We start from the raw sequence: 72,089 nt of genomic DNA on the forward strand, positions 1-72,089 counted from the left end.
ACTTGGTAACTACTATTTACATGCGGTATTGTAAACGTGAATCCTGTTGATAGATCTATCGGGCCTGACAACCCCAACCGGACTGGACAACCAGTATTCAACGGTTGCACAGTACTTCGTTTCGGTGACTACACTTGGTACGGTGTAGTGAGATTTCATAATAAAGGGAATATGCGACATTGATTAAATGTTAAGTATGGTTATCAAGTGCTCAACCACTTAGAATATTTTTATTAAAACGTTTATGTATATTAAATCTCGTGGTCTATATTTATAATGTTGCTAGCATTAAACCTATATCTCACAAACTTTATGTTGACGTTTTAAGCATGTTTATTCTCAGGTGATAATTAAAAGCTTCCGCTGCATTATTCCGAATTTAAGCAGGATTTAGAATATGCATATTTGTGTCAAAAATAAAACTGCATATCGGAAGATTTGTAATGTGAAATATGTTGGAAATCGTATTGTTATTATCAAATGTAAAGTTTGTAAAACTAAGATTATCGCTAAACGATAATCATTATTATGCTGTTAGAACCTTTAATTATAATAAAGGTTATGGTTTGTATTATAAAAACGTATGCAGATTTTGAAAAATGTCACATATAGAGGTCAATACCTCGCAATGACACTAATGAGTACGTGACGTTTATATTCGATATGAACGGGACGCTTCAAAGTTGGATTACATAAATATAATTCAGACGGTATAACCGACCATATATAACTTAAATAACATAAAAATAAATGTTAGTGAAGTTAATAAAAGTTAGATTACATAAATATAATTCAGGCGGTATAACCGACCATATATAACTTAAATAACATAAATGTAACATCCTGTTTCCCCGTACACGTCTAAAGGTACATACTTAATCATTAGTACATTTATAACTCGTTAGTTTATGTGGAAATGTATAGATATGTGTGTAGATATGTGTATATACGTAGATATGCTTGACAATATGCGCATATACAAGTTTATACATGAGTTTTGATAGCGTTAAGTCTTGTGAGACTATTGTTGAGGGTTAGGCGAATATATGAAGCGGGAATGGAGTGTACAATTAAATAAAAATAAAAATTTGGTTAAGATGGTCGAGCTGTTCAGGTGCAGCTTTAAGCCGCGCCGCGACAAAGTGGTCCGCGTGCAGCATAGCAAGCAAACCTGGATCAGAGAATGAGTTATGAAGGGTCTGTTTTCCCTTTATACGTCGTGCCGCGACTAATGAGCCGCGCCGCGGCAGTCCTGCTGGACAGATTCCGGACTTTGCTCTTTTTAAGGGATTTCAAGGGGCAAATTGGTAATTTAACGTGTAGATCTGATGGGAGCATTAAATCTCCACCACTTGTTCATTTAATTCATTTCCTTTTTCTATTTTCTTTCATTTTCTCTCCCAAAACTTAAAACCCATTTGAATTAAAAGTGAGATTTGAGAGTAAAGGATTGAGGGTTGATCTTTGGAGCAAGAATTAAAGTTGTTCCTTGTGTCTCTAGCTACACGTTGATAGTCTCGGTAAGTTCTAACTTTATGTTTTAAGTTTTAATTGGTTAATGGCTAGGGTTTTGGTTACTAGAGACTTGTATGACCCATTTGAGGGTAAAATGGGTGAATTTGAGTTATGTTGTTGTAATGAAACCCTAATGGCCACAAACTAGGGTTTTGGTCTTGTGATTTGAGTTTGTAAGTGTCAAATGGTATTGCTAGTCACTAATACACTTTTAGATTTATGAAAGAAGTGTTATTGGGTAAGTTTGACTTGATTGTGAGGCTAAGTAATTAAAATGGATCAAAATGTACTAGTTGACCTAGTTTGGGTGAAATGGGTATGAATTACCCTAAGTTTGTGTTAGTTGAGGTTAGAAGACTTTAATTCACTAGCTTTAGTGGTTAAAGTCGGGTCTTGGCCATTTAAGGGCGGTTTTGGTGTGGTTGAGTCATTTAATGCGAATTGAGTCATTAAATGCTCAAGTATTGTGTAATGTGGTTAATTCCACTAGTGTGTAATTGAATGTGTACTTATTTAAATAGGTACTTTACTTTGAAGTCTTCGGAAGCATTAAATCACCACCGAGGTGTTAAGGTGAGTGAATAAATATACTTGTACGTATATGATGTGTTTATTTGTACGTAAGGATATGTGTTGTCCTAGTTAGTGATATATGTGTTGTACACTAACGATTTATGAACGGATATGTGTTGTCCAAATTGGTGATATATGCGTTGTACACTAACGATTTATGAACGGATATGTGTTGTCCAAATTGGTGATATATGCGTTGTACACTAACGATCTTATGAACGGATATGTGTTGTCCAAGGGTTGGTGATATATGTGTTGTACACTAACGGTTGTTATGAACACCGATGGGAAATTTGAGTACCATTCCTTTTACTATTGGTTAACCATGGTTGTGTGAGTTTGGCCTTAGCATAATTAATATTGAACTATATGCTATTGGTGTTGCTAGCTTCTTGTAAATTGTGGATAGTAGTTTATGCATGTTGTTTGCATGTTCGTCGTATTGCCTGCGTAAGTGGTTGCAAATAAGTAGGTTATATATGTACATGTATAATTATTGCATTCACTAAGCATTAGCTTACCCCTTTCGTTGTTTATCTTTTTAGATGCAGGTGTGGATAAGGGCAAAGGGGTTATCGGGCATTAGGTGTCCTTTGATGATGTTTTGTTGGAGCTTTTGGAAGTTGGCCTAGCGTTTTGGGTAGTTTAGTCCCAAACCATGCTCGATGTGTTGTTTGGTTTAAAACTATCATTTTTGTATTGGTCAAACTTGTATCTCATTCGTTGATGGCCTTTGTGCCTTTTGTAAACACTAAAACTTGTTGTATGTTCCAATGAACGTGTGGAATGGTTACATATTTAATTGGCGCGTAAATGTGTATTATTTAAAAAAAAAAATTTATCGTATGGAATACGGGTTGGGTTGTTTCAAGTGGTATCAGAGCATGGTCTAAGGGATTTAGGCGACTTGAGATAGATGCCTAGACTTAGACTTTATTGTGTGTACGCTTTATGCGGGGCTTGTAGGACTTCGGCTCGGATCGGGGAATTGTTAGTGCATAGGTTTATGTGAGCTAACCTTGTGCTATTTGTTTTGTGATGTATTTGAAATCCATCAAGCGAGATAGACGTTGTACTAGCAAGTCAATGCAAGATGCTCGCGTAGCAATGACTAGCTACCATTGTTACGGGTGCAAATCGTGTCAAACGAGCGATGTACGATGATTGTTGAGCAAGGTGGAGCGGTATGATGAATATGTGTATATGTGCGTGTCATGTCTTTTCATTCGTTGTTTAACCTCTCTCGTTTTATAGAATGAAGATGAGAAATGGACACGACACTGATAATGGGGGCACGAGCGAGGACCCCGAGTTCACGGCCAAAGTTGAGGCCATCTTTAAACGTCAAAAAGCGGAGTTCCTCGAAGACGTTAAGAAAATGTTTCTTGATACGATTGACGAGCAACTAGTCAATGTAGTAAAGGATCAAGTTAAGGTCGTTCTTCACGAAGATAATGTGGGAAGACGGGACTTTTTCTATAAGAACTTCAAGGATTCTCAACCTCCCACCTTTGAAGGTGAAAGGGACCCTCTTAAGAGTGCCCGATGGATCTCCGATATGGAGGGGGCTTTCCGTACTTGTGAATGTCCTCTCGATAAGAAGACAAGGTACGGGTGTAGTATGTTAAGGGGCGATGCTAAGTTATGGTGGGACGCGAACATCCAAGTATATGGCGAAGAACAATGTATGGAGTTCACATGGGATGAATTCAAGGGGGAGTTTTTCGATGAGTACCGAACTTCGGCCGATCTTACTAGGCTTAAGGATGAACTACGTTCCTTGAGGCAAGGGTCGATGGATTTGAACACTCTCAAATCCGTGTTTTTGTCCAAGACCCAATTTTGCCCGGAGTATGTCGGGAATGATAAAATGTTGAAAGAAGATTTCTATCGAATCTTGAATGATAACTATCAAGAGAAAATTAGTGTGAACGTGGTGAAGAGCTTTGATGAATTGTTCAATATGGCGAAGGGTTTTGAAGCGCTTGTGTTGAGAAAGAGTAGTTTTACTTTTGGAAAGAAGAAGTTCGAGAATTCGAGTCAATCGAGCTTTTCCAACAAAAAGAACAAGAAGGGCTCCGAAAGTGTTAATAGTGTGAAGAAAGGTGGCTCCGGTGGTCATGTACCCACTTGCTATACTTGTGGGCAAAAAGGTCACATCTCTCGTGATTGCCCCAACTCACCTTCCACACCCAAATTTACTTGTTTCAATTGTGGTAAAGAAGGGCACAAAAGGCCCGAGTGTCCCGAGTTGCGCAATGAAAATGTTAAGCGGTTAGAGAAGGCGGCGGCTACGGCGAGGGGTCGCAACTATTTGATGACCAATGATGAAGCCAAACAATCGAACGAAGTTGTCTCAGGTACTTTCATGGTCAATTCTAATCCGGCAAGGATTCTTTTCGATAGCGGTGCAAATTTGGCGTTTGTGTCTCCTAAATTTGTGCCTAAACTTAATAGACCGTTAGCTAAGTTAAGTCGTCCGGTAGAAGTCAAAATAGCGGACGGCAAGACGGTGCTAGTGGTTGACGTGTGTAAAAATTGTGATGTTGTGTTTGGTGCCGAAAACTTTAAGATAGATCTCATTTCGATGACCTTGGGCGATTTCGATATTGTTGTGGGTATGGATTGGCTCGATCATAATAGAGTCGATATTGCATGCCATGAAAAATTTATTCGTGTGAAGACCCCGGGTGGGGGAGAGTTAATTATTTATGGCGATAAGCGAAGAAGACTTGTGCCGATATGTTCTTTTGCACGGGCACGTCGTTTCCTTGTTAGTGGTGGCATGGCCTTTCTTACGCATGTTGTTGATACTCGTGATGAGTCACCACCCATTCGTGAAATTCTGGTGGTTAGTGAATTTGAAGACGTTTTTTCGGATGAGTTACCGGGTGTTCCGGCGGAAAGACAAGTTGAATTTCGCATTGAGTTGGTTCCGGGGGCTACTCCCATTGCTAAAACTCCTTATCGTTTAGCACCAACAGAAATGCAAGAGTTGTTAAATCAAACCCAAGAGTTGCTTGAAAAGGGTTTTATTCGACCGAGTGCTTCGCCATGGGGCGCTCCGGTTTTATTCGTGAAAAAGAAGGATGGTAGTATGCGGATGTGCATCGATTACTGGGAGTTGAATAAAGTGACGATCAAGAATCGTTATCCTTTGCCTAGGATTGACGATTTGTTTGACCAACTCCAAGGTGCAACGTATTTCTCTAAAATCGACCTACGGTCCGGCTATCACCAAATGCGGGTCCGTGAGGAAGATATCGAGAAAACGGCTTTTCGAACGCGTTATGGGAATTTTGAGTTTGTGGTTATTCCTTTTGGTCTTACGAATGCACCGGCGGCATTCATGGACCTTATGAACCGAGTGTGCCAACCTATGTTGGACAAGTCGGTAATTGTGTTCATCGACGATATACTTGTTTATTTTAAAGAATATGAACGAACATGAACGTCATTTGCGCGAAGTATCGAAGAAGTTACGAAAGGAGAATTTGTATGCTAAGTTCTCCAAATGTGAATTTTGGCTAAGGGAGGTTCAATTCCTTGGTCACATTGTGAACAAAGACGTTATTCAAGTAGATCCGGGGAAGATAGAAACGGTGAAGAGTTGGAGACAACCGAAAACGCCTACGGAAATCCAAAGTTTTCTCGGATTGGCCGGTTATTATCGTCGGTTTATCCAAGACTTTTCTAAGATCACTTCTTCGTTGACGAAATTGACGAGGAAGAATGCGAGGTTTGTTTGGGAGAACGAACAAGAAATTGCTTTTCAATTGTTAAAGGAGAAATTGTGTCAAGCTTCGGTGTTGGTGTTGCCGGAGGGTGTGGAAGACATGACGGTTTATTGTGATGCTTCTCTAAATGGGCTCGGGTGTGTTCTTATGCAAAGGGGTAAAGTCATCGCTTATGCCTCTCGACAATTAAAGGAACACGAGACGAGATATCCGACTCATGATCTTGAGTTGGCGGCGGTTGTACATGCGTTGAAAATTTGGCGCCATTACTTGTATGGTGTCAAAAGTACGATTTATTCGGATCATAAGAGTTTGAAACATCTCTTTAATCAACGAGATTTGAATTATTGTCAACGTAGGTGGATGGATGTGGTAAAAGACTATGATTGTGAGATACTTTATCATCCGGGCAAGGCGAATGTGGTCGCGGATGCGTTAAGTCGAAAGAGTCATCACCCGGCGTTACGATTGGGATTGTTACGTATGATTATTACTAACGATTTTCTTGAAAAACTTGGTGTGATTCAAATAGAGGCTTATGTTCACAACAAGCATGCGGAACGAATTGTAGGACAATCGGAATTCATTACTATGGGTTCGCGTGGGTTGTTGTCTTTTCAAGGAAGAGTGTGGGTGCCTAAGATGGATGATTATCGACAAGTGCTACTTGATGAAGCACATAAGTTAAAGTATTCCATTCATCCAGGCGCGACGAAAATGTATCTTGACTTGAGGAAGGATTATTGGTGGCCGGGCATGAAACGCGATGTCGTAAAATATGTTGAACAATGTGTTACATGTTTGCAAGTCAAAGCCGAACACCAAAAGCCGTATGGTAAGTTGCAACCTTTAGAAATCCCGAAATGGAAATGGGAGCACATTACCATGGATTTCATCACAAAGTTACCTAAAACGGCGAGAACTCAATTTGATTCGATTTGGGTTATAGTTGATCGATTGACGAAAAGTGCTTTGTTTCTTCCCATTAAGGAAGCGATATCGTCGGAGACGTTGTCTAAGTTGTTTATCAAGGAAGTCATCTCTCGACATGGAGTTCCTATATCTATTATTTCGGATCGAGATACCCGTTTTACATCTCGATTTTGAGAAAAGTTTCACGAAGATATGGGTATACAATTGAAGTTGAGCACGGCATACCATCCTCAAACGGACGGTCAAACTGAACGTACGAATCAAACTTTAGAAGATATATTACGAGCGTGCATTATTGATTTCGGTGGTAGTTGGGATGAGCATTTGCCTTTGGTGGAATTCTCGTACAATAATAGTTATCATACTAGTATCGGGATGCCGCCATATGAGATGCTTTATGGGCGTAGGTGTCGAACCCCGATTTGTTGGGGTGAAGTGGGACAAAAGGAGATCGGGAGTACCGATTTGGTTTTAGAGACGAATAGCAAGATCGATACAATTCTAGAGCATTTGAAAAAGGCTCAAGATAGGCAAAAGTCGTATGCCGACAAACGTAGACGAACGATCGAATTTCAAGAAGGTGACATGGTGATGCTTAAGGTTTCGCCATGGAAAGGTATTATTCGATTTCGAAAACGGGGAAAGTGTAGAGACCCGTCCTAATCCATCCGGACGAAATCCATATCGATTATAAACGTTTCACAACAGTTGATTACATCGCGAGGTACTTGACCTCTATATGATACATTTTACAAACATTGCATTCGTTTTTGAAAAGACAATCTTTCATTACATTGAAAGTTGACGGCATGCATACCATTTCATAATATATCTATCTATAATTGACTTAATAATAATCTTGATGAACTCAACGACTCGAATGCAACGTCTTTTGAAATATGTCATGAATGACTCCAAGTAATATCTCTAAGGTGAGCAAATGCACAGCGGAAGATTTCTTTCATACCTGAGAATAAACATGCTTTAAAGTGTCAACCAAAAGGTTGGTGAGTTCATTAGTTTAACATAAATAATCATTTCATAATTTTAATAGACCACAAGATTTCATATTTCCATTTCTCATAAACAAACGTCCCATGCATAGAGACAAAAATATCATTCATATGGATTGAACACCTGGTAACCGACATTCACAATATGCATATAAGAATATCCCCATCATTCCGGGATCCTCCTTCGGACATGATATAAATTTCAAAGTACTAAAGCATCCGGTACTTTGGATGGGGCTTGTTGGGCCCAATAGATCTATCTTTAGAGTTCGCGTCAATTAGGGTGTCTGTTCTCTAATTCTTAGATTACCAGACTTAATAAAAAGGGGCATATTCGATTTCGATCATTCAACCATATAATGCAGTTTCGATTACTTGTGTCTATTTCGTAAAACATTTATAAAAGCAGCGCATGTATTCTCAGTCCCAAAATATATATTGCGAAGCATTTAAAAAGGGATTAATGAAACTCACCAAATGTATTTTGTAGTAAAAATACATATTACGACATTGAATAATGCAGGGCTGGCCTCGGATTCACGAACCTATATCATTCGTATATATATATATATATATATATATATATATATATATATATATATATATATATATATATATATATTAATACATATACTTGTAATTGAACAAATATGTATATTATTGGTAATATAAGTCTTAATATTAATAACTTATATGCTTCATTATATTCATTTTATCTATTTTAATAAATAAGATATTAATATAGTTTACATTTGTGTTATAAAATATATTGTTATATAAAGATCATTTGCTAGTTATATTAATGAAAATATTAAAATATGAATGATAATTCTATTTAATTTAATAATAATAATATTAATGTAAATTTTATATAAAATGATAAGTTTAATAATAATAATAATGATAATGAAAAATAATAATTTCGATAATAATACATAATACTTCATAATAATAACTATTAATATGCGATCTTATTACTAATGATAGTCATTATAATAATACTTTTGTTAATAATAATAATAAGTCTACAATGTTACTAGTACTAATATTAATGGTACTAATAATAATAGTTTGTGTTATTTTCGTTGGAACAATAATAATAATAATCATATTCGAAATAATAATAATGGTACTTTGTATTAATAATAATAATACTAAATATTAATATTTCGTAAAGATAATAATATTAGTAATCATAACATTAGTAAGAATTTACTTTATTCAATCATAAGAATAATAATGTTAATACTAAGTTTTCTTATTGTAATGATAATAATATTCATAAACTTAGTATTATCCATAATTATCATATCCATAATCTTAATCGTAATAATTCATAGTAACAATAATAATACAATAATAATGATAGAGTTAATATTAATAATGTTAATACTAATGATATTAATAAATGGTAATATTTAGTAATATGATGATACTAGTGAGTAATATTAATAACATAACAATACAATAATATTAATAATAGTAATAATAACATTTATGATAATAACAATAATAATAATAAAGATAATAATAATAATAATAAGTTGATAAGTGAACTACCTTTAAAAGCTCAAAAAAATATACAACACTGCCTAAACCGAGACTTGAACCCAGGACCACCCGCTACCCCATAACGTTTCCAAACCAGCACACCATATTTGTTTTTCTGTTTACAATTGAACACCTCTTTTATATAAACTGTATTTCTGTTTCTCCCTCTTCTTCATCATCTTCAATATATCAAACCCACAATCTCTTTTGACATCTTAATAACAGTTGCACGATTTGAATTTGGACGTTATATAAACTTTGAAACAACTAATTAATCATTAATAATTGAATTAACAAATAAATAATAATAAAATAAAAAAAAACCTTACAGCCCGTCGCTGCTATAAAGAAAAGAAAAAAAATTTGGATTCGATTTTTAAGGACGTTTTAACGAAAACTTTCTACACAAAATAGTTTGGAAATAATGTATACAAACTTGAGAAATCATCACTTGTTCCATAAATCCAAAAACGAACTCGAATTTTCTTATGAACAAATAGTTTGACTTTTTCTTCATAACTTTGACTTCGAAAATTCAGACACGGTATAATGAATTGAGACTTGATGTTTTGCAGAAAGTTTACATGGAGGATTCCTAACAACTTGACATTTTTACTTTTTGTAATCTCGTTCAAAATCAAATTAAAGATGAAATGGATTTAAAAAAATACCGAAGGCTGTGGTGGGTTTATTGGATCTTCCAGCTGAGTTCAAAAATTGATCAATTTATTTTGTAGTAGAATGATTTACACTGAAATAAAATTCGGTCAAATTATTTGAAGAGTTGTTGATGGTGGATATGAAGTTCACGGGTTTGAAGAAGAAAAGGAGAGGAAGAAGAAACAACCAAAAAAAATATACCTGTGATCTTATCAGTACATATCTGTCATTATATATTATTATTATTATTATTTTTAATAATTATATTATATTAATAATAATAATATTGATATTATTATTCATAATAGTAAAAAAAAAAAATACTAATAATAATATTGGTCATAATATTTGTTAAAATAAAAATCAAACATATAAAGACTAATGATGAAAGTATTAATGATAAATTTTAAATAAGATTTATAACTTTTGGTAATAATAATAATAATAATCATAATACTTATAATTTTTCTACAAATTATTATAATAATGATATTAATACTGATAATAGTGACTTTAGTAGTTATAATACATTAATCGTATCAATTTTCATATCTAAATATCTTATATAGTAAAATTAATAATACAGATATTAATATTAGCATTAGTGTTAATATTAATAAAAAAAATGAAGTAATAATAATACTAATATACAACTATTTTTCCAACTTATACACATACACAGTATATATATATATATATATATATATATATATATATATATATATATATATATATATATATATATATATATATATAGTATTTTGTAGGATATCACTCATTTGAATATTTAATGTTTACACCTTTTATATATAATTCAATATACATTTAATAATATTTATTATAGAAAATTCATTTATACCTAGATTTATTTTAGTAACGACTTATTTTGCATAATATTTTACATTTTTTTTATTTTTTTTTAATGGGTTAATAATATTTTATAATTTCTAATACGTATCTTTATAATTATATACATTTTTATATCCATATCATTAGTTGTTTACAAACAATTGTTCGTGAATCGTCGGAGATGGTCAAAGTCAAATGCATTCATGGAAATACTTCAAACATTATGAGACTCATTTTAATAGACTGTGCTTATCGTGTCAAATTCGTATAAAGATCAAGTTTAAATTTGGTCGGAAATTTCCGGGTCACTACAGTACCTACCCGTTAAAGAAATTTCGTCCCGAAATTTGAGTGAGGTCGTCATGGCTAACAATAAATATGTTTTCCTGACGAATATGAGCTGATAAATAGAGTTTTTATCATTATTGAATAATTTGGATAAAACGATTCGATTATTCGAAGCGTACGAGTGAAGCTATCACAAAAGAGTGAAATGAATAAATGAAGTTTTGTTTTAACTTCTGACGTTGTCTTGGTTGAATTCCGGAATTCAAGGGATTTATAAGGAAATCTTGAAGATCTATAAGATCTTATTCTTCGGCGAATAAGGAAATTAAGATCTCTCAAATTAAATGCGGTGATGTGCTTCGATTACTCTGTCTGATATTTCCATTATAAATTAGACTCTTCCGTTCCATTATTCTCACCATTCCTATACTTTCCTTCTTGTTTCATATATCCAAAGGATTCTGAGAATGCTTAATCCAGTTCAGATCCTTGTCCTCATCCTTTTTATCGCAATAATCATTCTCCTTTTCCAACTTCCACCAGAGGAATCTACTTTCTTCTACTTCGTCCTCGGGATTATAATGTTTTTAATTCTCCCGTGTCTTTATGTTGCGATAAACATTGATATACACGGTTTGTAATTTATGTGTTGTTATCGGGCTTTTTATTCTCCCTTATATTTCAAAGCTCTATGCTTTTGTTTTCTCTTCCCGACTTCAAGTCAAGCGAATAATGGTCCAGAATTTGTAGATATAGAGTTTCAAATTTTTATAATATACAAGGTAGAAAGGAAAGGTAGTAGCACGATTTGTTTTGTCAAATTACCTGAATCACTGAAAATAGAACTATCAAAAATATATTTTCTTGATATGTTCAGAAGTTAAGCACAATGAAAGAGTTATGTAACATGGCACATGATGACGTTATAATCTGTGAATCATCGCGTCCCATTAGAAACTCAGCATGACTTACTGTAATATAATCACGTTGATCAAGTGTCATTATATTATATTAACTCATGCATCAGTTCCCAACATTACTTCAATAGCATTCATATTTTAAGCTCGAAAGTTTACAGAATATAGAAACTAACAGTTTCTATATGATGTAACATTGATAGCACGAATAGATTATTGATTTCAGATAAGAATAGTTATGAAAATATCTTCAGAAATATGGAGGATATTTATAATGAAAGATATGATGATATCTTGGAATTTCCAATATCGATGGATGATGAAGAAGATTTATCCGTAAGGGTTTAGATTCGGAAGCAAGATATTCACTAAAGATTTCATCCGAAACGGAATCATTTGGATTCTTTGAAGTCAAACTTATTCTTTGTGATTTGTTCACGGCTTCCTTCATAGTTTCGCATAATCCGCTTTTTGGTACTAAATTTTCCATTGAATGTTTCCAACATAATGATACACAGGAAGCACGAAGAGGTATATAATTTCGGACGAGAATATTTATGAAAATATCCTCAGAAATATCGAAGATATTGATGATGATATTTTTGGAATTTCTAAGTTCGATGGTTGATGAGGAAGATTTTCCGCAAGATTTTAACATGAGTACAGAGCAAGGTATTCGTTGAAGGTTTCATTGGATCCAGTATTACCTGGATTCTTTGAATATATGGTATGGTCCTTGTATTTGTCCTTGGTCTCTTTCGTGGTTAGCTCAATCCGTTTTCCAGTTCCAACTTTTCTGAGCTTTTCCAACCTACTATTTTTTATCATTAAACTTCCGACGATTAAGGTCGTTTACGGTTGTCTACAGTTTCTGCTGCTTCATTCAGCTTTTTCAACATTCAGAGTATTGATTTGTAGACTGAGTGCTGTTCAGAGTTTCAGAATGAAAGGCCATAATTCTAAAAGATAAATGTCATACATATAACTGTTGATGTAGATATAATGTGAGTTTTCAAAGTACTGATTGCTGATTCCCGGTAATTGGTATGGCAGTTCTCGTTACAAGATTCCGATGAGTATATGATAGGGTTTCAATGAATAAATATAATGATTTGTCAGAGAGATCTAAGCCAAGAAGCAACGAGGTTGCTGGTACGTCTGCTGGTAATATGGTGGAATATAAAAGAATTCTCCGATATCAAAAGGGTAATCGTATATATATCAGGATAACAGTAAGGTTACTTCGAATGAAAAGTTGAAGTTGAATTGCTGGAGCTGTGACAAAATTGGCTACTTTGAAAAGGGATCGCAAAATTATTTTTGCTAATAAATGCAAAGGATCTAACGCGGCTACGTGTTAAACTTTTACTCAGTTGTCGAGAGTTTCTCAGGTGCATAACTATATGCATAAATCTTTCCTTCCGTAGATAAAGTGCGGTTGATTCATCCTATCGATTGAGGTCTTTTCAAGAATCATGAAAGGTTTGAACGCAGATTGTAATCGTCAAGATACAAATGAGATTTAAGATGAAATCAAGTGGCAAACTTGAAGAATTGTTTAGTTTCATATGTTATAATCAATATTTTAATTCATTTTTAATTGTCCAATCTTATTAGTTCACAGTCGATAGCCCACAATTGACAGTTCAATAATTCATACATATAGTTTAATATATAATATTCGAATTAATTAATACGTGTCGTGACCCGTATACGTCTCAGACTCGATCACAACTCAAACTATATATATTATTGTAGAATCAACCTCAACCCTGTATAGAGAACTCGATCATTACTGCATATATAGTGTCTATGGTGATTCCAAATAATATATATAGATGCGTCGATATGATATGTCAAAACCTTGTATACATGTCCCGATATTTAAAGTGCGTAAAATAAATACAGAAATTAAATGACGATAAATAAAATGCGTAAAGTAAATAACAGAAATTAAATAACGATAAATAAAATTGCGAGAATATAAATTGCGATAAATAAATTGCGATAATTAAATTGCGATAAATAAATTGCGATAATTAAATTGCGATAAATAAATTGCGATAAAATAAAATGTGATACAGAATTAACAGTTAGCTAGGAACAGTTAGCTAGGATCTTGTTAGCGTGGTTTCTTAACAAAATTTCATATTGTTAATTATTCTGTTTCTAATCAATTTTTATTGTGTCCATTATTTCTTCATTATGCCACTTGTTGGATTCTGATAGGTCAAAATCCAAATATGAAATTGAATGAAATGGTTATTCTGTGGTGAACAGATACGTATATCGGTGGATGTAAGTAGGATAGTAAATGACTGTTGAATTAGATTGAAAGAATGTACCGTGTAACTTATTAATGTGAAACCTAAATACTCTTCGAGTATTACCTACCCGTTAAAATATTTTCACCATTAACAGTTTGTACGAAAGAATTTTTAATTATAATCTTTGTGAAAACATATATATATATATTTTCTTGAGATGTATTCATGGATTTAATGAGTTAATATGATATTAAACTCATTTGCTTTTCGATTGGAACTAGAATAAATAATCTCTAAAACTTTAGAGATTACATATTCGTCATGTTAAACGAAGATAAATGAGGTAGAACGATACGTAGAACGATGATCATACTCAAAGTACAGATAGTGATATTGAAGCATGGATTGTTGATGGTGCTGGTGCTGTTAATGATGGTACTGTTGGTGCCGGTGATGTTGCTGAAGCTGGTACATTTTGCACCATATTCTACGAATTGATTTTTCAATCGCGAAGTTCGTTGACTTATTACTCCAGGATGATGGTCGGTCGGAACGAGCGGATGATAAGGTTTAGAATTGTGGATAGAATATAATATTGTCGAGTTACCCTGGAAATGAGACTGAAAATGGTGTCTCGAACAGGTTCGCCGGTAAACGCTTCAGGTTCATTGTCAAGAGGTGAATTCGGTTGGTGGAAGGGATTGCCTTCTGCGCATTTCCATTAATTAAGTCGACTACGAACCCATCAGATGAATTGATAATGGCTGATTGGTTGATTCATGCCGATGACGTTGTTTTCGGAGATTAGGTGGACATCTATGTCGAAATAGCTGTCGGAATAACTATCAGAATCTGCGGGACTCGAACTAGTTGCATGATTCACCTCGTACGATCAGATGGAGAATTTTTGATAAGAAATAGATTATAGGATGTAGATTAGTACCCTGCAATACATAATTTACATATGCATATATAATACTAAAATCTCATAAGTTACGGAGGAATCTACGGAAGTTGTCAGGCAAAGTTACAGTAACAGATACGCTAAGATATAAAGTAGCAGATACGCTTAAGATATGAATTTTGTCTATACACTATTCATGCAGTCAATGCAGTAAAACGTGTCTAGACTAAGAATGATAAGCAAGTGATTCCATAAGAATGATAAGCAGGTAAAATTTTTTTTTTTTTTGACACGAAATGATAAGCAAAACTTTTGACATGCAGACATGGTCGGAGTCCAGACTCACTAATGCATCCTAACGAATTATCAGTTAGACACACTAATGCAGACCTGGTTCGCTAAAACCACCGCTCTGATACCAACTGTAGAGACCCGTCCTAATCCATCCGGACGAAATCCATATCGATTATGAACGTTTCACAACAGTTGATTACATCGCGAGGTACTTGACCTCTATATGATACATTTTACAAATATTGCATTCGTTTTTGAAAAGACAATCTTTCATTACATTGAAAGTTGACGGCATGCATATCATTTCATAATATATCTATTTATAATTGACTTAATAATAATCTTGATGAACTCAACGACTCGAATGCAACGTCTTTTGAAATATGTCATGAATGACTCCAAGTAATATCTCTAAGGTGAGCAAATGCACAGCGGAAGATTTCTTTCATACCTGAGAATAAACATGCTTTAAAGTGTCAACCAAAAGGTTGGTGAGTTCATTAGTTTAACATAAATAATCATTTCATAATTTTAATAGACCACAAGATTTCATATTTCCATTTCTCATAAACAAACGTCCCATGCATAGAGACAAAAATATCATTCATATGGATTGAACACCTGGTAACCGACATTCACAATATGCATATAAGAATATCCCCATCATTCTGGGATCCTCCTTCGGACATGATATAAATTTCAAAGTACTAAAGCATCCGGTACTTTGGATGGGGCTTGTTGGGCCCAATAGATCTATCTTTAGAGTTCGCGTCAATTAGGGTGTCTGTTCCCTAATTCTTAGATTACCAGACTTAATAAAAAGGGGCATATTCGATTTCGATCATTCAACCATATAATGCAGTTTCGATTACTTGTGTCTATTTCGTAAAACATTTATAAAAGCAGCGCATGTATTCTCAGTCCCAAAATATATATTGCGAAGCATTTAAAAAGGGATTAATGAAACTCACCAAATGTATTTTGTAGTAAAAATACATATTACGACATTGAATAATGCAGGGCTGGCCTCGGATTCACGAACCTATATCATTCGTATATATATATTAATATATATACTTGTAATTGAACAAATATGTATATTATTGGTAATATAAGTCTTAATATTAATAACTTATATGCTTCATTATATTCATTTTATCTATTTTAATAAATAAGATATTAATATAGTTTACATTTGTGTTATAAAATATATTGTTATATAAAGATCATTTGCTAGTTATATTAATGAAAATATTAAAATATGAATGATAATTCTATTTAATTTAATAATAATAATATTAATGTAAATTTTATATAAAATGATAAGTTTAATAATAATAATAATGATAATGAAAAATAATAATTTCGATAATAATACATAATACTTCATAATAATAACTATTAATATGCGATCTTATTACTAATGATAGTCATTATAATAATACTTTTGTTAATAATAATAATAAGTCTACAATGTTACTAGTACTAATATTAATGGTACTAATAATAATAGTTTGTGTTATTTTCGTTGGAACAATAATAATAATAATCATATTCGAAATAATAATAATGGTACTTTGTATTAATAATAATAATACTAAATATTAATATTTCGTAAAGATAATAATATTAGTAATCATAACATTAGTAAGAATTTACTTTATTCAATCATAATAATAATAATGTTAATGCTAAGTTTTCTTATTGTAATGATAATAATATTCATAAACTTAGTATTATCCATAATTATCATATCCATAATCTTAATCGTAATAATTCATAGTAACAATAATAATACAATAATAATGATACAGTTAATATTAATAATGTTAATACTAATGATATTAATAAATGGTAATATTTAGTAATATGATGATACTAGTGAGTAATATTAATAACATAACAATACAATAATATTAATAATAGTAATAATAACATTTATGATAATAACAATAATAATAATAAAGATAATAATAATAATAATAATAATAAGTTGATAAGTGAACTACCTTTAAAAGCTCAAAAAAATATACAACACTGCCCAAACCGAGACTTGAACCCAGGACCACCCGCTACCCCATAACGTTTCCAAACCAGCACACCATATTTGTTTTTCTGTTTACAATTGAACACCTCTTTTATATAAACTGTATTTCTGTTTCTCCCTCTTCTTCATCATCTTCAATCTATCAAACCCACAATCTCTTTTGACATCTTAATAACAGTTGCACGATTTGAATTTGGACGTTATATAAACTTTGAAACAACTAATTAATCATTAATAATTGAATTAACAAATAAATAAATAAAAAAAAAAACCTTGCAGCCCGTCGCTGCTATAAAGAAAAGAAAAAAAAATTGGATTCGATTTTTAAGGACGTTTTAACGAAAACTTTCTACACAAAATAGTTTGGAAATAATGTATACAAACTTGAGAAATCATCACTTGTTCCATAAATCCAAAAACGAACTCGAATTTTCTTATGAACAAATAGTTTGACTTTTTCTTCATAACTTTGACTTCTAAAATTCAGACACGATATAATGAATTGAGACTTGATGTTTTGCAGAAAGTTTACATGGAGGATTCCTAACAACTTGACATTTTTACTTTTTGTAATCTCGCTCAAAATCAAATTAAAGATGAAATGGATTTAAAAAAAATACCGAAGGCTGTGGTGGGTTTATTGGATCTTCCAGCCGAGTTCAAAAATTGATCAATTTATTTTGTAGTAGAATGATTTACACTGAAATAAAAGTCGGTCAAATTATTTGAAGAGTTGTTGATGGTGGATATGAAGTTCACGGGTTTGAAGAAGAAAAGGAGAGGAAGAAGAAACAACCAAAAAAAATATACCTGTGATCTTATCAGTACATATCTGTCATTATATATTATTATTATTATTATTATTATTTTTAATAATTATATTATATTAATAATAATAATATTGATATTATTATTCATAATAGTAAAAAAAAAAATACTAATAATAATATTGGTCATAATATTTGTTAAAATAAAAATCAAACATATAAAGACTAATGATGAAAGTAATAATGATAAATTTTAAATAAGATTTATAACTTTTGGTAATAATAATAATAATCATAATACTTATAATTTTTCTACAAATTATTATAATAATGATATTAATACTGATAATAGTGACTTTAGTAGTTATAATACATTAATCGTATCAATTTTCATATCTAAATATCTTATATAGTAAAATTAATAATACAGATATTAATATTAGCATTAGTGTTAATATTAATAAAAAAATGAAGTAATAATAATACTAATATACAACTATTTTTCCAACTTATACACATACACAGTATATATATATATATATATATATATATATATATATATATATATATATATATATATATATATATATATATATATATATAGTATTTTGTAGGATATCACTCATTTGAATATTTAATGTTTACACCTTTTATATATAATTCAATACACATTTAATAATATTTATTATAGAAAATTCATTTATACCTAGATTTATTTTAGTAACGACTTATTTTGCATAATATTTTACATTTTTTTTAATGGGTTAATAATATTTTATAATTTCTAATACGTATCTTTATAATTATATACATTTTTATATCCATACCATTAGTTGTTTACAAACAATTGTTCGTGAATCGTCGGAGATGGTCAAAGTCAAATGCATTCATGGAAATAGTTCAAACATTATGAGACTCAGTTTAATAGACTGTGCTTATCGTGTCGAATTCATATAAAGATCAAGTTTAAATTTGGTCGGAAATTTTCGGGTCACTACAGAAAGTTAGCTCCTCGGTTTATTGGACCGTTTAAGGTTTTAGCCCGTGTTGGTGAAGTCGCGTATCGTTTGGAATTACCCGAAGAGCTTGCGGGGATCCATAATACATTTCATGTTTTCCATCTCCGTAAGTGTCTTGCGGATGATTCATCTTGGGTGCCATTAGACGAGATCGAGCTAAACAATAAGTTAAAGTACATTGAGGAACCGATTACCATACTTGATGAGAAGGTCAAAAGGTTGAGACATAAAGAGGTTAGGACTTTTAAAGTTCAATGGCATCGTAGTAAGGGTTCCGAGTTTACTTGGGAGCCCGAAGAGTTTGTGTTGGTTTATCTTCCTTCTTGTCATGCAGCTTGGATCGCGAGGACGCGCTCCGATTCAAGTGGGGGAGAGTTGTAACATCCCGTTTCCCCGTACACGTCTAAAGGTACATACTTAATCATTAGTACGTTTGTAACTCGTTAGTTTATGTGGAAATGTATAGATATGTGTATATACGTAGATATGCTTGACAATATGCGCATATACAAGTTTATACATGAGTTTTGATAGCGTTAAGTCTTGTGAGACTATTGTTGAGGGTTAGGCGAATATATGAAGCGGGAATGGAGTGTACAATTAAATAAAAATCAAAATTTGCTTAAGATGGTCGAGCTGTTCAGGTGCAGCTTTAAGCCGCGCCGCGACAAAGTGGTCCGCGCCGCGGTATAGCAAGCAAACCTGGATCAGAGAATGAGTTATGAAGGGTCTGTTTTCCCTTTATACGTCGCGCCGCGACTAATGAGCCGCGCCGCGGCAGTTCTGCTGGACAGATTCCGGACTTTGCTCTTTTAAGGGATTTCAAGGGGCAAATTAGTAATTTAACGTGTAGATCTGATGGGAGCATTAAATCTCCACCACTTGTTCATTTAATTCATTTCCTTTTTCTATTTTCTTTCATTTTCTCTCCCAAAACTTAAAACCCATTTGAATTAAAAGTGAGATTTGAGAGTGAAGGATTGAGGGTTGATCTTTGGAGCAAGAATTAAAGTTGTTCCTTGTGTCTCTAGCTACACGTTGATAGTCTCGGTAAGTTCTAACTTTATGTTTTAAGTTTTAATTGGTTAATGGTTAGGGTTTTGGTTACTAGAGACTTATATGACCCATTTAAGGGTAAAATGGGTGAATTTGGGTTATGTTGTTGTAATGAAACCCTGATGGCCACAAACTAGGGTTTTGGTCTTGTGATTTGAGGTTGTAAGTGTCAAATGGTATTGCTAGTCACTAATACACTTTTGGATTTATGAAAGAAGTGTTAATGGGTAAGTTTGACTTGATTGTGAGGCTAAGTAATTAAAATGGGTCAAAATGTACTAGTTGACCTAGTTTGGGTGAAATGGGTATGAATTACCCTAAGTTTGTGTTAGTTGAGGTTAGAAGACTTTAATTCACTAGCTTTAGTGGTTAAAGTCGGGTCTTGGCCATTTAAGGGCGGTTTTGGTGTGGTTGAGTCATTTAATGCGAATTGAGTCATTAAATGCTCAAGTATTGTGTAATGTGTTTAATTCCACTAGTGTGTAATTGAATGTGTACTTATGTAAATAGGTACTTTGCTTTGAAGTCTTCGGAAGCATTAAATCACCACCGAGGTGTTAAGGTGAGTGGAATAAGTATACTTGTACGTATATGATGTGTTTATTTGTACGTAAGGATATGTGTTGTCCTAGTTAGTGATATATGTGTTGTACATTAACGATTTATGAACGGATATGTGTTGTCCAAATTGGTGATATATGCGTTGTACACTAACGATTTATGAACGGATATGTGTTGTCCAAATTGGTGATATATGCGTTGTACACTAACGATCTTATGAACGGATATGTGTTGTCCAAGGGTTGGTGATATATGTGTTGTACACTAACGGTTGTTATGAACACCGATGTGAAATTCGAGTACCATTCCTTTTACTATTGGTTAACCATGGTTGTGTGAGTTTGGTATTAGCATAATTAATATTGAACTATATGCTATTGGTGTTGCTAGCTTCTTGTAAATTGTGGATAGTAGTTTATGCATGTTGTTTGCATGGTCTTCGTATTGCTAGCTTGTATGCGGTGTTGCGTAAGTGGTTGCAAATAAGTAGGTTATATATGTACATGTATAATTATTGCATTCACTAAGCATTAGCTTACCCCTCTCGTTGTTTATCTTTTTAGATGCAGGTGTGGATAAGGGCAAAGGGGTTATCGGGCATTATGTGTCCTTTGATGATGTTTTGTTGGAGCTTTTGGAAGTTGGCCTAGCGTTATGGGTAGTTTAGTCCCAAACCATGCTCGATGTGTTGTTTGGTTTAAAACTATCATTTTTGTATTGGTCAAACTTGTATCTCATTCGTTGATGGCCTTTGTGCCTTTTGTAAACACTAAAACTTGTTGTATGTTCCAACGAACGTGTGGAATGGTTACATATTTAATTGGCGCGTAAATGTGTATTATTTAAAAAAAAAAATTATCGTATGGAATACGGGTTGGGTTGTTTCAATAAATATAAATGTTAGTGAAGTTAATAAAAGTTAGATTACATAAATATAATTTTACTTATGATGATAATAATATTTACCTTACTAATAAATAATAGAAGATATCGTTAAAGAATTTCTTACCTTGATTAGTGACTTGTGCTTGCTTAGATAAACCTTGATTATACGGAGCACTTCGTGCTAATAACGTGTTATAAATTTAGGAGTTCATAACTACCTTAGTAGCCCATTGCTCAATTTGTGATTACTAATAAAGAAGAAATAAGGGTGTAAAGATATTATTGAATGATGAATGTGCTCCATATCATTTACAAGTGCATATTTATACTATTAAAATTGTATTATACATCCGCACTCTTCAATCATTTATGTTAGGTGAAATAGTAAAATTGTGATCCAATATTGACTTTAGCATATTACAACAAATGCCAATTTATTGTATTATGTAATTATAAATTATAAATATATTCAATAGAAAGTAGAATTTTACTATTCCTAACATTATTACAGTATATTACTAAAATTCACTTTTTCAAAATAACTCTCAACTTTGATCAAAATACAAAGCGACCCCCGAAACTATGAATTTACTATTTCTAACATTATTATATTACCAAAATCCATTTTTTTAAAATAACCACTCAACTTTGCTCAAAATACAAATCGAATGATCCCCCCCCCCTTCCCCAAACTTTGGTCAAAATACAATCGGCCTCCCAACCCAATGAATTCACTAGTTCTAACATTATTATATTACAAAAATCCACTTTTTCAAAATAACCACTCAACTTTGCTTAAAATACAAATCGATAGACCCCCCGACTTTGGTCAAAATACAAATCGCCCCCCAATCAGAATTTCCAAAAAAAATCTTACGGAACATATCTTCTCGCTCGCCGCGAGTTAAATTTTCCCAACAATACCGTTGAACTCGAAATAATTTTACGAACATAACGAAACTAACTACTCACAAAACGGATGTCTTTTAAAAAACGCTAAATGATTTGGGCCACCTTTCATACACATTGTTTTTTTCCCAAACACTTGATTTTCCAGTAGGACTGCTTTGAAGTTCCGCTGCGAAGCGCGAGCTCGTTAACTTGTAATTATATCATTTAAACCTTTACAATTTCATACTATTCACACCATTATTTAATTATGAAAGGGTATTTTTGTCTTTTCTCGATAAACAATTATTTAAACCTTCAAATTATGTTAACACCATTATTTAATTGCTAGAAGTTATTTTTGACTTTTTGTCTTTTCATTTAAAGTTCAATACACAATTTTTTTCACAAGCTATTGAATAACATGTCAAACAAATATTTTTCAGAAGTTATTAAATTAAAATCCAAAACCAAACTAGAAGACGACAAAATTATAGTGCAATTTGAAAACCAAATCACACCACCCACCAGATCTTGCCGGATCTGAACTTATCTAACCTTCGAAGTCTTTCTAAACTCGAAACCGACCACAAGAAACAAGAAAAAGTACACCGATCAAAAAGGTTTTGTCCCAAAGTATTTTACAAACCTCTAGATTTTGTCCATCAGTGGCAGCTAATCGATAAAACGAAAATCGATTTTCGTGGTAAAAAGGAAGGGTGCTGTACACCGATTATCACAACTGGTCCTAAACTGGTACTGATTCAGTAACTAATTTTATTCCGGGAATCAAACAGACACCATCTTGATTTTAAATCAAAGGTGTAAGTTAACTCACAAAGTGGCAAACCAAAAGACGGATGTCACTAACTGATTTTGTTGATTATTTAATTTGGATTATAATTTATCTTTTTTCTACGTTTTCAACCTTTAGTTTTTATAGTTTGATTTGAAGTTACGGTTTGTAATAATTATTAGTTGTGATAATTCTATAAAAGTTGTGGGATTGGAGTTTCATATTGTGGTTCTGTAATTTGATGGATGATAATACACAAAATATCAAATATGTAGATGCAAAAAGAAGATACAAACAAGCCAACATTATGAACACACCGATCTGAAAAACAAAACATCGTTTGCGAGTGCGGGCGTCTTTAAAACACAACAACACGTCGTGTTTTACAGAACAGATATATATCCGATCCATTTAGGTACGACGTGTTCCTGAGCTTTAAAAGTCGCAGACATCGCATTTTAATTCACGTTCACAAAATATCACAAATAAGAGGAGCGTATGCGGTGGTTTATATAGTGAAGAAGATTTACAAACCCTAGATCTAGAACATTCTTTGCATTTTCCTAAATCTATACAAATAACCCCCCAAGTATTGACCTTTTCACTATTTCGTAAGTATAAGTCTGTGGCTTTCTTTTGATTGATCTTGTTTAATTTACACAAATAATCCCTAGAGTATTGACCTTTCGGTTGATTTCGTAACTTTAGATGCAAAGTCTTTTTTTAGTTTTGTGTAATATACACAAACAATCCTTCAGGCGAGTTTGGTAACAATCTCATAAGATTACGGGATACTACTAGCTTGAATTTTTTTTTTTTAGAAATATTCTTTAAATTGTACTACCTCCGTTTCAAATCTATAGTCCAGTATTCCATTGTGAGATGTCTCAAACTAATTGTCCACTTCCATAAATAGAAAAGAATAAAAAAATTAAGTTTTGTTACGCCTTTAATTTATGTGGATACGATTAAAAGAGAAAGAAAAAGTAAGGGTAAAACTGTAAAGTAAACAGAAAATACAGTACTTTTATGACATTTCATTAAACTATGTGTTTTTTGTCTGGAGACAATTAAATTGGGACGAGGGAGTATAGGACATCACTAAATTTAATTGCATGACCTCAAATATTTTTTAATTGATAGTTTTTCATTTAAATTGTATAAGGCACGGCTAAATTTAAGTACTTGGACTCCATATATTTTTTGAATTTTTAGTTTTTTGAATGTAAATTACCACTAAAATAGCATTCACGTATTTAATTCTGAAAAAAGTTTCAGAACCCATTGAATTGTAATCCGGAAATCGCCACTTCCCTCAAGTATGGACATTTTTTTTTTTTTTTTTTTGGCAAAAAACTTGAAATATATAAATAAAGAATGTTCACACAATAGTGAAAATTCTAGCAGAGTACAAAAGAGGGATCAAATTGGGCTTACACTTCTAAGATACCCATCTGATCTACACAAATACATTAAGATGATTAAAGCCATTAGAAAATCAACCAAAAACAAAAATCACCTACAGAAGCATAACATGAAGAGGCAGTTATAACAAGCTCTCTGGATGATCATTCCATACATAATATTGGTAGCTCTCGCACAACTTCGCATTCACTAGCCATTGAAACACCTTGACCTTTATTCTCGAAACTATAAGGACCCAACACGTATATGACCCGTTAAATAGCACATCATTTCTAGCCAACCAAATTGCCCACAAAGTAGTCGGGCCAATTAATTTTCAAACCTTCTCCGCCTTGATACCCATCTCATTACTCCAATCGACCGAAAATTCTAAGATAGACGAGGGAACAACCCAACTAATATTCCACCACTTAAATAAGGACGCCCAAACCTTATGAGACCACGAACAATGCAAAAGGAGGTGGTCGATTGATTCAATAAAATCCAAACACCAAGCACATTTCTCATCCGAATCATTACTCAAACAATGCCTATAACTTAACACTTCTTTCACCGGAACTCTGCCTTGAATAACTAGCCAATGAAAAGTAGAAATCTTTAATGGCACCAATTTATTCCATACGACATTAACCCAATCAAATTCAAGATCAACATGAGAAGCTACCATCACCCGTACACCTTCCGCAACCGTAAACACCTTTTATAAAGAATGAGTCCACTGTATTTCATCATCCTTATTACTGTCAATTTTAATTTCCCTCAAAAGCTTCATTAACATTTGGAATTGCAAATCTTCATATTGATTTAAAAGAAAAGTCAACCCAATATCCCATAAAAAAAATCCCCATTTTCGTTCAAACCAACCATGTCAGCTAAAGAATTATTTTTCTTGACCGACACTCTAAATAATGCAGGAAATTGGTCACGTAATTTCGACACCCCGACCCAAATATCGTACCAAAATAAAATCTTTGTACCTTTTCCGATGCTCCACTTCCAACTTTGAGGACTAAGAATATCAAAAAGTTCATCCGTCGATTGCAGCCTGCTCAATTCACATCAAACAGGAGACAACTTTAACCAAAGCTAAATCTGACAGAAGGTTTCCAGGGACCACCTCTTTGCAAGCCTCGATGACTAAAGGCCTCCAAATCGGATACCTATTCGAATTTATTTTCGTCCACCACTTAGCTAATAACGTTAGATTCTTTAATCTCAACGGGATAATGCCTAACCCGCCACATTCTTTCGGAAGACAAACTTTACTGCACTTCACAAACGACATCTTTCTAATAGAAGAATCTCCACCCCAAACAAAATTACGAAGAAGGCTTTCCAATTTTCTAATTATACCTTTCGGAGCTTTAAATAAAGATATGAAGTGAATCGGTAGACTTGATAAAATCGCATTAGCCAAAACTATTCTTCCACCTATTGAAAGGCATCTACCTTTCCATCCCGACAGTTTTTTTTTTTGAATTTACGAGTAATTGGTTTCCAAGTAACAAGTCTACTAGTCTTAGCACCAATTAGCACACCAAGATAATCAAACGGAAAAACTCCCACATTACATTCAAAAATACCCGCAAACAAAGACAAATCCTCATTAGAAACATTAAACCCATACAAAGTTGATTTTTAGTTAAGATCACTAATTAATATTTGGCCTTATCACTAAATGCTAAAAGGACAAAATCGTAACAAAGCAATAACGTTCTCACCTTTGGCGCTGAGTATCCCAATTTATTGTTATACTGTAGTGTTTTTTTTTTTTTTATAATCCTAAATTAAACACCCCGTTCACTTTTCTTCCCAATTACTCACCTCCTTCACCGCCTGTAGCGGCCAGCTCCGCCCTCCACCACTTCTACCACCGTCATGGAGGCCGCTTCCACCACCATCCCCACCATCACCACCACTCGCACCTTCTTCCCAAATCATTGACGTATGTATCTACAAAAAAAGCCAACCAGAGGCTGGAGGAGAAGAAACCACACATAAGCAAAACGGACTTGATGAAGGAATCTATCAGTAACAAGAACAGAGGAGGCGACCAACAAGAAGTTTTCGAACAAAAAACAATTACCTGTGTCAGGACCACAAATGAAGAAGTTTGGAAGAAAAGTGCTATTGCGAATTAACTCTACGGATTTGGATTTGGAGGTTTTATGTTGATGGTCAGCCAATTTGGTAAACAAAAAAAAAATTAGGGTTACGCCTTTATTGCGATTCACATCGAACCGTCGTCATCAACGTTGTGATCGTTATCTCTTCCATCGATGTTATCTCCGTCGTCTCAATCGGTAGAAGGTATTAGTTTTCTAACAATTTTCTTTGGTTGCATCTTTGATTATTTGTTTTTTTAAGATTGATTGAAGACTTGGGTTTGTTATTAGGGTTTGATGGGATTCAAATCAATTCGTTGCCATCATTCTTTTGCAAAGGAGTTGTCAAAAAGCAAATGAAGGATGTATATGATATGAGTGATTTAGAGTTGTTGTAATATTATCTTGGGATAGAAGTCCAACAAAGTGAAGACATGTTCATGATAAATCAAAACGGGTATACCAAGATGTTGTTAATAGCAGGTAAGGTAGACTGTAAATGTATTGTTATCTTTTTATTTTGGCTTTATAAATGTGTTGATAAGCTATGTAGTTGTTCAAATATGTGGTTTTATCGTTTTGTCAATTTGATTAAAATTATTGTTTATGCCTTAAAAGTGGCTGATTTTAGTACCTTTTATTTGTTATTAAGTATCTACATCATTTGAAGTTCATATTATGTCGATATATTTATATGGCCCACCACATACTCGATAAAATGTCTGAATAAGTAGTGTTAATGGTTTATCATTGCTGCTCCACGTGATAGGTTATACGATGATTTATGATTATATTATTACGAATTTGGTGTATATAGGCTATGTTATTAGTGCTCAGACCTTCAAATATGTCTTATTAAAATATCCACATGTAGGTTCATTTTGTATGTGTCTTCATTTTTTTTTTTTTATCTTAAGTTGTAATTTTTTTTAGATTGTTCATTAAGTTTGCAAATTCATATTTCTTATAAGCTTATAAAAACAAAACAATTAGTATTTGCTCATCCTACTGTTTAATAGTTTCAGGGATCACTTACTGTACTTGCTATGAAATATATTGAGGTGAGCATATAAATTGTAACGACCTGGATTTTCCAACTTTTAATTATTAATAATTTATTATTAATGTTTGCGTTTTAATAAACGTGTTCTTATACGTGTTACTTGTTACCGTATTTAGCTTTTCATGGCCCGACTTGTCTTTGTGACACACGTACTTTTCACGAATAATATTTCGGATATTATTTACATTCATGATTATTTATTATTAATCATTTTTAATTAACTAAGGTTACTAGTTAATTATTTGGGCTTTATTTGATTAATTGTTACATACTTAGAATTGAGCCTTTTATTAATGAACATGGACTTGGAAGTCCACCCTACTTCTCTTAATGGATTAATTAAAAGCCCACTTTTATGCTAGTAACTTCTTAATAATAAACAAGATTAATTGGTGACATGAGGAATCTAGTTACATGCATACTTACACCTCTTTCCCATATCATTTAACTTTAATACCATTTTGAGCTCACACCTTTCCCCCATGCATGAAAGTTGAAGACTTGACCTTCCCTTCTTGGCCATGAAAACCGTAAGCTTTTGATGGGTGGGAGAGTTCCTTTTTTTTTTTTGTTACATATTTACAAGTGATACTTCCTCATTTCACACACACATACTTACAACACTTTTCTCTCAACTTTCTCTCATCTTTTTCTCTCAAAACTTAGTAAGTAATAAACTTTTTCTTCTTCTTTTCTTGTTCCAAAACCGAATATAACCATCATCATTCTTCTTGATTTATTACTTGTTGTTTGTTATTGTTGTTAAAGATCAAGTTTTCTAACTTGTATCTTCATGTAATCTTGGTTACTTTCATATTTTCTTTGATGAAGAACCAAGAACAAGAATCTAAACTTTCTAGTTTATGGTTCTACTCTTAAATGTTTTAAAGATTTAAAGCTCATAAGTTCCATTATCATACTTGTATTTATGTTTGTAAACTTAAGGTTTACTTTCTTAAAGATCAAAGATTTGGCTTGAATCTTTCTAAGTATGAACAACCATGAACTCATTACTTGTAAATTTAGTTTATTTCTTCATGTTATGTACTTTTAAATTCGTGATTCTTGTTGCTCTTGGTCAAGTATTACTAATTAATCTTGATCTCATTTTTCTTGAACTAAAGTTAACTTTGTAAGTTCAAGAACATGAAGGTTTAACTTTCTAGTTACAACTTCATAAACTTATGTTGGATCTAAGTTTATATAGCTTATGGTCTTCTAATTTTGTTGTGAACAAGAGCTTATAAGCTTACATACACATTACAAGATTTAAAACCAAAGTTCATGACTTATGGTTTCATTAAAGTTAAGATCCAAGTTATATAACTTAGGGTTTAACTTAAGAACTTTAGATCTAGACTTTTGGGTCTAGGATCTTCAAGATCTAACTAAGAACTATGTTCTACAACTTAAGATCTTGTTTATTTAGTTTACTTTCAAGTGTGTAGCTTAATATTACTAGTAGAACTCATTAATGTGTCGGATCTAAGATCTTGATGTAACTTTGGTTCATCAAACTACATACAACTCTTAAGTGAGTTGTGCTACATATCTTAGACTTACACTAGTGTTATGATGGTTAAACCTTAGTTAAAATGATGCAAACCCATCAACGAGTTGTACACTTGAAACTATACGCATCAAGGATGAGAACCGTGATGAGCATCAAGCACCAAGAACCCACCAGAACACCTTTACTTACTGTTTCTGGAACTGATCAGACTACCTGGGCTACTAGAAAATTTATTTTAAGTTATTTCGGTTCGATTAGATGATTTTCCATTTAGACCTCGTCTTAATCCGAGTTACGGTTTAGGATCTATGGCCTCCCGAAAGTCACTACACCCTATTAACGTTGTACTGAAATTTCTGACCCACTCGCACTTAAACCGTCACCACGGTCAAACGAAGACGTGTTTGGTTCTGGAAATTGGTCAGCATCTAGGGGACTCATATACGGAGTCATGGCCACTGGTCTCACCTCATTTCAGTTTGTATAGAGGCCGTGGCGACTGAACGAAGTCAGCCTTTGTTTTAAACCCTAGTCTTGACTTAAAACTTACTTTACGCTTTTTGTTTAATGATGAATGATGATGGTACTTAAGACCTAATTTACATACATTTAAACCTTTGGGAACGATTTACTGACTTAGTAACTTTTGACTTAGGTTGAGGACCTTCCGGACCAAACTACTTGCTTACTATTCCCGCGTATCGACTTTCACTACTTTTCACTGTGAGTTATAGCATCCCTTTTTACTTTAACTATTTTGGGAACTGAGAATACATGCGTATTTTATGTTTTACATACTAGGCACGAGTACTTAAAACTTTATATATGTGTGGGTTATACAACGGCATAAACTTTCCCCTTAGCTCGGTAACGTTTAGTCATTGGTCTTTGAACCGGTGAACGCGAATCTTAGATATGGATCCATAGGGTTTGACATCCCCACTCGGGCTAGTAGCGCTAGCATTTAACGGGTGTTTAATACTTCGTAAACATACGCACTCGCCAAGTGTACTTTTAGGGGGTTATAAACGTTAAGTTAGTTACCAAGTGCCCGCGGTTATACATATACTTTTCATACTGTTTTGAAACACTGAAATCTCGTGGCCTACCTTACATTACTATTATACTTAAACTATAGCTCACCAACCTTTGTGTTGACGTTTTTAAGCATGTTTTTCTCAGGTGCTTAAGGTTTGCTTGCTTCCGCCGTACTAGTCATGCTTTGTAGACACCCGCTGCGCTTATTAGAGATGTCACCCCATGAAACGTTTAATTTGCATTCAAACAATGTTATTTTTGAAACAATGTATTTGTAACTACCTATGGGTCACATACTATTATTTTTGCTTGCTATTCATAGAAGCATACTTTCGGATGTTAAACATTTGACGTTGGTTAAAACATCACCTTTTATCATGAATGCAAACTTATTTTGAAACTGCATATAGTATTTGACCTTGTAATGATCATGTTGTTGATGATTCGTACACGAAGGCTTTGTACGGGGCATCACATTTGGTATCAGAGCATTGGTTGTAGGGAATTAGGTTGCATTAGTGAGTCAAGACCCGACCAAGTAGGATTCACTAATAGGACTAATCTACAACTTGCTAGTTTACCTGTTTCTGCGAAACTTGCTGCATGCTGCTGCTTACTTTTACTGCTATATGCCGTATACTGTTACTTGCTTTCACTTCTGCATGCTATTACCTGCTTTCGATTGCATGATACTTATCGTTATTGCCATGCTACGTACTCCTATAGATGATCTAGACTGTCGTAGTTACTTTGCCTAATACGTGCTTGCTTTATGACTTACTGACATGAAAATAGTTATTTTTCCTTGTTCAGATGTCGGATGTTCCACCTGTTATCATTTTGGAGAGCGACTTGGACTCATCCGCCACCTCGCCTGCCATTGTTGCCGATTCTCAGATCCCGTCGTCGACACCCTCCAGTGACTCTGGCGCTTCATCCTCTGGAGCCAGTAGCCATGCACCCGACCCAGTGGTCACCTTTGACGGAGCCGAGGACCTACAGGAGATTCCACCTCCACTTGTCCCAGGACCCTCGGAGCCACAGCACCATCCCGGTGGTGCTGTGATTCCCGCGGAACTTGGGGAAGGTCCGTTCCGTAATGAGCATAACCATTGGTGCCGACGCCTTCCTGATGGACGTCTCGTGCTGATCCCGCCTTTCAGATACCAACTGATGATGGCCGGCTGAGCAGAGCCACCCGTGCAGCCACCCTCTACCCCGCCGAAGAAGCGGTATCGTTTCGACGGTACTGTTATTCCTGGGGTTAACGGAGGGAGATCGTCCGTTAATGCACATGGACTGAGGACTAGAGTTACCGCCCGTAAGCGGCTTGTGCCGTATCCTGCTGATCCATTCATACGTAAGGCTCCCCGATACGCAGCATCTACTTCTGGTGCCGGACCGTCTGCACCACCAGCACCACCTGCACCATCAGAACCGCCTGTCCCACCATCTCCCTCTGTTGAGGAACTGACGAGGGAAGTGGAGATCCTCCGTGCTCGGGTCACTGAGCTCGAGGACCAGATGTCTCACATAATGGACATCCTACACCCACCATCACCATAGGACATTTGTATTAGATTTCATTATGTAACCTCGTTGTAGTTTCGTGTATTACTTATGTATTGTACGAACCTATGCGGATGTATGCAACTTTTAATTAATGAATGGAACTTTGGGTTGTTTAAGTTTTTGTACAATGTTACATTTACGTTATTGTATGATGATTTTGTGGTATCTGAATCTATTTGCGTTACTTAATTAACATGTGATGTGTTGATTCCATGTTGGTTACCATATACTGTATTATTATTATTTGAATACTGGATTTTGACTTGAGTCAAAATTTTTGTTTAGAACATCAATGGCCAAAGGAAGATCAACACCCACAGCAGCACAGATCGAAGAAATGATCACTGAACGAGTAGCCGCAACTTTATCGAAAATGAACCCCCAAGCTCCACCAGTTAACCAGCCCATTCGTAACGGGTGTACTTATAAAGAATTTCAAAGCTGCAAGCCCCACAACTTTAGTGGTACTGAGGGGCCAATTGGTCTCACTAGGTGGTTTGAGAAATTAGAATCGGTGTTCCGTGTTAGTAACTGCTCAGAGACGAACAAAACCAAGTATGCCTCGTGTACACTGTCAGACGGCGTACTAACCTGGTGGAACACACTGGCTCAAGCAAACGGTATTGATGAGGCGTATGCTACCCCATGGGAGGAATTCAAAGGGGCTATGATTGAAGAGTATTGCCCTAGGACAGAGATCCAGAAAATGGAAACTGAGTTTTGGCAGTTGAAGGTTGTGGGAAACGATCTCGATGGTTATAATCGTAGGTACATGGAACTAGCCTTGATGTGTCCTACCATGGTTACCCCGGAGTTTAAGCGTATGGAAAGGTATTTATGGGGACTTCCTAAGACCATTAAGGGAAATGTCACCTCTTCAAAGCCAGCTGATGTCCCGGAAGCAATGCGCATGGCGCACACCCTAATGAACCAAATTATCAGCGATGAACCGGAAAAGGTAAAATCCGAATCGGGGGTTAGCAGTGAGAAGCGTAAGTGGGACAACAACAAAGGGAGAACCTATGATCAAACCCCCGCTAAGAGACACAACGATGGGAGGAACCCCAATCCGAACCCTAGCTCGAACTCTAACTATAAGGGTGCTCTACCACAGTGCAAGAGGTGCTACAAGCACCATACCAGGTACTGTAATGTTGTCTGTGAAAAGTGCAAAAGGACTGGGCATATTGGCAAGGACTGCAAGATCACCACCATGACTGAGAAGCCGAACCCCACGGGACCGAGAAAGTGCTATGAATGCGGACAGACGGGCCACTTCAGAAATGAGTGTCCCAATAAGTGAAAGGACGGCGGACCACCGCGTGGCAGAGCATTCAATGTAAACGCAAGGGATGCCCGTGAGAACCCCGACTTGGTCACAGGTATATTCACTATCAACAATCTATTAGCTTCTGTTCTGTTTGATACTGGTGCCGATAGAAGTTATGTATGTTGACACTTTTGCTCTAAGATAAATTGGTCGTTAGTTCCTTTAAAGGAGAGTATGCTTGTAGAGGTAGCCAATGGAAAACTTGAGAAAGTTGACCAAATTAGCCGAGGAGCTATTATCAACATAGCTGGTGTGGATTTCGAGATTGACTTGATACCCATTAAGTTGGGAAGCTTTGATGTTATTGTCGGTATGGACTGGTTGACCAAGATAAGGGCTGATATTATCTGTGGAGATAAAGCTCTTCGTATACCGCACGGAAATGGTGAACTGCTGATTATTTACGGAAAGAGATGTAGCTCGAAACTGAATCTCATTAGTTGCATGAAAGTGCAAAAGATCATGAAGAAAGGACGTCTTGCTGTTTTAGCACATGTGAAAATGTTAGAAACCGAGGTGAAGAGCGTGGATGACGTACGAATTGTGAACAAATTTTCCGATGTCTTTCCAGAGGAATTGCCTGGATTACCGCCACCGAGAGCAGTGGAGTTTCAGATCGATTTAGAGCCAGGGGATGCACCTGTAGCTCGTGCACCTTAACGACTCGCGCCTTCCGAAATGCAAGAGTTGCAGAGCCAATTACAAGAACTGCTAGACCGTGGATTTATCCAATCAAGTTTCTTGCCTTGAGGCGCACCTATTTTATTTGTGAAGAAGAAGGATGGATCCTTCCACATGTGTATCGACTATCGTGAACTCAACAAATTAACGATCAAGAATCGGTATCCTCTTCCCCGAATTGACGATCTCTTTGATCAACTACAAGGATCGAGCGTTTACTCTAAGATCGATTTGTGATCCGGTTATCACCAGTTTAGGGTAAAAGAGAGCGACGTGATGAAGACTGCATTCAGAACCCGTTATGGTCATTATGAGTTTCTTGTGATGCCATTCGGTTTAACCAACGCACCTGCCGTGTTTATGGATCTCATGAATCGTGTCTGCAAGCCATACCTGGATAAGTTCGTTATCGTCTTCATAGATGATATCCTCATCTACTCTAAAAGCGAAGAAGAACATGAGCAACATCTCCGTCTAGTGTTGGAACTCTTGAGACAAGAGCAACTTTATGCAAAATTCTCCAAGTGTGAGTTTTGGTTGAAGGAAGTCCAATTTATGGGTCATGTTGTGAGCGACTAGGGTATCAAAGTCGATCCCGCGAAGATCGAAGCTATCAGCAAGTGGGAAACCCCCACTACTCCGACTCACATTCACCAATTTTTAGGCCTCGCCGGTTACTACCGAAAATTTATTGAAGGTTTCTCTCTGATTGCGCGTCCTTTGACCGCCCTGACTCACAAAGAGAAGAAGTTCATTTGGGAACCCGAACAGGAATCTGCATTTCAAACCTTGAAAAAGAAGTTAACCACCGCACCTATCTTATCACTTCCTGAAGGCATTAACAATTTCGTCATTTATTGCGATGCTTCGGAGAGTGGTTTTGGTTGTGTACTGATGCAACACACAAAGGTTATCGCTTACGCCTCCCGACAACTGAAGATTCACGAGCGAAACTACACTACGCACGATCTCGAGCTTGGAGCTGTTGTCTTTGCATTAAAGCTGCGGAGACACTATCTTTATGGAACTAAGAGCACTATTTTCACCGATCATAAAAGCCTCCAACACATCTTTGATCAGAAGCAACTGAATATGAGACATCGTTGATGGATCGATACGCTAAACGACTATGATTGTGAACTTCGTTATCACCCTGGCAAGGCCAATGTTGTAGCTGACGCTTTGAGCCGAAAGGAGAGGATGGCACCTCTTCGTGTCCGAGCCCTGAACATCACCATTCATTCGAATATCAATGGCCAGATCCGAGCAGCCCAAGATGAGGCTCTCAAGGAGGAGAATATATCTCATGAATACTTGAACATTCTCGTCTCTCAATTCGAAGTTAAGGAGACTGGACTCCGATGCTATGCCGGAAGAATTTGGGTACCCCGTTATGGAGATCTATGGAACCTTATACTAGATGAAGCCCACAAGTCGAGATATTCGATTCATCCTGGAGTGGGTAAAATGTACCACGATCTTAAGGAACAGTATTGGTGGCCTAATCTTAAGAAGGACGTTGCAACTTATGTTGGGAAGTGTTTGACTTGCTCGAAAGTTAAGGCCGAACATCAGAAGCTTTCTGGGTTACTTCAACAACCGGAAATCCCACAATGGAAGTAGGAAAGGATAACAATGGATTTCATTACAAAGTTACCAAAGACGGTGGGCGGATACGATACCATCTGGGTTATTGTTGACCGTCTCACTAAATCTGCACACTTCTTAGCCATGAAGGAAACTGATACGTTGGAGAGACTAGCTCAACTATACATAAAAGAGGTTATATCTCGTCATGGTGTGCCCTTATCGATCATCTCAGATCGCGATCTCCGTTTTGCTTCCAGATTTTGGCGTTCTTTGCAAGAAGCCTTGGGAACCCGTCTCGACATGAGTACTGCGTATCACCCACAAACCGACGGACAAAGCAAACGCACCATTCAGACTTTGAAAGACATGTTGCGTGCATGTGCCATTGATTTCGGTAAGGCTTGGGAAAGGCATTTGCCGCTAGCCGAATTCGCTTACAACAACAGTTATCATTCGAGTATTAATGCCGCACCTTTTGAAGCGTTGTATGGCCGCAAGTGCCGATCTCCTATTTGTTGGGCCGAAGTAGGCGAAACGCAAATTACCGGACCTGAGATAGTCCATGAAACAACTGAGAAGATTGTCCAAATTCAACCGAGACTTAAGACGGCCCGTGATCGCCAAAAGAGTTATGCCGACCTTAAACGTAAAGACTTCGAATTTAACGCGGGTGACCGTGTAATGTTAAAGGTCGCACCTTGGAAAGGTGTGATTCGTTTTGGAAAACGTGGGAAGCTCAACCCGCGATACATTGGACCTTTTGAAATCTTGGAGCGTGTTGGACCCGTTGCTTACTGTTTGGATCTTCCAACTCAATTGAGCTCAGTTCATCCTACCTTTCATGTATCGAATTTGAAGAAGTGTCTTGCTGAACCGGAACATGTCATACCATTGGAGGAACTTACGATTGACGACAAACTCCACTTCGTGGAAGAGCCTGTTGAAATTATGAACCGTGAGGTCAAAACTTTAAAACACAACAAGATTCCGATCGTCCGAGTACGATGGAATGCCAAACGAGGACCTGAGTTTACCTGGGAACGAGAGGATCAAATGATGCAGAAGTATCCTCACCTTTTTCCGACTCCTCCATCTACCTCAGCTTAAAATTTCGGGACGAAATTTTCTTTAACAGGTTGGTAATGTAACGACCCTGGATTTTCCAACGTTTAATTATTAATAATTTATTATTAATGCTTGCATTTTAATAAACGTATTCTTATACGTGTTACTTGTTGCCGTATTTAACTTTTCATGGCCCGACTTGTCGTTGTGACACACATACTTTTCGCGAATAATATTTCGGATATTATTTACATTCATGATTATTTATTATTAATCATTTTTAATTAACTAAGGTTACTAGTTAATTACTTGGGCTTTATTTGATTAATTGTTACATACTTGGAATTGGGCCTTTTATTAATGAACATGGACTTGGAAGCCCACCCTACTTCTCTTAATGGATTAATTAAGAGCCCACTTTTATGCTAGTAACTTCTTAATAATAAACAAGATTAATTGGTGACATGAGGATTCTAGTTACATGCATACTTACACCTCTTTCCCATACCATTTAACTTTAATACCATTTTGAGCTCACACCTTTTCCCCATGCATGAAAGTTGAAGACTTGACCTTCCCTTCTTGGCCATGAAAACCGTAAGCTTTTGATGGGTGGGAGAGTTCCTTTTTTTTTTTGTTACATATTTACAAGTGATACTTCCCCATTTCACACACACACATACTTACAACACTTTTCTCTCAACTTTCTCTCATCTTTTTCTCTCAAAACTTAGTAAGTAATAAACTTTTTCTTCTTCTTTTCTTTTTCCAAAACCGAATATAACCATCATCATTCTTCTTGATTTATTACTTGTTGTTTGTTGTTGTTGTTGTTGTTGTTAAAGATCAAGTATTCTAACTTGTATCTTCATGTAATCTTGGTTACTTTCATATTTTCTTTGATGAAGAACCAAGAACAAGAATCTAAACTTTCTAGTTTATGGTTCTACTCTTAAATGTTTTAAAGATTTAAAGTTCATAAGTTCCATTATCATACTTGTATTCATGTTTGTAAACTTAAGGTTTACTTTCTTAAAGATCAAAGTTTTGGCTTGAATCTTTCTAAGTATGAACAACCATGAACTCATTACTTGTAAATTTAGTTTATTTCTTCATGTTATGTACTTTTAAATTCGTGATTCTTGTTGCTCTTGGTCAAGTATTACTAGTTAATCTTGATCTCATTTTTCTTGAACTAAAGTTAGGTTTGTAAGTTCAAGAACATGGAGGTTTAACTTTCTAGTGACAACTTCATAAACTTATATTGGATCTAGGTTTCTATAGCTTATGGTTTTCTAATTTTGTTGTGAACAAGAGCTTATAAGCTTACATTCACATTACAAGATTTAAAACCAAAGTTCATGACTTATGGTTTCATTAAAGTTAAGATCCAAGTTATATAACTTAGGGTTTAACTTAAGAACTTTAGATCTAGACTTTTGGGTCTAGGATCTTTAAGATCTAACTAAGAACTGTGTTCTACAACTTAAGATCTTGTTTATTTAGTTTACTTTCAAGTTTGTAGCTTAATATTACTAGTAGAACTCATGTATGTGTCGGATCTAAGATCTTGATGTAACTTTGGTTCATCAAACTACATACAACTCTTAAGTGAGTTGTGCTACATATCTTAGACTTACACTAGTGTTATGATGGTCAAACCTTGGTTAAGATGATGCAAACCCATCAACGAGTTGTACACTTGAAGCTATACGCATCAAGGATGAGAACCGTGATGAGCATCAAGCACCAAGAACCCACCAGAACACCTTTACTTACTGTTTCTGGAACTGATCAGACTACCTGGGCTAATGGAAAGTTTATTTTAAGTTATTTCGGTTCGATTAGATTATTTTCTGTTTAGACCTCGTCTTAATCCGAGTTACGGTTTAGGATCTATGGCCTCCCGAAAGTCACTACACCCTATTAACGTTGTGCTGAAATTTCTGACCTACTCGCACTTAAACCGTCACCACGGTCAAACGAAGATGTTTTTGGTTCTGGAAATTGGTCAGCCTCTAGGGGACTCATATACAGAGCCATAGCCACTGGTCTCACCTCATTTCAGTTTGTATAGAGGCCGTGGCGACTGAACGAAGTCAGCCTTTGTTTTAAACCCTAGTCTTGACTTAAAACTTACTTTACGCTTTTTGTTTAATGATGAATGTAACACCCCGTTTTCCCCGTGTATGATTTATAGGTGTATTGTGTATGTACTATAGGCGTATGAAGGGTTCGGGACATGTTCGGGTGTTGAGGTCTTGTATGCAAGAAAATGACTCAGATCACGCTGTGTGTCGCGGCGCGACAAATGAGGCCGCAGCGCGGCAATTTACTGGAAATCTGATCAGAAGTCCAATAAAAATGATCCCAGACCTAGGCAAATGTCGCGGCGCGACATTTAAGGCCGCGGCGCGGCAATGTGGGCGAACTGGTTCCTGTTTTCGCAATATTTAGGTAAAGTGAGGGGCATTTTGGTCTTTTCGCATTTGAACCAGATTGAGATCTTAAATCTCATCCACTCCTTTCATTTCCTAATTTCTTTTCCCTTTTCATTTCATTTTCCTCTCAAAAACTCAAACACCCAATTGGATTCAAACGGATTTTTGGAAAGGAAGAAACGGGATTTGATCTTTGGCGTAGTTGACAAGTTTTTTCTCCTCGTTCTTGGCTACACGGTGATACTAGTGGTAAGCTCTAACTCCGAATTTCATTTTTGTGTTCATCATTCAAATTTGGGGCTTTTGATTGTATGATTCATAGGTGAAACCCATTTAGTTGTTAATTGGAGATTAACATCAATATTCGGGTTTATTGTTGTTAAAGGCGGATTTTGGGTTGGTTAATGATTTAACCATGTTTAAGACTTGTAAATGGTGTACAATCACTAGCATTAGTGATTATTGGTGTTTTGGAGACTTTTAGGGTTTTCATGGTTGACTAATTTTGACTAGAGTCAAAATTAGGGTTTGTTGAGGATTTTGACCCGAATGTCGATTCGATGAGGTTTGTAAACTTAAAATGGATTAAGTTGAAGTATAAAACCGAGTTAAACATGTTTTGGTGTCAAAACTTGTAAATGATGAGATTGTGACCTTATGGGTCAAAATTAGGGTTTATGGGCGATTTTGAGAACGATAAGTGTTTAACACTTGTGTTCGGGTTTAATTGGCATATTAGGACCATTATCACTTGTGTTAGTGATTATTGGGTAGTTTGGGCGCGGTTTGTCCTTGGAAGTGCATTTGGGCCGAAATTGCACTAAGTGTCGAATTGGGTTGGTTTGTAGATCCAATCTAAGTGTGTTGTTGAATTTGTGATAATGGATTAGGTACTTTCCATTGACGAGTTGCGGATTACTTGGAAGCATTTCTTCAAGGCGACAAGGTGAGTGTTAATATCCTATGTGCATATGTATGTGTAGGATGGGTGCGGGTCGGGTGAAGTGATTCTCGACTATAGAGCTCACTTCACATATAGGTGGTTTGATGGACTTGTGTATAGGTCCAATTGGCACGGTTGTGCGTTTTGGTTGATCACCTTTGGCGAAGTACACCTTTGGTGTGTACATTATCACACGTGGTTGTGATGTGGATGTTATAACCCCAATGGCGAAGGGTTTTGATGTTGAGAAGTGAGTCGTGTGTAGTTCGGATTCACGATGACTCGTGTAGTTCGGTCATCTTATTGAGGTAGTAATCTCGTGTGGTTTCGTATTACTAAGGCTCGTGTAGTTCGGCCAACCTCGATGTTGTGAAGTTAGTAATCTCGTGTGGGTTCGGATTACTAAGGCTCGTGTAGTTCGGCCAATCTTCATTGTGGTGTTTGGTATTCGGTAATGGGTTAAGGGGTTAACCTTATTCGTTTTATATTGTTATATATATTAATGTAATGTTGTGTTGTAGCTAACCCTCCGGGTGTAGCTTATTGGAGTTGTTCACATCGTCGTTGGTGAACTTATACTTTGTTGATATCTTTAGCTTGTTACTTAGAGATCGTACAGTATGCTTAGTGTAGTTGCCTTATACATGGATGCTTCGGTATGCGGTATTTGATATTTGTGTGGCGTGTCCATTTTATACATATATATGTATGTAGTATATTATCATTCACTAAGTGTTAGCTTACCCTCTCGTTGTTTACATTTTTATAGGTTTGCATGCTTGGCGGCTCGGGTAAGCTTGGGGATTAGAGATCTTGGCTAGGTTGCTTAGAAGATCTTGCTTTTGTACTCGATTAGGATTTGGGTAGCGTAGTCCCAAATCACCATGCTCGGTTTTGTTGGAAACTAAACTAGTCGGGTCGTGTATGTCCGTTTGGACAATTAACTAATGTATTAAATGTTTTAAGGCTTATTAAACCCTCTATTGTAATTAAAGATGTTTATGGAAAAACAATTGGGACCTAAAGTATTATTTAACACGTATTAAAAGGAAAAAATTTTATGGGCCGATTTTAATACGGGTTGGGTTGTTTCAATGAATGATGATGGTACTTAAGACCTAATTTGCATACATTTAAACCTTTGGGAGTGATTTACTGAATTAGTAACTTTTGACTTAGGTTGAGGACCTTCCGGACCAAACTACTTGCTTACTATTCCCGCGTATCGACTTTCACTACTTTTCACTGTGAGTTATAGCATCCCTTTTTACTTTAACTATTTTGGGAACTGAGAATACATGCGCATTTTACATTTTACATACTAGGCACGAGTACTTAAAACTTTATATATGTGTGGGTTATACTGTAGTGACCCGAACTTTTCTATGTTTATATATATTAATTGAGATTGATATTTACATGATTAAATGTTTCCAACATGTTAAGCAATCAAACTTGTTAAGACTTGATTAATTGAAATAGGTTTCATATAGACAATTGACCACCCAAGTTGACCGGTGATTCACGAACGTTAAAACTTGTAAAAACTATATGATGACATATATATGGATATATATATAGTTAACATGATACTATGATAAGTAAACATATCATTAAGTATATTAACAATGAACTACATATGTAAAAACAAGACTACTAACTTAATGATTTTTAAAAGAGACATATATGTAACGATTATCGTTGTAAAGACATTTAATGTATATATATCATATTAAGAGATATTCATACATGATAATATCATGATAAAATAATAATTTAAAATCTCATTTGATATTATGAACATTGGGTTAACAACATTTAACAAGATCGTTAACCTAAAGGTTTCAAAACAACACTTACATGTAACGACTAACGATGACTTAACGACTCAGTTAAAATGTATATACATGTAGTGTTTTAATATGTATTTATACACTTTTGAAAGACTTCAATACACTTATCAAAATACTTCTACTTAACAAAAATGCTTACAATTACATCCTCGTTCAGTTTCATCAACAATTCTACTCGTATGCACTCGTATTCGTACTCGTACAATACATAGCTTTTAGATGTATGTACTATTGGTATATACACTCTAATGATCAGCTCTTAGCAGCCCATGTGAGTCACCTAACACATGTGGGAACCATCATTTGGCAACTAGCATGAAATATCTCATAAAATTACAAAAATATGAGTAATCATTCATGACTTATTTACATGAAAACAAAATTACATATCCTTTATATCTAATCCATACACCAACGACCAAAAACACCTACAAACACTTTCATTCTTCAATTTTCTTCATCTAATTGATCTCTCTCAAGTTCTATCTTCAAGTTCTAAGTGTTCTTCATAAATTCCAAAAGTTCTAGTTTCATAAAATCAAGAATACTTTCAAGTTTGCTAGCTCACTTCCAATCTTGTAAGGTGATCATCCAACCTCAAGAAATCTTTGTTTCTTACAGTAGGTTATCATTCTAATACAAGGTAATAATCATATTCAAACTTTGGATAAATTTCTATAACTATAACAATCTTATTTCAAGTGATGATCTTACTTGAACTTGTTTTCGTGTCATGATTCTGCTTCAAGAACTTCGAGCCATCCAAGAATCCATTGAAGCTAGATCCACTTTTCTCTTTTCCAGTAGGTTTATCCAAAGAACTTAAGGTAGTAATGATGTTCATAACATCATTCGATTCATACATATAAAGCTATCTTATTCGAAGGTTTAAACTTGTAATCACTAGAACATAGTTTAGTTAATTCTAAACTTGTTCGCAAATATAAGTTAATCCTTCTAACTTGACTTTTAAAATCAACTAAACACATGTTCTATATCTATATGATATGCTAACTTAATGATTTAAAACCTGGAAACACGAAAAACACCGTAAAACCGGATTTACGCCGTCGTAGTAACACCGCGGGCTGTTTTGGGTTAGTTAATTAAAAACTATGATAAAATTTGATTTAAAAGTTGTTATTCTGAGAAAATGATTTTTATTATGAACATGAAACTATATCCAAAAATTATGGTTAAACTCAAAGTGGAAGTATGTTTTCTAAAATGGTCATCTAGACATCGTTCTTTCGACTGAAATGACTACCTTTACAAAAACGACTTGTAACTTATTTTTCCGACTATAAACCTATACTTTTTCTGTTTAGATTCATAAAATAGAGTTCAATATGAAACTATAGCAATTTGATTCACTCAAAACGGATTTAAAATGAAGAAGTTATGGGTAAAACAAGATTGGATAATTTTTCTCATTTTAGCTACGTGAAGATTGGTAATAAATCTATTCCAACCATAACTTAATCAACTTGTATTGTATATTATGTAATCTTGAGATACCATAGACACGTATACAATGTTTCGACCTATCATGTCGACACATCTATATATATTTCGGAACAACCATAGACACTCTATATGTGAATGTTGGAGTTAGCTATACAGGGTTGAGGTTGATTCCAAAATATATATAGTTTGAGTTGTGATCAATACTGAGATACGTATACACTGGGTCGTGGATTGATTCAAGATAATATTTATCGATTTATTTCTGTACATCTAACTGTGGACAACTAGTTGTAGGTTACTAACGAGGACAGCTGACTTAATAAACTTAAAACATGTAACGACCCAAACCATACCGCGACAAAACCCCGTTAAATTCGTGACTAAAAAAAAAATTTGCTGTTGGGGCTACCTGCGCGGCGCGCACTCCCCCTTGCGCGGCGCGCAAAAGGGGGCTGTCCCCGGGTTACTTAATTGTAAAAATGTTTGAGGTGTTCCCGACACATTTAGCTAAAACGCTTTTAACCATGACTTCATATATGAAAAACTAGCACGTTCAATTAATAAAATCAAATTTACGAAGCGGGTCCCACATCGACCCAAATTACCCCTTGAGTACCAAAATGCAATATTTGACCATAAGACTTTTAATACAAAACGAAGCCGAGCATGGCGATTGGGGATACGCTACCCAATCCTAAACAATCCAAAAGCAAGTCTCTAAAGCAAACTATGCAAGTCTTCTAGTCCTCGCGCTTACCCGAGCCACCAATCCGCATGCAATCTATAAAAAGAGTCAACAACGAGAGGGTAAGCTAACGCTTAGTGAATGATAATATACTACATACATATATATGCATAAAATGGACACGCCACATAAATAAACAAATACCGCATACCGGAGCGTCCAAGCCTAAAGGCAAGCTAATCTAAGTATACCATACGATCACTAAGCAACAAGCTAATAATACCATCAATAAGGTAGGTTCACCAACGTCAATGTGAACAACGCCAATAACTACCCCCGGAGGGTTAACTACATCACGACAACACAACATTAATCACGAATTAGCAATTCGACAATCATGCAACATATCGTGCATATACCAATAACCGCAAGTCCACAATAGCTAGCAATACCAGAAGCATATAGTTCATAATTAAATATGCCAATACATAACTCATACAACCATGGTTAACCAATTCGAACAAGGGAAACGGTACATACAAGACCGTTGGAGTTCATAACATCCGTTAGTGCTACTTAATCAACGCGTAGTCACTAATCCCCCGGGTGATGTCTTAAACAACGCGACTCACTCACCCTTTACAATGTGGCGTCTTAAACAACGCGACGATTCCACATGCCATTCAATACGATGGATGGTGTCTTAAACAACGCGACATCCCCTCCATTACATTGTGGTGTCTTAAACAACGCGACATCCACTTCTTTACCATGTGGTGTCTTAAACAACGCGACATCCACTTCTTTACAATGTGGTGTCTTAAGCAACGCGACAATGCCACATTCATACGACACAAATAAATACATTATATACACATACGCATAATTATTCCACTCACAACCACGTGTGATAACGTACACCCAAAATGTGTACTTTGCCAAAGGTAGTCAACCAAAACGCACAACCGTGCCAATTGGACCTATGCACAAGTCCATCAAATCCACCTATATGTGAAGTGAGCTCTATAGCCGAGAATCACTTCACCCGACCCGCACCCATCCTACACATACATATGCATATAGGATATTAACACTCACCTTGAAGTCTTGAAGAAAGCTTCCAAGTAAACCGCAACTCGCCGATGGAAAATACCTAATCCATTATCACAAATACCACAACACAATTAGATTGGATTCACAAATTAACCCAATTCGTCACTTAGTGCCATTTCGACCCAAATGCACTTCCAAGCACAAACCGTACCCAAACTAACCAATAATCACTAACACAAGTGAGAATGGTCCTAATATGCCAATTAAACCCGAACACAAGTGCCAAACACGTGTCATACCCATTTTGACACTTAAACCCTAATTTTGACCCATAAAGGTCAAAATCTCATCCTTTACAAGTTTTGACACCAAAACACATTTAACTCGGTTCTATACTTCAACTTAATCCATTTTAAGTTTATAAACTTTGTTAAATCGCCAATTGGGTCATAATCACCACCAAACCCTAATTTGACCCAAAGTCAAAGTTAGTCAACCAAATAACCCTAAATAGGTTTCAATACTTCCACAATCACTAAACCTAGTGATTAAACCCAATTTCAAGTTCTAAACATAACCAATTTGTTCACCAAACCGAAATCCACCAACAATAACAATAAACCCGATTACTAGCATCACTAAACCCATTTCATCACCTAAAAGGGTATTACGACAAATTAACTCAAAACCCTAACTTGAATATCAAATTAAATAAATGAAATTCGGAGTTTGAGCTTACCAATACTATCACCGCGTAGCCGAGAACGAAAGGAACAACTTTAGAACCCGAGCTTTGGTGAGAAATCGACTCCTTCTTCCCCAAATCAAGCCCTCTCTCTCTAAACCCTTACTCTCTCTCTAAAAATGGTTGAGAGTGTTTTTGGTTGGTGAGAATTTGATCCAAACTGATCAAAGGATCAGTTTTGATGACCCTAAACCGACCCCAAGTGAAAAGACCAAAGTACCCTTCATTTAAAGCCTTTAAAAAGGCTGAAAATTGCTTCTGACCCATTCGGCGCGCCGCGCCACATTGTGGAGCGCCGCTCCACTCTGCAGGTCAGATTTCAGAAACTTGTTTTGGCCATAACTTTTTGACCGTAGCTCCGTTTTCGATGAATCAAATATCGTTGGAAACGTAATAAGATTTTCTTTCCAATGGTAAGGCTTTGAAACATTAACACCACCTTTATTTGGGGTTGAAAAGATACGTACACTCCTTGTCACTTCAGACAATGTCCAGTTTCCTCCAACGTTCGAGCAAGCAACACGTACATGCTTCGTACACTTCATACATGCATAGTACACCATAAATACATTATCTACAATAAATATTTGGGTCTTACAACTCTCCCCCACTTAAACTCGATCACGTCCTCGTGATCTTCTCCACTTAAACAATCCGGACCTGCTTAACGATCCTCACTCAAGTCCCAATACGAACTTTCCTAGACCATTCTTCCCAATGGATCACTTTCAACAACTAAAGTCGTCAACCGTGATTTATCAAAACTACAATCCGAGCACTGAAACCTGCTCAATTTCCCATATCGGGAAAAACTCGACCCATCTCGTACCGAGATATCAATTCTTTAGCGTACCTTTACCAAGGACAACGCTAAAAGCAACCAAGTTTCAACTAAAAGTCAACAATCCGAAACGATGAAGACCGAACCAAACAAATCCTTACGGATAACATTAATCACTAACATCCCTTGTAGCGCATAATATAACCAATACGCAACTACCGTAACATCATAAGCGAACGACTAGAACCGCTAGCGTCCAATCGACTATAACAACTTAAAACCCTAGGCGTACAAAATCGACCATTGTCACGCCCGTAACGACATGTGAGCGAAATACGGCTATCGCATCAGTAATCACACAATACGGTCCTCACGATCCCACCATAGGAGTATAAAACAACTGATAGATCACTCAACACCGGATGAAGTCAGCGGACCCGAAAGTCATGCTTCACCGATATAACAATACCTCATGATGAAGTCAGCGGACCCCGAAAGTCATGCTTCACCACTATAACAATACCTCACACAACGAGTAGTGCAACATCGCGCTCCGCTACACTATAGTGAACCCTAACGGATACCGCTAACCGTCTACACTATCGAGCAAGAACCACCTATATCAAACATAGGCACAAAACAATATTTCTCTAGAAGAGAATCCGATACGCACATCCCTTAACCGAGGGATTTCACCTTGCTCGCCAAAACACGTCCATTATCTCTCGACGAGATTCACCAAACTTACCACCTCGGTGGTAATTTACAAATCCAATATCATAAGTACCAATGAGCCAAAAATTGTACTCTACCACCAATTGACCAAAACTAGGTCTCAACACAAGTTTCGGATCTACCATAAGCACTATCCGAAATCTCACCCTAAAACTTCCTCGTGCGGGAGTGTAACTCCCCCACTTGGAACTACGTTCCATATCCATAACTCGTACAACCGTACAATGCTACCAAAGGTAGACTTTACAAACAATTGGGTTCACACGACCCGTTACCATACCTTGCTCCAAACCTTGAGCACACGAAGGACTTGACCAATCCTTAAACACTTCGAACGAAAAGTGTACCACAAATACCCAAACTATACCCTCGCAATCATCCAATTTCATTAGTTTGTCAAATTCCACCTAGTCACTCATGTATCTAAGGGTTTTACTCCGGTACCCGAAGTACAATGCAACCACAACCATAACCTAGTCGGAGTCGAACACCACGCTAGCAGGTATAAAAGAGGCACCTAATGTCGCGTCATAATGACTCCATTACCAACATACATCGAGATTTCAAACACTCGATCTCAAGGGTTCCAATCACCCGGCGAACCTCATGGTTCATCACTTCAACATAAAAGCGAACACGCGCTTAACAATCGGACACCAAAACCATTTCCGTGGCTTGGTAGAAACATTTCCCAAACAATAAGGAATGCTTGGTTGCACCAAGTCTTACGCCCTTCACCCGACAATCAAACGTCACCAAAGGGTACTTCCATTAGGAACGTCACCCATAACAACAATATGCACAACACAAGGCATTAACAACTCAAACTCAAACAGCATCGAACATTCCCAAGACTTGTGACCCCTCATGCCACCATTGTAACATCTAGACGCGCTAGAATTCGATATACTCGTCCGCGTACCACCCGTGCTCACACTCGGACCCTTAGTCCTCTTACTCGGAGCACCATAAGAAACAACCCTTCTATCCCTTGAAGGCTCACCCTTCTTCGATCGTGTATGCGACTCGAAACCCCTAGCCAAGTCGAATAATTCCGAAAACGATTTCGCTTGACCACGTCTAATTTTTCTTTTCAAGTCGTCATTCAAAGTCCGATAGAAATCCCCCATTAATAAACGATCACTTCCCAAATACTCCGGACAAAAACGAGCCTTCGCCATAAAGGTCGTCTTGAGAGTACTCAAATCCATAGATCCTTGTCGCAAGTTTCGCAACTCATTACGCAATTCCCACAAATCGGCCGAAGTCCGGAACTCCTCGAAGAATTCCTCCTTAAACTCGTCCCACGATAAGACCATAGACGTTTCACCACCAACAAGATCAATCTTACCATCCAACCAATCCCTTGCCCTACCCCGCAACAAACTAGTTGCGAGCCTCGTCTTCTTCTCGGGAGGGCAATCAATCGTGCGAAAACGCCCTTCGACATCCGAAATCCAAGTTGTGCTTACCAATGGATCCGGTTTCCCGTCGTACATCGGTGGTTTAGTCCTCATGAAGCTCTTAAGATACGCTTCATTTCGCCAGTACTTTGAAGTTTGGAATACTTCCTATCCATTTCTTCTCGAAACGCTCTCATTTGCTCCGCAACGGCGGCCGCAACTCTAGCGTTAAACTCCACGTTATTCGCCTCGATCTCGTTTCGCGTCGTCAATCTCAAAATACAAAACGATTAGATCACGAACGTATAAAATCGCACGCACAACTCCGTCCCATCTTGCTAAACACTCGTCGTACATCACTCGTTAGACGCGATTTGCACCCGTAATAAGGTTTGCAAGTTCTTATTACGCACGCACGCCGCATCGACTTGTTAGTACAACGACCGTCTCGCTCGATCACATAAACAAACACATCAAGATTCTACGCGATACAAACATACGCGAGAATTATTTTCACAACACAAATAACATATTAATAATATCCGCATTACTAATACAAACGTTAGTCAACCTATAACAAGGCACTAACTAAACCTATTCCTGACCCGTAATCCTACAAGTCCCGCAACAAAGTAAGCACACACAAAGTCTAAGTCTAGGCACCTATCTCAAGTCACCTAAATCCCTTAGACCATGCTCTGATACCACTTGTAACGACCCAAACCATACCGCGACAAAACCCCGTTAAATTCGTGACTAAAAAAAAAATTTGCTGTTGGGGCTACCTGCGCGGCGCGCACTCCCCCTTGCGCGGCGCGCAAAAGGGGGCTGTCCCCGGGTTACTTAATTGTAAAAATGTTTGAGGTGTTCCCGACACATTTAGCTAAAACGCTTTTAACCATGACTTCATATATGAAAAACTAGCACGTTTAATTAATAAAATCAAATTTACGAAGCGGGTCCCACATCGACCCAAATTACCCCTTGAGTACCAAAATGCAATATTTGACCATAAGACTTTTAATACAAAACGAAGCCGAGCATGGCGATTGGGGATACGCTACCCAATCCTAAACAATCCAAAAGCAAGTCTCTAAAGCAAACTATGCAAGTCTTCTAGTCCTCGCGCTTACCCGAGCCACCAATCCGCATGCAATCTATAAAAAGAGTCAACAACGAGAGGGTAAGCTAACGCTTAGTGAATGATAATATACTACATACATATATATGCATAAAATGGACACGCCACATAAATAAACAAATACCGCATACCGGAGCGTCCAAGCCTAAAGGCAAGCTAATCTAAGTATACCATACGATCACTAAGCAACAAGCTAATAATACCATCAATAAGGTAGGTTCACCAACGTCAATGTGAACAACGCCAATAACTACCCCCGGAGGGTTAACTACATCACGACAACACAACATTAATCACGAATTAGCAATTCGACAATCATGCAACATATCGTGCATATACCAATAACCGCAAGTCCACAATAGCTAGCAATACCAGAAGCATATAGTTCATAATTAAATATGCCAATACATAACTCATACAACCATGGTTAACCAATTCGAACAAGGGAAACGGTACATACAAGACCGTTGGAGTTCATAACATCCGTTAGTGCTACTTAATCAACGCGTAGTCACTAATCCCCCGGGTGATGTCTTAAACAACGCGACTCACTCACCCTTTACAATGTGGCGTCTTAAACAACGCGACGATTCCACATGCCATTCAATACGATGGATGGTGTCTTAAACAACGCGACATCCCCTCCATTACATTGTGGTGTCTTAAACAACGCGACATCCACTTCTTTACCATGTGGTGTCTTAAACAACGCGACATCCACTTCTTTACAATGTGGTGTCTTAAGCAACGCGACAATGCCACATTCATACGACACAAATAAATACATTATATACACATACGCATAATTATTCCACTCACAACCACGTGTGATAACGTACACCCAAAATGTGTACTTTGCCAAAGGTAGTCAACCAAAACGCACAACCGTGCCAATTGGACCTATGCACAAGTCCATCAAATCCACCTATATGTGAAGTGAGCTCTATAGCCGAGAATCACTTCACCCGACCCGCACCCATCCTACACATACATATGCATATAGGATATTAACACTCACCTTGAAGTCTTGAAGAAAGCTTCCAAGTAAACCGCAACTCGCCGATGGAAAATACCTAATCCATTATCACAAATACCACAACACAATTAGATTGGATTCACAAATTAACCCAATTCGTCACTTAGTGCCATTTCGACCCAAATGCACTTCCAAGCACAAACCGTACCCAAACTAACCAATAATCACTAACACAAGTGAGAATGGTCCTAATATGCCAATTAAACCCGAACACAAGTGCCAAACACGTGTCATACCCATTTTGACACTTAAACCCTAATTTTGACCCATAAAGGTCAAAATCTCATCCTTTACAAGTTTTGACACCAAAACACATTTAACTCGGTTCTATACTTCAACTTAATCCATTTTAAGTTTATAAACTTTGTTAAATCGCCAATTGGGTCATAATCACCACCAAACCCTAATTTGACCCAAAGTCAAAGTTAGTCAACCAAATAACCCTAAATAGGTTTCAATACTTCCACAATCACTAAACCTAGTGATTAAACCCAATTTCAAGTTCTAAACATAACCAATTTGTTCACCAAACCGAAATCCACCAACAATAACAATAAACCCGATTACTAGCATCACTAAACCCATTTCATCACCTAAAAGGGTATTACGACAAATTAACTCAAAACCCTAACTTGAATATCAAATTAAATAAATGAAATTCGGAGTTTGAGCTTACCAATACTATCACCGCGTAGCCGAGAACGAAAGGAACAACTTTAGAACCCGAGCTTTGGTGAGAAATCGACTCCTTCTTCCCCAAATCAAGCCCTCTCTCTCTAAACCCTTACTCTCTCTCTAAAAATGGTTGAGAGTGTTTTTGGTTGGTGAGAATTTGATCCAAACTGATCAAAGGATCAGTTTTGATGACCCTAAACCGACCCCAAGTGAAAAGACCAAAGTACCCTTCATTTAAAGCCTTTAAAAAGGCTGAAAATTGCTTCTGACCCATTCGGCGCGCCGCGCCACATTGTGGAGCGCCGCTCCACTCTGCAGGTCAGATTTCAGAAACTTGTTTTGGCCATAACTTTTTGACCGTAGCTCCGTTTTCGATGAATCAAATATCGTTGGAAACGTAATAAGATTTTCTTTCCAATGGTAAGGCTTTGAAACATTAACACCACCTTTATTTGGGGTTGAAAAGATACGTACACTCCTTGTCACTTCAGACAATGTCCAGTTTCCTCCAACGTTCGAGCAAGCAACACGTACATGCTTCGTACACTTCATACATGCATAGTACACCATAAATACATTATCTACAATAAATATTTGGGTCTTACAAAACATCAAAATATATTAAAAGTATTGTAAATATATTTTGAACATACTTTGATATATATGTATATATTGTTATAGGTTCGTGAATCAACCAGTGGCCAAGTCTTACTTCCCGACGAAGTAAAAATCTGTGAAAGTGAGTTATAGTCCCACTTTTAAAATCTAATATTTTTGGGATGAGAATACATGCAGGTTTTATAAATGATTTACAAAATAGACACAAGTACGTGAAACTACATTCTATGGTTGAATTATCGAAATCGAATATGCCCCTTTTTATTAAGTCTGGTAATCTAAGAATTAGGGAACAGACACCCTAATTGACGCGAATCCTAAAGATAGATCTATTGGGCCTAACAAACCCCATCCAAAGTACCGGATGCTTTAGTACTTCGAAATTTATATCATATCCGAAGGGTGTCCCGGAATGATGGGGATATTCTTATATATGCATCTTGTTAATGTTGGTTACCAGGTGTTCACCATATGAATGATTTTTATCTCTATGTATGGGATGTGTATTGAAATATGAAATCTTGTGGTCTATTATTATGATTTGATATATATAGGTTAAACCTATAACTCACCAACATTTTTGTTGACGTTTTTAAGCATGTTTATTCTCAGGTGATTATTAAGAGCTTCCGCTGTCGCATACTTAAATAAGGACGAGATTTGGAGTCCATGCTTGTATGATATTGTGTAAAAACTGCATTCAAGAAACTTATTTTGTTGTAACATATTTGTATTGTAAACCATTATGTAATGGTCGTGTGTAAACAGGATATTTTAGATTATCATTATTTGATAATCTACGTAAAGCTTTTTAAACCTTTTATTGATGAAATAAAGGTTATGGTTTGTTTTAAAATGAATGCAGTCTTTGAAAAACGTCTCATATAGAGGTCAAAACCTCGCAACGAAATCAATTAATATGGAACGTTTTTAATCAATAAGAACGGGACATTTTAGTTGGTATCCGAGCGTTGGTCTTAGAGAACCAGAATTTTGCATTAGTGTGTCTTATCGAGTTTGTTAGGATGCATTAGTGAGTCTGGACTTCGACCGTGTTTACTTGAAAAATGATTGCTTAACAAATTTTGTTGGAAACTATATATTTTTAACATGTGAATATTATGTGATATATTAATCTCTTAACGCGTTTGATATTATGTGATAGATGTCTACCTCTAGAACAAGTCCCATTGACTCACCTAATAATAATGAAGAGTCAAATGTAAATTGGAATGATTCGTGGACTGATTCACAAGTTCCCGAAGAGGAACCGGAAGAAGAGTCGGAACCGGAAGAAGAATCGGAACCGGAAGAAGAATCGGAACCGGATGAAGAAGTAGAACCGGTGGGGGAAATAATAAAACGGTTAAGTAAAATAAAATCCTCAATCAACCGACCAAGGTTAATTATGGTCAATGGTGTTTCCGCCAAGGAAGCAAAATATTGGGAGGATTACCAATTCTCCGATGAATCGGATTCCGACGAGAATTCCGATGATGTTATAGAAATTACCCCAACTGAATTTAAAAAGGCAAAAGAAAATAATAAGGGAAAGGGCATAAAAATAGAGAAATCTAATTCCAACCCCGATGAACTTTATATGTATCGTCAACCCCCGAAGTCCTTAAGTTGTAACAATGACCCGGGAACCTCTAAACCACCAGGTTTTTCTAAACCGTTGTGGAAAACGACAGTTAGTATTAGGGGAACATCATATATCCCTAGAAACTTGGCAAAACGAACCAAAACCGAAGAAGAAGAAACGAGCGAGTCGGAATAAGATAGTTGTATTCGTGTGGTGTAATATATGTAATATAGTGTTCTTATGCTTTATGATATATGTAAAAATTGCTTGTATTAATAAGTATTTTTTTATGAATCTAACTCTTGTCTATTTTACAGTTTAAAAAACACAAAATGGATAGACAACCCAATATTTTAAGAGACCTACCCGGAGACATGATTGATGAAATCTTGTCTAGAGTCGGCCAGAATTCCTCGGCACAACTATTTAAGGCGAGATCAGTTTGTAAGACATTCGAAGAACGTTCCAAGAATGTCTTGGTTTATAAGAGACATTCGTTTGAAAGATGGGGGATATCACATTGGGAAACCCATAAGTTACGATGTGTTTACTTTGACGCATATATTGCGGAGAACCCAAATGCTATTTTACGCAACGGGTTAAGAAATTATTTTGACTCAATATATCCGAATATTGGACTTCGTGATTTAGAAAAAGCGGCTAACATGCAACATAAAGAAGCATGTTATGCTTACGGATTAGTAATGTTCGCTTCTCACCAAATTGAGAACAAGAACATCGGGTTACAACTATTAAACAAAACGTTTCCACAAGTGACGGAGTCGGTAATTGGGGTAAGAAATGAGGTTTTTAGATTGTTACGGGACTGTTGGACATTACGTAACCCTCGTCCCTTTGACGATGTTACAACACGCTGTCTTATCAACGGCCATAACGGTTATGTTCCACAAGACCAAGGATGGGAAGTAGTCCTAGTAAAACCAGAATGCATGACTTGTTTCTGGATGTATGAATTACGTGTCTTTATTGCCTTTGCTGAACGACTTGTGTACTAGCTAGAATTATCTTCACAACTATCTTGTATCAAAGTTATTTTGTGCTATATTTCATACTTTATGTAAAATAAGCGGTATTGTAAGTTTGTAAAATATTGTATAAAAGTTTGAACGCGAAATATTATTATAATCAGTTTTTCATATAGAATTGTAGTAGTTGAATTGTATATTAGCTACTAAGTATGAACTTAACGGGTAGGTACTACCCGAATTTAAACTTATAAAATGCTAATATGAAGAAAAAGCTTTTATAAATGAGTTCATATTATGCTACGAAATACTATTAACTACTCTTAATATTCTGTATGATTAACTTGTTCCATTTGACTATTTTGAAGGAAATGGCACCGACTACTCGACACACCGTGAATATGAATGAAGAGGAATTCCGTACTTTTCCAGCTTCAAACATAGCCGCAGTACAGGCTGCGCTACATACCAACAATAACCTTGGATCTAGCAGTACAGGAAATCGTGTAGGGTGCACCTACAAAGAATTCACTGCCTGCAAACCTTTGGAATTTGATGGAACCGAAGGACCGATCGGATTGAAACGGTGGACCGAGAAGGTCGAATTGGTGTTTGCCATAAGTAAGTGTACTGAAGAGGACAAAGTGAAGTACGCTACGCATACCTTCACAGGTTCTGCATTAACATGGTGGAATACCTATCTAGAGCAAGTGGGACAAGACGATGCGTACGCACTACCGTGGTCAGCATTCAAGCACTTGATGAACGAGAAGTACCGTCCCAGAACCGAGGTCAATAAGCTCAAGACAGAACTTAGAGGGTTACGAACCCAAGGATTTGATATTACCACGTACGAAAGACGATTCACAGAATTGTGCCTATTGTGTCCGGGAGCATTCGAAGATGAGGAAGAGAAGATCGACGCGTTTGTGAAAGGATTACCGGAAAGAATCCAAGAAGATATAAGTTCACACGAGCCCGCCTCCATACAACAGGCATGTAGAATGGCTCACAAACTAGTGAACCAGATTGAAGAAAGAATTAAAGAACAGACTGCTGAAGAGGCCAATGTGAAGCAAGTCAAAAGAAAGTGGGAGGAAAACGGTGATAAGAATCACCAATACAACAACAACAGCAATTACAACAATAATCGCAACAATTATCCCAACAATCGCAACATCAATCGCAACTACAACAAACGGCCCAACAACAACAACAACAACAACAATAGCAACTACAACAATCATCCCAACAACAATAATAACCGCAACAACAACAACAATCAGAAACAGCTATGCCAAAGGTGTGAAAAGTATCACTCGGGGTTCTGCACCAAATTTTTCAACAAGTGTAAAAGAAATGGTCATAGCGTGCCGAAGTGTGAGGTCTGCGGACCAGGGGTTAATAGAACAAAAGGAACAAATGGTGTCAGAACGAGTAATGGCGGAGCAAGTAGTGTCGGAGCAAGCTATGCCAATGTAGTTTGTTATAAATGTGGAAAACCGGGCCACATTATTAGAAATTGCCCGAACCAGGAGAACACGAATGGACAAGGCCGCGGAAGAGTTTTCAATATTAATGCGGCAGAGGCACAGGAAGACCCGGAGCTTGTTACGGGTATGTTTCTTATTGACAATAAATCTGCTTACGTTTTATTTGATTCTGGTGCGGATAGAAGCTATATGAGTAGAGATTTTTGTGCTAAATTAAGTTGCCCATTGACGCCTTTGGATAGTAAATTTTTACTCGAATTAGCAAATGGTAAATTAATTTCAGCAGATAATATATGTCGGAATCGAGAAATTAAACTGGTTAGCGAAACATTTAAGATTGATTTAATACCAGTAGAGTTAGGGAGTTTTGATGTGATAATCGGTATGGACTGGTTGAAAGAAGTGAAAGCAGAGATCGTTTGTTACAAAAATGCAATTCGCATTATACGAGAAAAAGGAAAACCCTTAATGGTGTACGGAGAAAAGGGCAACACGAAGCTACATCTTATTAGTAATTTGAAGGCACAAAAACTAATAAGAAAAGGTTGCTATGCTGTTCTAGCACACGTCGAGAAAGTACAAACTGAAGAAAAGAGCATCAATGATGTTCCCATTGCAAAAGAATTTCCCGACGTATTTCCGAAAGAATTACCGGGATTACCCCCACATCGATCCGTTGAATTTCAAATAGATCTTGTACCAGGAGCTGCACCAATAGCTCGTGCTCCTTACAGACTTGCACCCAGCGAGATGAAAGAACTGCAAAGCCAATTACAAGAACTTTTAGAGCGTGGTTTCATTCGACCAAGCACATCACCGTGGGGGGCTCCTGTTTTGTTTGTCAAGAAGAAAGATGGTACATTCAGGTTGCGTATCGACTACCGAGAGTTGAACAAACTTACCATCAAGAACCGCTACCCACTACCGAGAATCGACGACTTATTTGATCAACTACAAGGCTCGTCTGTTTATTCAAAGATTGACTTACGTTCCGGGTATCATCAAATGCGGGTGAAAGAAGATGATATTCCAAAGACTGCTTTCAGAACACGTTACGGTCATTACGAGTTTATGGTCATGCCATTTGGTTTAACTAATGCACCAGCTGTGTTCATGGACCTTATGAACCGAGTGTGTGGACCATACCTTGACAAGTTTGTCATTGTTTTCATTGATGACATACTTATTTACTCAAAGAATGACCAAGAACACGGTGAACATTTGAGAAAGGTGTTAGAAGTATTGAGGAAGGAAGAATTGTACGCTAAGTTTTCAAAGTGTGCATTTTGGTTGGAAGAAGTTCAATTCCTCGGTCACATAGTGAACAAAGAAGGTATTAAGGTGGATCCGGCAAAGATAGAAACTGTTGAAAAGTGGGAAACCCCAAAAACTCCGAAACACATACGCCAGTTTTTAGGACTAGCTGGTTACTACAGAAGATTCATCCAAGACTTTTCCAGAATAGCAAAACCCTTGACTGCATTAACGCATAAAGGGAAGAAATTTGAATGGAATGATGAACAAGAGAAAGCGTTTCAGTTATTGAAGAAAAAGCTAACTACGGCACCTATATTGTCATTGCCTGAAGGGAATGATGATTTTGTGATTTATTGTGATGCATCAAAGCAAGGTCTCGGTTGTGTATTAATGCAACGAACGAAGGTGATTGCTTATGCGTCTAGACAATTGAAGATTCACGAACAAAATTATACGACGCATGATTTGGAATTAGGCGCGGTTGTTTTTGCATTAAAGACTTGGAGGCACTACTTATATGGGGTCAAAAGTATTATATATACCGACCACAAAAGTCTTCAACACATATTTAATCAGAAACAACTAAATATGAGGCAGCGTAGGTGGATTGAATTATTGAATGATTACGACTTTGAGATTCGTTACCACCCGGGGAAGGCAAATGTGGTAGCCGATGCCTTGAGCAGGAAGGACAGAGAACCCATTCGAGTAAAATCTATGAATATAATGATTCATAATAATCTTACTACTCAAATAAAGGAGGCGCAACAAGGAGTTTTAAAAGAGGGAAATTTAAAGGATGAAATACCCAAAGGATCGGAGAAGCATCTTAATATTCGGGAAGACGGAACCCGGTATAGGGCTGAAAGGATTTGGGTACCAAAATTTGGAGATATGAGAGAAATGGTACTTAGAGAAGCTCATAAAACCAGATACTCAATACATCCTGGAACGGGGAAGATGTACAAGGATCTCAAGAAACATTTTTGGTGGCCGGGTATGAAAGCCGATGTTGCTAAATACGTAGGAGAATGTTTGACGTGTTCTAAGGTCAAAGCTGAGCATCAGAAACCATCAGGTCTACTTCAACAACCCGAAATCCCAGAATGGAAATGGGAAAACATTACCATGGATTTCATCACTAAATTGCCAAGGACTGCAAGTGGTTTTGATACTATTTGGGTAATAGTTGATCGTCTCACCAAATCCGCACACTTCCTACCAATAAGAGAAGATGACAAGATGGAGAAGTTAGCACGACTGTATTTGAAGGAAGTCGTCTCCAGACATGGAATACCAATCTCTATTATCTCTGATAGGGATGGCAGATTTATTTCAAGATTCTGGCAGACATTACAGCAAGCATTAGGAACTCGTCTAGACATGAGTACTGCCTATCATCCACAAACTGATGGGCAGAGCGAAAGGACGATACAAACGCTTGAAGACATGCTACGAGCATGTGTTATTGATTTCGGAAACAGTTGGGATCGACATCTACCATTAGAAGAATTTTCCTACAATAACAGCTACCATTCAAGCATTGAGATGGCGCCGTTTGAAGCACTTTATGGTAGAAAGTGCAGGTCTCCAATTTGTTGGAGTGAAGTGGGGGATAGTCAGATTACGGGTCCGGAGATTATACAAGAAACTACCGAGAAGATCATCCAAATTCAACAACGGTTGAAAACCGCCCAAAGTCGACAAAAGAGCTACGCTGACATTAAAAGAAAAGATATAGAATTTGAAATTGGAGAGATGGTCATGCTTAAAGTTGCACCTTGGAAAGGCGTTGTTCGATTTGGTAAACGAGGGAAATTAAATCCAAGGTATATTGGACCATTCAAGATTATTGATCGTGTCGGACCAGTAGCTTACCGACTTGAGTTACCTCAACAACTCGCGGCTGTACATAACACTTTCCACGTCTCAAATTTGAAGAAATGTTTTGCTAAAGAAGATCTCACTATTCCGTTAGATGAAATCCAAATCAACGAAAAACTTCAATTCATCGAAGAACCCGTCGAAATAATGGATCGTGAGGTTAAAAGACTTAAGCAAAACAAGATACCAATTGTTAAGGTTCGATGGAATGCTCATAGAGGACCCGAGTTCACCTGGGAGTGTGAAGATCAGATGAAGAAGAAATACCCGCATCTATTTCCAGAAGATTCGTCAGCACCTTCAACAGCTTAAAATTTCGGGACGAAATTTATTTAACGGGTAGGTACTGTAGTGACCCGAACTTTTCGATGTTTATATATATTAATTGAGATTGATATTTACATGATTAAATGTTTCCAACATGTTAAGCAATCAAACTTGTTAAGACTTGATTAATTGAAATAGGTTTCATATAGACAATTGACCACCCAAGTTGACCGGTGATTCACGAACGTTAAAACTTGTAAAAACTATATGATGACATATATATGGATATATATATAGTTAACATGATACTATGATAAGTAAACATATCATTAAGTATATTAACAATGAACTACATATGTAAAAACAAGACTACTAACTTAATGATTTTTAAACGAGACATATATGTAACGATTATCGTTGTAAAGACATTTAATGTATATATATCATATTAAGAGATATTCATACATGATAATATCATGATAAAATAATAATTTAAAATCTCATTTGATATTATAAACATTGGGTTAACAACATTTAACAAGATCGTTAACCTAAAGGTTTCAAAACAACACTTACATGTAACGACTAACGATGACTTAACGACTCAGTTAAAATGTATATACATGTAGTGTTTTAATATGTATTTATACACTTTTGAAAGACTTCAATACACTTATCAAAATACTTCTACTTAACAAAAATTCTTACAATTACATCCTCGTTCAGTTTCATCAACAATTCTACTCGTATGCACCCGTATTCGTACTCGTACAATACACAGCTTTTAGATGTATGTACTATTGGTATATACACTCCAATGATCAGCTCTTAGCAGCCCATGTGAGTCACCTAACACATGTGGGAACCATCATTTGGCAACTAGCATGAAATATCTCATAAAATTACAAAAATATGAGTAATCATTCATGACTTATTTACATGAAAACAAAATTACATATCCTTTATATCTAATCCATACACCAACGACCAAAAACACCTACAAACACTTTCATTCTTCAATTTTCTTCATCTAATTGATCTCTCTCAAGTTCTATCTTCAAGTTCTAAGTGTTCTTCATAAATTCCAAAAGTTCTAGTTTCATAAAATCAAGAATACTTTCAAGTTTGCTAGCTCACTTCCAATCTTGTAAGGTGATCATCCAACCTCAAGAAAACTTTGTTTCTTACAGTAGGTTATCATTCTAATACAAGGTAATAATCATATTCAAACTTTGGATAAATTTCTATAACTATAACAATCTTATTTCAAGTGATGATCTTACTTGAACTTGTTTTCGTGTCATGATTCTGCTTCAAGAACTTCGAGCCATCCAAGAATCCATTGAAGCTAGATCCACTTTTCTCTTTTCCAGTAGGTTTATCCAAGGAACTTAAGGTAGTAATGATGTTCATAACATCATTCGATTCATACATATAAAGCTATCTTATTCGAAGGTTTAAACTTGTAATCACTAGAACATAGTTTAGTTAATTCTAAACTTGTTCGCAAATATAAGTTAATCCTTCTAACTTGACTTTTAAAATCAACTAAACACATGTTCTATATCTATATGATATGCTAACTTAATGATTTAAAACCTGGAAACACGAAAAACACCGTAAAACCGGATTTACGCCGTCGTAGTAACACCGCGGGCTGTTTTGGGTTAGTTAATTAAAAACTATGATAAAATTTGATTTAAAAGTTGTTATTCTGAGAAAATGATTTTTATTATGAACATGAAACTATATCCAAAAATTATGGTTAAACTCAAAGTGGAAGTATGTTTTCTAAAATGGTCATCTAGACGTCGTTCTTTCGACTGAAATGACTACCTTTACAAAAACGACTTGTAACTTATTTTTCCGACTATAAACCTATACTTTTTCTGTTTAGATTCATAAAATAGAGTTCAATATGAAACCATAGCAATTTGATTCACTCAAAACGGATTTAAAATGAAGAAGTTATGGGTAAAACAAGATTGGATAATTTTTCTCATTTTAGCTACGTGAAGATTGGTAATAAATCTATTCCAACCATAACTTAATCAACTTGTATTGTATATTATGTAATATTGAGATACCATAGACACGTATACAATGTTTCGACCTATCATGTCGACACATCTATATATATTTCGGAACAACCATAGACACTCTATATGTGAATGTTGGAGTTAGCTATACAGGGTTGAGGTTGATTCCAAAATATATATAGTTTGAGTTGTGATCAATACTGAGATACGTATACACTGGGTCGTGGATTGATTCAAGATAATATTTATCGATTTATTTCTGTACATCTAACTGTGGACAACTAGTTGTAGGTTACTAACGAGGACAGCTGACTTAATAAACTTAAAACATCAAAATATATTAAAAGTATTGTAAATATATTTTGAACATACTTTGATATATATGTATATATTGTTATAGGTTCGTGAATCAACCAGTGGCCAAGTCTTACTTCCCGACGAAGTAAAAATCTGTGAAAGTGAGTTATAGTCCCACTTTTAAAATCTAATATTTTTGGGATGAGAATACATGCAGGTTTTATAAATGATTTACAAAATAGACACAAGTACGTGAAACTACATTCTATGGTTGAATTATCGAAATCGAATATGCCCCTTTTTATTAAGTCTGGTAATCTAAGAATTAGGGAACAGACACCCTAATTGACGCGAATCCTAAAGATAGATCTATTGGGCCTAACAAACCCCATCCAAAGTACCGGATGCTTTAGTACTTCGAAATTTATATCATATCCGAAGGGTGTCCCGGAATGATGGGGATATTCTTATATATGCATCTTGTTAATGTCGGTTATCAGGTGTTCACCATATGAATGATTTTTATCTCTATGTATGGGATGTGTATTGAAATATGAAATCTTGTGGTCTATTATTATGATTTGATATATATAGGTTAAACCTATAACTCACCAACATTTTTGTTGACGTTTTTAAGCATGTTTATTCTCAGGTGATTATTAAGAGCTTCCGCTGTCGCATACTTAAATAAGGACGAGATTTGGAGTCCATGCTTGTATGATATTGTGTAAAAACTGCATTCAAGAAACTTATTTTGTTGTAACATATTTGTATTGTAAACCATTATGTAATGGTCTTGTGTAAACAGGATATTTTAGATTATCATTATTTGATAATCTACGTAAAGCTTTTTAAACCTTTTATTGATGAAATAAAGGTTATGGTTTGTTTTAAAATGAATGCAGTCTTTGAAAAACGTCTCATATAGAGGTCAAAACCTCGCAACGAAATCAATTAATATGGAACGTTTTTAATCAATAAGAACGGTACATTTCATATACAACGGCATAAACTTTCACCTTAGCTCGGTAACGTTTAGTCATTGGTCTTTGAACCGGTGAACGCGAATCTTAGATATGGATCCATAGGGTTTGACATCCCCACTCGGGCTAGTAGCGCTAGCATTTAACGGGTGTTTAATACTTCGTAAACATACGCACTCGCCAAGTGTACTTTTAGGGGGTTATAAACGTTAAGTTAGTTACCAAGTGCCCACAGTTATACATATACTTTTCATACTGTTTTGAAACACTGAAATCTCGTGGCCTACCTTACATTACTGTTATACTTAAACTATAGCTCACCAACCTTTGTGTTGATGTTTTTAAGCATGTTTTTCTCAGGTGCTTAAGGTTTGCTTGCTTCCGCTGTACTAGTCATGCTTTGTAGACACCGGCTGCGCTTATTAGAGATGTCACCGCATGAAACATTTAATTTGCATTCAAACAATGTTATTTTTGAAACAATGTATTTGTAACGACCTATGGGTCACATACTATTATTTTTGCTTGCTATTCGTAGAAGCATACTTTCGGATGTTAAACATTTGACGTTGGTTAAAACGTCACCTTTTATCATGAATGCAAACTTATTTTGAAACAGCATATAGTATTTGACCATGTAATGATCCTGTTGTTGATGATTCGTACACGAAGGTTTTGTACGTGGCATCACATAAATAATAGACTTATTAACATATACTCCGTATTATGTATGTTTTTCTTAATATTTTATTTGTGTACAGATAAATTGTAGGGATTTTTTTAATCTCTATTGATGTGGTTCTAGGTAGTTGTTTAAGGCTACACTTTCACTATGTTTATTTAACCTTGGTTTTTGATTAAAGGAAATCTATTTTCCATTTTGTTCGAATATTTACTTTTAGCAGGTACACTTTTTTCACATTGAATGTCTTGCTAGAATCAATTTTGAAGCACCTGTTGACAAAATGTGTGTCTTCAGACCTCAGTTGTGGAATCTCCACAGGTAAAAAAATCATGAAATTATAGCTTTTTACAGTTGTTACATTTTGTATGTGTTATGTTCACAAGAAATTATGTGCATATTTTAGGCGTAGGTGCTACTTTGAATGTTGCAAAACCCGACATGGTTCATTTGTAGGAGTTATCTTAGATTGTACCTTTTTATTACATTTTTACAATGTTCACAAGATTGTCTCTTCATTATCGTTTGTATTTTCTAAGTTATGGTTTCATACATTATCTTATATGTGTAGTTAATATGTACTTTTGTTATTTGAGATTTTGAATTTTTGAGAATCTTTGATATTCTTTGGTTTATCTGCAACTTTAGTTTTGCAGGTTTTACGCATTCCTAACAGGATATGGGTGATTGTAATTGTGCTTGCCGTTATTGTGGAGTTGTTTTTTGTTATGAAGAGCGCTTATGATCGAATTCTAAGGGTCTCGATTAGCATCATTGTTGCGAAGATTGGAGTGAAAACTATAAAAGTTGTTATGTTCAGGTGCATGATATTTTGATTTTAAGCGTTAACTAATACAATAGAACTACATAAGTTTGGTATTAAATTACGTCATGTTTTGGTTTGTTAAGCAACATTATTCCTTTGTGTTACATGAGTGGATGATTAGTATGACATTAGCTCACTGTAGGCATTTTTAATTTAATAATGTAAATAACCAACAAAAACTCCAACGGTATTACTGTGATTTTCCATCTTCGTTGTCATCGGACTATAAACAATAACTGTTTTTTACATGTTGTTTAATGTAGATGCCGGATTTTATATGTTGTTTTATGTGTAGCACAGTAGCAGTACTGAAATGGGTCAGCTGGGCTGGTAGTATGACACCTCAAAATCGCTAATAATCCGGTATGCATCGAAATATGGTGGGTGTGATTTGGCTGACCTGAAACAATCATTGTTTTCCACTTTTTGTGTGAAGTGTTAGTTCAGAATTTAGTTTATAATAGTTGGTGTGTCAAAGTAATGGGATATAGTATCTGCATTCTAAGTGGTCTGCATGGAAGTACATTTTGTATCTTCCTATACGAAAATACAAAGTGAAGATTCCGTGCATATGACTTTTATGTTTCTTATTCGTTCATATTTTCCCTTCTGTTTGTTTTTTCACCGTTGCTTTTGTGCCATATCTTACTATTTTTCTTTTTTCATTATCGTCTATAACATGTTTACAGATTAAACGGCTTATAAGGTTAATAAGGTATTGATTTAAAATAAGCAAAAATCTGTCAAAACTGAGCATATCAGCCCTTCCAAATAAAGGTTAGCCCAAAGGCTCTAGAAGTAAGATGACTAAAATATTGCACAAGTTATTTTAGGTTATGTTAATTTTAGGTTATGTTACCCTCAGAAACTTGAATGTTTCAACATATTCTATTTCTCAATGCTATCTACTGAATAACATGGAACGTATGTGTTTTACTTATTCTGGAATATTTATGACGACCCGGAAAATTTCGACTAATTTTAAACCAAACTCTCGATAAGATTTATTATTTTTGACACGATAAGAAAAGTCTGTTAGGTTAAGTCTCAAAAATTTTGAACTATTTCATATGTTTAATTGACCTTCGACTGTTCCCGACGATTCACGAACAATTAATTGTAAATAGAGATGTGTATATGAAGATATATGTATATGAATATATGGGTATATATATATATATATATATATATATATATATATATATACATGATAACTTGAATTACATTAATAAAATATTATACAATTTAATTAATAGAATTAAAGATGAAAAAGGGGTTTAGGATATACAATAAAAATTAATTACATAATAATAATATATAATTACACATTCTAAGAACTTTGAATACATTATTTAGAAATACTGATTTTATTTCTCTTAACGAAGTTGATAATGAATATTTATATATTAATAATTGTAGCTTGATATGTGCAACATATATACATAATTGTTATATGAGTTTTGTAATATAATTTCTAAATATTATATGAAGAAGTTTATAATATATATATATGTAAATAATCACAAATTAAAATATAATTGTTATATTAATGTTATTATTATTACTTTCATGATTAATCTTATCAATATCATTTTTATTGTTATAAATAATATCATTTATATTATTATTATTATTATTATTATTATTAACATCATTATTTACATTTTTATTAATAAATATCATTATCTTTGTTATTAATATTATTATTTTTATTAATAACAATAAAAGTATTATTATTAATATATTTATATTTATTAATTATTAATATCAATTATATATATAAAATAAAAATACAAATAATTGCACGATGTCTGCTATCAAACAAGATCAATTTTCTTATACTTCTTACTCCTGCTCTTGTCTGTGAGAATCAAAGGACAACATATAAACCAAAATTCAGTTGAGTGTCTTTATCTAATTTATATATTTTTCTATCCTGGTGATCTGCTCGAATTAAGAAAAGATTTTCATTTCCATTACAAACAAAATTTTTAGATATTGAGATCAAAATGTAGTACGAATCTGTTATCAATAACAATCCACTTTTAATTCTTCTTCTTCATTCCCTGCTCACGAAATTCATTCTGTCAACTCCAATTCACTACAAAACAATTACAGAAACAATTTAGTTAGACATTGTGACCAGCTTTATTCATTTTTTTATTTTTCCCTTGATTTCTTCTTCTGCTCAAGATTCTTATCGATTCAATATCTTCACTACAAACAACCATTCCATATAAAATCCTTCTGCAATTCAATGAGAAAAGAAATCAATCAGATGCAAAATTTGCTAGCTATCAATAACAGTTAAAGCGTACGAATCTGTTTCAAGTCCCTATCTATTTCTATTTTCTTATTACCTTCTTCCTGCTTGAGATTCTTTTGTCGACCCAATCAAAGCTACGAAATAAACTATAAACGAATATTGTGCTGTATATATCGTACGAATCTGTTACACTTCACTTTCTGATTTATATATTTTTGTTTTCTTCTCCCTGGATCGTATATCTCTGTTGACACCGCACATCACTTAATGTGATTCTTACCCTCTTACAATCTATCTATATAATTACATATACACATATAGATGGAAAGAAAAACAAACTTAAAACAACACGAACCTTTACTCTTCTACTCTTTCTTTCTGTTTAAAATGCAAGGACAATTAAACCGCTTTCTCTATGTGTACACGAGAACGTTTACATATATGTGCATTAAAATTATACCTGATTATAACACCACCGTGACCATGCCTCTCGGTTGATAACCACCATCAACCCGACAACCACAACCGTTTACCACCACCCAATCACCACCTCTACACCACCCTTGATAAATACCTTATTCGATCACCTTTTATTGTTACTAATTCGTTGTTGCTAATGGCACTATAAACAATCACCACCACCTTCGAGTATCGTATTTTCTTTATTTATACCATCGACCACAAAGACCTTACCCACATATAATCACCATCGGTTATCTCATCACCGAGAACCACCGCCACCATTATTCACCACCTTTCACCATCTCTTAACCACTTACAACTATGAACAATCACCACCCTAACCATAAACCACCTTCAATATTTCTTGTTCTCTTTCTTGTTCTATTAATCGAACCAACACCACCTCTTTATAATTTTTTTATTTACTACTGTCTATAATTAAAGCTCTTGTGAACCACCATTTTGATCACCCAAATTGCCACCATCTCCACCACTTCAAACCCCTATCACCACCATCATGATTACGAAATAGCTGCAACTAATTCAGCAACTATTGTCTTTGCTATAACCATTGTGGGACACCAATTTAAACTCACCTATGGCTACTGCACACTGCTACTTAAACTGCAACCTTGCTACCACTGCATCCTTGCTTTTGTTCGAGTCAAAAACCAAACCATACGCCACTTATTTATGTTTCTATCTCAACCAAAAGGAATGGAAATAATGATACTATTATATAGTAAAGAAGATGGGTCACAGTTAAATACATAGCAAGTTAATTATTGGATTCCAATACCTTGGCGTAATATAATTATACAGGTGGGACAAGCCACACTTCATGGCCGACACTCATAAATTTTTTTTAGCCATCGGTGGGAAGATGACTTTCCTTGCTGGCCACCACGTCTCCTTTGATTTATCTTCTTGTCTTCGAATATAGTTGGGTCTACAACTATAAAGCCAACTACCCACTTGAATTATTATTAAAAGAGCCCTTTCTATTATTTTTTTTTTTTGAAATAGAAGAATTAGTACTCTGTATAATATTATTATTAAGGATTGGGGCCATCTAGCTATTATGATACATATAATGGTAAATGACGCGGAGGATAATATAAAGATTTGGTTCGATTAATTTTTGTTGCTGAGAAGGAACCAAGAAAACCTATTGTTGCTGCTCACTTCTATTTCCTGTCTCCACTAACCGCTGCCAGTTTTTTTTATTTATTTGTTCCTTCGTTGTTTTGCTCAGCAACTTTACAAAACTGGATAATAGTGATGGTGAGGATCATGAATGATGATAATGGTGTATGATGTAGATTGATGATGTTACGGTGATGACGAGTAAAACACGATGTGATTATGGTGAAACCGTGTTGGTAAAATATTGATGTTAACGATGATACGGCTGCTTAATAACCGAACCAAAACAACCGTTGAAGCAGGGAAACTAACGAGCTATTCTTTTTTATGTTAATGGACTGGTTTGTGGATCAAATTAAAACATACATGGGTCGTATATCCTTTTTGCTATTGGGCCATAAATTGATAATTGGGCTTGTGTAAATTTGGGTTTTAGGCTTAATAAGGAAAAACAAACGGTATATGTTAAATAATAAAACCTGCGAGTTATATCAAGAATGTAACAAGCAGTCCATTGGTGTGGTGGGAGTTTGTGAAACGAGAGGTCGTGGGTTCGAGCCCTGTTTGGGGCATTCTTTTTGGGAAAATCTTTAAGGTAGTCTTCTTTTATTATTATTATCATTATTATTATTATTATTACTAATATTAAGTATTATTAGTATCATCTTATAATTTTTAGTAATATTAGTAATATCATCATTATTACTATCATTAGTATTATCATTAAATATTAGTATTATTATTATTATTATTATTATTATTATCAACATTACTAAAAGTATCATTATTTCTAAATTTATCATTTTTATTAAAATTTGCATTATTTTTATCATTATTATTAGTAGTAGTATTAATATATTAAATAAAGATTTTCTATATAAAAATATATTTATGACATAAAACATAATTATATAAATATTTTCGTGATAAATATTAATTATCTATTTAAAGTATATAAAAAATACATTTATTACAAATTAACTATATAAGATATATAAATTATGAATAAATTTGTTTGATTACAATTATATGTGTATACATAATTGATATAGGTTCGTGAATCTGAGGCCAACCCTGCATTGTTCTGATCTGTCGTATGCATATTTTACTACAAAATATCGTATCGTGAGTTCATTTGCTCCCTTTTACTCTTTACATTTTTGGGACTGAGAATACATGCGCTGTTTTTATAACTGCTTTATTAAATACTTTTGAAATATATTTTGAACTGCGAATACATGAAATGCTTTTATAAATGTTTGACGAGATAGACACAAGCAAAACATTCCTCGAATGAATTATTATGCAGACAGAAGTTCTGTGGATTATTATTGAATTAGTTGGACGTGATAATTGCCACTAATTGTTGTGAATATTTCCCCTGATTATTATTGTTTGGTAAACTAAGAATTAGAATCGGGTATGGCCCTAATTCACGTGAATCCTAAAGGTAGCTACCGGGTTTAACACCCCCACCCAGAATGTTCACTAGACGGAAGAGCTAGTGGGCATGGTGTTTAGTACTTCAAGGTTTATATATTATACAGACGATATGTTCTGTTTTGGGGATATTATTGATGCGCATTATATGTTAAGGTCGGTTACCAAGCCAAGAAATGAATGAAAAGTGAATGTTATGTATCGAGAGAATAATTTTATACACAGGTTATGTGTATGATATTTTGTACACGAGATATGTGTACGGTTACTAAGATTTATGAAAATGGTTTCGTACACGAGAAAGGTGTACTGTATTTAAAAGATATCGCATGTACATTACAGGTGGGTATAGGATTCGGACCCATTTATACCATGCACATTTAAATCTTGTGGTCTATCAAAATTACAGAATTTTATTATTTTATGATAAACTTATGAACTCACCAACCTTTTGGTTGACACTTTAAAGCATGTTTATTCTCAGGTATGAAATAAATCTTCCACTGTGCATTTGCTCATATTACATGGAGTCGTTCATGGCATATAGAGGTCAGAACCTCGCAATGGGACCAACTATTGAAGACTTCGTCCAGATGGATTAGGACGGGTCACTACAGGTGGTATCAGAGCGGTGGTCTTAGCGAACCAGGTCTTGCATTAGTGTGTCTAACTGGCAGTTGTTAGGATGCATTAATGAGTCTGGACTTCGACCTAGTAGTTGTTAAGATACATTAATAAGTCTGGACTTGAACCTGGTCTGCATGTCAAAAGTTTACATATCATTCCTGTTGAAAAATATCTACCTATCATTTTCAGTCTCGACACGTCTTATTGCAATTATTGCATAGATGGTGTACAGACAAATTTATATCCCATCACATTAGACCTTGTCTGACACGTTTCCTTAATTTTCTTCATAATCTACAGGATCTTCCATACTATATTTAGGTATTCTATGTAATTAGAATATCATCCGATATTCGAAAATCATTTCATATCGAAAATCCTTTATATCACCGTGCAAGATGAATTTGGCAACCAGTTCAAGTTCCTCGGATTCCGACAGCTATTCCGATATGGATTTTCACTCGAGCTCCGAAAATAGTGTAACCGGAATGGATAAACCAATTAGCCATCATCAAATCTGGATGAATTGGGGATGGGTTCGTAGTCGACTTAACCAATGGAGACAAGAAGAAGGCGATCCTTTCCACCAACCAAATTCACCTCTTGGCGAAGAACCTGAAGCACTTACCGGCGAACCTATCCGAAACACCATTTTCACTCTCATTTTTAGGATAGTTCACAACAAACACATATTATATATAATTCTAAACCTTATTCATCCTCTTGTTCAAACCACCGATCATCCCGGAGTAATAGAAGAAGTCAACGAGTTTCGCGCTCGAGTAATAAATTTGGAGAATATGGTGCAAAACTTACCAGCTTCAGCAACACCACCGGCACCAACAGTACCACCAACAACCCAAGATTCAACATCACACGTCTCAACATCACAATCCATACTTCGAACTTAATCATCGTTCTACATATCGTTATACATCATTTACCTTCATTTACATGGCGATTATGTAATCTCTAATGTTTTAGAGATTATGTATTCTAGTTCTAACGGTAAATCAAATGAGTTTAATATTATATTGACTCATTTAAATCCATGATTTCATCTGAAGAAAATATATATGTATATATATTTTCATAAAGATTGCAATTAAAAACTCTTTTGTACAAACTGTTAATGGTGAAAATATTTTAACGGGTATGTAATACCCGGGGAATATTTAGTTTTCACATTAATAAGTTACACTGTACATTCTTCAATTCAGATCCAGCAGTCATTAACAATACTGCCCAAATCCACACATACACGTATCCGTTCATCAAAGAACAACTATTTTCATTCAAATTCAATTTCATATTCGGATTTTGACTGATCAAAATCCAAGTTAAGATTTGAAGTGGCATAATGAAGAAAGT

Source organism: Rutidosis leptorrhynchoides, chromosome 10, assembly GCF_046630445.1.
Source record: "Rutidosis leptorrhynchoides isolate AG116_Rl617_1_P2 chromosome 10, CSIRO_AGI_Rlap_v1, whole genome shotgun sequence".
Classification (NCBI taxonomy): domain Eukaryota; kingdom Viridiplantae; phylum Streptophyta; class Magnoliopsida; order Asterales; family Asteraceae; genus Rutidosis; species Rutidosis leptorrhynchoides.